This window comes from Panicum virgatum, chromosome 9N, assembly GCF_016808335.1.
Source record: "Panicum virgatum strain AP13 chromosome 9N, P.virgatum_v5, whole genome shotgun sequence".
Lineage (NCBI taxonomy): Eukaryota > Viridiplantae > Streptophyta > Magnoliopsida > Poales > Poaceae > Panicum > Panicum virgatum.
In genome coordinates this window covers 66,663,636-66,719,483 of record NC_053153.1, presented here as the reverse complement: position 1 = coordinate 66,719,483, position 55,848 = coordinate 66,663,636, and the positions used below count along the sequence as shown (strand labels likewise).

The 55,848-nt window shown below is 49.8% G+C and overlaps 5 protein-coding genes across 5 annotated transcripts; 4 read left to right on the top strand and 1 right to left on the bottom strand.

The window, feature by feature from the left end:
* Nucleotides 1-13,231: 13,231 nt before the first annotated feature.
* LOC120691370 (foot protein 1 variant 1) lies at nucleotides 13,232-14,395 on the top strand (the record flags this gene model as incomplete). The annotated part of the gene is made up of 1 exon (XM_039974418.1): nucleotides 13,232-14,395. A coding segment is annotated over one exon (981 nt), but the record flags the coding sequence as incomplete, so codon positions are not given.
* Nucleotides 14,396-35,372: 20,977 nt separating this feature from the next.
* Nucleotides 35,373-37,510, top strand: LOC120692387 (GDSL esterase/lipase At4g16230-like). Its single transcript, XM_039975658.1, has 5 exons — nucleotides 35,373-35,851; nucleotides 35,968-36,098; nucleotides 36,506-36,751; nucleotides 36,827-37,082; nucleotides 37,153-37,510. Exons 1-5 carry the CDS (start codon nucleotides 35,590-35,592, stop codon nucleotides 37,374-37,376), a joined length of 1,119 nt encoding a protein of 372 aa, XP_039831592.1. The 5' UTR covers nucleotides 35,373-35,589; the 3' UTR covers nucleotides 37,377-37,510.
* Nucleotides 37,511-39,111: 1,601 nt separating this feature from the next.
* LOC120687554 (probable enoyl-CoA hydratase 1, peroxisomal) lies at nucleotides 39,112-41,161 on the top strand. Its single transcript, XM_039969569.1, has 3 exons — nucleotides 39,112-39,596; nucleotides 40,066-40,348; nucleotides 40,675-41,161. The coding sequence occupies exons 1-3, from the start codon at nucleotides 39,175-39,177 to the stop codon at nucleotides 40,774-40,776; spliced, it is 807 nt and encodes a 268-aa protein (XP_039825503.1). The 5' UTR covers nucleotides 39,112-39,174; the 3' UTR covers nucleotides 40,777-41,161.
* A 472-nt stretch (nucleotides 41,162-41,633) lies between these two features.
* On the top strand, nucleotides 41,634-52,952 carry LOC120687552. The gene is made up of 16 exons (XM_039969567.1): nucleotides 41,634-41,995; nucleotides 42,542-42,736; nucleotides 42,849-42,923; nucleotides 43,016-43,180; nucleotides 43,787-43,950; nucleotides 44,867-45,085; nucleotides 45,672-45,798; nucleotides 49,639-49,827; nucleotides 50,403-50,489; nucleotides 50,627-50,781; nucleotides 50,931-51,050; nucleotides 51,150-51,375; nucleotides 51,764-51,823; nucleotides 51,910-52,083; nucleotides 52,181-52,290; nucleotides 52,408-52,952. The coding sequence occupies exons 1-16, from the start codon at nucleotides 41,807-41,809 to the stop codon at nucleotides 52,568-52,570; spliced, it is 2,418 nt and encodes an 805-aa protein (XP_039825501.1). The 5' UTR covers nucleotides 41,634-41,806; the 3' UTR covers nucleotides 52,571-52,952.
* Nucleotides 52,953-53,413: 461 nt separating this feature from the next.
* LOC120687553 (UPF0481 protein At3g47200-like) lies at nucleotides 53,414-54,997 on the bottom strand. The gene has a single exon (XM_039969568.1). The coding sequence runs from the start codon at nucleotides 54,902-54,904 to the stop codon at nucleotides 53,609-53,611; it is 1,296 nt and encodes a 431-aa protein (XP_039825502.1). The 5' UTR covers nucleotides 54,905-54,997; the 3' UTR covers nucleotides 53,414-53,608.
* Nucleotides 54,998-55,848: the final 851 nt, after the last annotated feature.

Below are 55,848 nucleotides of genomic sequence, written 5' to 3'. Positions count from 1 at the left end.
TGCACGACCGGAGTCGTCGGGGCAGCAGAAGTAGCCGGAGTAGAGGTAGCAGCTGGCTCGGAGAGGACGATTGTGGAGTTCGTCGGAGGAGCAGACGTGACGGGAGTCGTGTCTGATTGAGTGGGGCGAACAGCAGACAGACGGAGCACCTCAGGCTGTGAGGGTGACTCGGAGGTGAGTGACTGAGCTGAGGGATGCTGTAGCTGGTACAGAACCTGCTGCTGCCGGAGAAACTCTGCTCGCTGGTCGGCTGTCATGGCACTTGGCTGAGGAGCAAGAGCAGGAGAAGGAGCTGGGCTGGCAAACACCCCGGCCTGAAGGAGTGGAGACATCAGGAATGATGCAAGGGGTGTCTGCACGAACCCGCCAGCAGGTGGAGCAGGAGTAGTAGGGTCGAACTGGAGCTGCTAAGGAGTGGGAAGCTGAGGCTCAGGCAGACCAGTGTGACGATATAGCTGACCGAAGCATCCCGAGAAAAAAGTGAACATTTGCTGCTGAATCTGGGACTGCTGCTGTAGCTATAGCCTCATGGCCTCCTACTGCTATCGGATCCCGTCAAGTACAAGTGTGTGCTCCTCCTTCTGACGAGCCTGCTCGGCTGCCATAGATTGCTGAGCTGCAGCAAACCTCTCCTGCTGGTCAGTGAGCCTCGAGAGTATAGCAGCAAGAGCATCTGGCTGCGTGACCTGAGTAGTAGTGACAGGAGGAGCAAGAGCTCTAGCTACACCGGAAGATCCTGTCTCATCATCGTGAGCACCTCGGGGGACAGTAACAGTGGGAATATAATCCTCGTCATCCTCTGAGTCCTCTGAGTCTTTGGCCAGGTAGTGCGGGAGCTGGGCCTCTGCTGCTGCGAGTGAAGTGTCCTCAGCTGCCGTGGGATCATTTGCAACTCTGTCCTCAGCCAAGGCACGCTCATCTAGAATCTGCTGTGCTCTGCGTTGGCCTCTCGGGCCGCGACGTCCGTCTCGAGGAGTAGTAGGTGAGTAAAAACTGAAGTGCGTCCTCGACTGCGCCAGCTCATCCATATGTGCATTCTGACTGAGCTGAGCGAGTATCCAGCAGATCCAATGATTAAAAGGATGGCGACGGTAAATTATCACCCCATCCATGATCACGTACTCTAGCTCGCAGATGAAGAAGTCGACAAGGTCAAAGTCTCGACCTGTCATTATATGCAGTAATAGCCACTGCTGCAGAGCTGTGATCCCTTCATTGTACCCGATTCTGAACAACAGACTCTTCCTCAAAGCGAGATGTATGGTGTGAGCCACTGGAGTCAGGTTATCCGGGATCCTCGGAGTGCCTGGCAAAAATGGCTGCTGGAAAAGCACACTGACCTCCTCGTCAGACGGGAAGTGGGTCTCGTGAGGGCGACGAGGGGGCATGGTGTTCCCATAGGCCATGTAGTGGAGATAGTGAGGCTCCTTAGCAATCTGAACTCCCAGCAGGATAGTCAATCTGGCGCGAGTCAATCTATAGTGCATCTCCTGGAACATGAAGTCAATGAACGGTCGGCCCTCCTCAACAAATAGGGTAGCGTAGAAGACGCGGACCCACTCTTGGATATATCTGGACCTCTCACTAAGTAGTACTGGCAGCCCATCGTAGTGCTCAAAGAATAGGAGTACTGGAACTCCACCGGCTGCCACATGCAAAGCGACCCAGTGAAGCATCTTGTGCTCACTGATCTTGATGTCCATCTGGCAGTAAGCGTGGTAAAAAGACTCCTGGAGCAGAGTGTGGAAACGACGGTCAACTCCAACATCCCTCTGCTCAGGAAACCACTGCTCCGGGGTGACATATCTCAATCTCTTCACTCGGGGCCCCAGTATCCCCTTGAGATCCAACAACTCAACCTCGGGAAGCTCCTCTCCACAGTCCTGACCGCCTGCCTCGGTGCCACTGTCGGTGTGCTACCGCTGGGCACGGCCTGCTCCCCTTTGAGTACCACCACCTCGAGTCCGTGGTTCAGAGAGGGACTGAAGTGAGGTCTGAGCTGTCTCTGGCTGACGCGTACGCCCTGAGCGACGTAACCGCTGCTGTGGCTCCCCCTGATCCTGAGGATCCCTGATCCGAAGCAAACCCTGTCTGTCCGCTGCATCTGCAACTGCCTGAGCTCGCCCTCTCTCACGATCCTCACGAGTGCGCTTCTTCCTCTGCTGTACCAACTGTTTGCCCTTACTCTTCTTATCTCCAACCATCTGTCATAGAGAAACGATGGAAGATCATAGAGTTAAGACAGAGAATTATGGATATACGAGATCATACACTAGAGATAAGAGTGTCCTTAAACAAAGCATAGAACGATCTGAGCCTAAGATGTGAACTCTAGTAGATGAAGCTCGAGAAACACACTAAAAAGATTTGACATATCTAGATCAAGTGTGTGTGTGTGTGTGAGGCAAGAGTCATATGAGCGCATGTGTGTAAAGCATATGAAATTTAAGATACAACACATGTGGAAGAAGATGAGATCGTACCCTAACTATACAGCGAAGGCGCCGAGAAAAAATCGACAAAATTTCCCAAGGGACAATTTATTGAACACCTGTTGTGCAGGCAAGCCTAAGGGTGGAAGAGTGAAGGCAGGGCACAGCGCGGTGTAGGCATGGAGAAAAACTCGCGCGGAGTGTAACAGGGGTGCGTGGAGAAGGCTCGGCGGTAGTGGCGAGCGGCGGCAGCGGCAGCAAGCTGCGGCAATGGTCTGCGGCGCGGCGCAGTGTGTGGGCAGGGGCGCGCGGGTACGAGAGAGCGCGCGGGTGTGCGCAACCAGTGGGTGCGGCGGTGGCGGAGCAGAGCACTTAACAACGGCGGCGCAGGCCTAGAGCAGGGCGGCGTACAGCGGCAGCGCGGCATGATGGGTGCGGCGGCATAGCGGCGTTTTCGATTTGGAGAGGACGAAGGGGTGCGTATGGCTGATGAGTGGGGCCCACGAGGAGTATAAGAGAAACTGAATCTACGGGCCCGCAAAACCTAAGGCACCGGAAGAACCGATTGTGCAGAGAGTTGAGCATCGGTGTAACCACCGGAGGGATTTAGACATAGATCTGTGAGAGTTTGAACAACGGTCAAGTCAGAGGCATCGGAAGGACCGCTAGGCAGGCACCAAAGTATCTGATGGGCGTCAGTGCAATGGCCGGAGTATGTTCTAGAGACGCTGCGAGGCCAAAGTTCCAGGCAGAAGCACTGGAAGAACTGCTGCAGCAGCATCGGTTCATCCGTCAACCATCGGATACACAGGTGGCCGTCGGTGTAAGGATCGGGGTTTGTTCCAGAGACGATGCAGAACCTATGGCACAAGAAGTTAAGCACCGGTTGAACTGATGCAGGGAAAACAGGGCGTCGGTTTAACCGGTGGTTAAGAAAATTTTCTGCTAAACTACACTCTACTTCTGATCCAAATATCTAAAACCAAAGCCATAAACACTCAATTTGGACCATTTTCGAGAGACAACCTCACCCCTCAAACACTCATACTTATAGTGCTCGCAAGTTTTTACATAAACATAGGCAAATTATGATCCAAGCGAGGTTTAAACACAAAAACCAAATGTATGAACCACTTTGCCTATGAACTTAGAGATTGAAACTTTAAGTTCAATAGGACGTGGCTCAATAGGCATGAAAGCGCAACATTGATCTTATCACCCTTGTAGAGTTGATATATCATATTTAGCATGAATATCTTTCTCGAAGTGTGATTTGCTCCCTTGTGATGCTACTAATGTGATGCAATGCCAATGCAAAGCGAGATATTAAACATGGATGCATCCTATATGACAAGCACAATGCATTGCAAGAATTTAAATCTATCTTGTCAAGTTTGAACCCTTGGTAAACTTTTTCATGATGAATCATTCTTCATTCCATGAGCGAAACCAAAGACCACCGACTCATGCAAGACCCATGTTCATCACTATCTTGACAAGGTTAGACAAGCCCCTAGCATTTGTACATATGAAATGCATCTATATGACAAGGTAAATTACATGATGTTAGAAGCATCTAGAACGTTAAGCTCACTTCACAACCTACAAAAGGTGCTCTCATCTAGAGGTTTGGTGAAAATATCTGCCAATTGATCTTCGGAACGAACACCAAAAAGTAGTATGTCATTCCTTGCCGCATGATCTCTTAGAAAGTGATGGTGAATATCTATGTGCTTGGTGTGAGAGTGTTGAACCGGGTTATTAGCAATTTTAACAGCACTCTCGTTATCACAAAGGAGCGGGATCCTATCTAATACTACACCATAGTCTAAGAGGCTTTGCTTCATGTAGAGGATTTGAGCACAACAAGCCCCGGCGGCAATGTATTCCGTCTCCGCGGTTGACAAGGCCACGAAATTTTGTTTCTTTGACGACAAAGAGACTAAGGAACACCCTAGCAAGTGGCACCCACCCGATGTACTCTTGCGATCCACACGACATCCGGCAAAGTCCAAATCCGAGTATCCCAAAAGTGTAAAACTAGCGCCTTTGGGGTACCACAAGCCTATGCTAGGCGTATGCTTGAGATATCTAAGGATCCGCTTAACGGCACTAAGGTGTGATTCCTTAGGATTAGCTTGAAAGCGAGCGCACATGCATACGCTAAACATGATATCGGGCCTAGATGCGGTTAGGTAAAGAAGTGACCCAATCATAGAACGATAAAGAGTTTGATCGACCGATTTACCTCCCTCATCCAAGTCAAGATGTTCATTAGTTGGCATTGGAGTCTTGATCGGCTTGCAATCATCCATCTTGAATTTCTTGAGAATATCCTTTGTATACTTTTCTTGATGGATGAAAGTCCCTTCCTTCAATTGCTTGATTTGAATCCCAAAGAAGAAATTGAGCTCGCCGATCATGGACATCTCGAATTCCCTAGCCATCATTTCTCCAAATTCTTTGCAAAGAGTGGGGTTAGTTGAACCAAAAATGATATCATCAATATAGATTTGACATACGAATAGCTCTTCATTGATGATTCTTGTGAATAGAGTTGTATCCACCCTCCCGATCTTGAAGCCCTTGTTGAGAAAGAAGTCACGAAGGCGTTCATACCAAGCCCTTGGCGCTTGTTTGAGCCCGTAGAGCGCCTTGTGCAACCTATAAACATGATTAGGAGATCTAGGGTCCTCAAACCCAGGAGGTTGTTCAACAAACACCAACTCATTAATAAAGCCATTTAAGAACGCACTCATCACATCCATTTGAAAGAGTTTCATGTTGTGATGTGAAGCGTACGCTAAAAGGATACGGATGGCTTCAAGTCTTGCAATGGGGGCAGATATTTCACCAAAATCCAACCCTTCAACTTGTGCAAAGCCCTTTGCCACAAGTCTTGCCTTGTTGCGAACCACCACACCATGCTCATCTTGTTTGTTGCAGAAAGACCCACTTAGTGCCAATGACATTCTTGTCTTGAGGACGTTCTTCAAGATCCCAAACTTCATTGTGGGTGAAGTTGTTGAGCTCTTCTTGCATGGCCATCACCCAATCCGGGTCCTCAAGAGCCTCATCTACATTTGTGGGTTCCAAGCAAGAAATAAATGAGTAATGTTCACAAAAAGAGGCATATTGATGTCTACGAGTTCTTACTCCACTGGAGGGATCACCCATGACCAAGTCAATGGGTTGATTCCTTGAAGTTCTTGTGAGCCTCTCTTGTGATTGAGATGATGAATCTTCTAGTGGTTCGACATCTTGAGCTTGAGCTTGTGCTTGTTCACTTGTGATGTGTGTGTCATCAAATGGAAGTTGTTCTTCAACCACTTGTTCATCTTGGGTGTCATGAGGAGGATGTGAGGCACTATCTTCTTCATCGGATGACTCATAATGGTGATGTGATGGTGTACTTTTCTCTTCAACCTTGGAGTCATCCTTGGAAGTGGCTTCAACTTGAGTAGATGAACTTGGTAGCTCCTCAACTTCCTCTTTTGGCTTGACTTGCCCAATGACTATGTTCTTCATGACTTCTCTTAGGAGCCATTAGTCTCATCAAACTCCACATCATAATTTTCTTCAATCATGCATGTGGCATTATTGAATACTCGATATGCTTTGGAGTTTGATGAATAACCAACAAGAAAACCAACATCACATCTACTTTCAAACTTGCCTAGGTGCTTCCTTTTCTTGTAGATATAGCACTTGCAACCGAAGACCCGGAAATATGAGATGTTGGGCTTCCTCCCAATGAGAAGTTCATAGGGCGTCTTCTTCCAGAAGCGGTGAAGATAGACCCGGTTGGATACATGACATGCGGTGTTGATGGCTTCCGCCCAAAATCTTTGTGAGATGCCATAATCATCCAACATTGCTCTTGCAAGAGTGATCAAGGTCCTATTTTTTCTCTCCACCACTCCATTTTGTTGAGGTGTGTAAGATGATGAGAATTCATGCTTGATGCCAATGTCATTACAAAACTCTTCAACTTGAGTATTCCTAAACTCCGTGCCATTGTCACTCCAGACCTTCACAACACTTGACTCAAATTCATTTTGAGCTTGCTTGACAAAAGTCTTGAAGATCCCCATAGTCTTGCTCTTGTCCTCTAAAAAGAAAGTTCAAGTATATCTAGAGAAATCATAAATAATTACAAGACAATAGAGATTACCGCCAAGACTTTTGTAGGTGGTTGGCCCAAAGAGATCCATGTGTAGCAGCTCCAAGCTTTTTGATGTTGACAAATAAGCCTTCATGAGATGTGATGATGCAAATTGCTTCCCGGCTTGACAAGCTCTACACAATTTATTTTTATCAAATGTAACATCTTTGACACCAACCACCATACCTCATTTGAAGGCCTTCTTGAGTTGGCTCATGCCAATATGAGTAATGCTGCGATGCCAAAGCCAACCCATAGAGTTCTTGGAGAAGAGACAAGTCGCAAACTTGCATCATTAGATGAGAAATCAACAAGGTAAATGTTACCATGTCGAAATCCTTTGAATATTAAGCTCTTGTCCTTCTTGCTTGTCACTACAACATCACTATCACTAAAGGTGCATATTAGTCCTAAATCACAAAGTTGAGCAATAGATAACAAACTGAAACTAACCGACTCAACAAGCAACACATTAGAGATAGAAAGATCCTTGGTAATGGCTACCTTACCCAAACCTACCACTTTTCCTTTTGAGTTATCACCAAAGGTGACATGTTCATGATCGCCCACATCTTCATCTAGTGAGGTGAACATCTTTACATAGTCGGTCATGTGTTGTGTACATCCGCTATCAAGCACCAATGCTTTCCACCGGCTTTGTAGTTCACCTTAGAGTTACCTCTTGCCATGAGACACATGGGTGGTGGAGGTAAAGGTGGCTCATCATCACCATCATCATGCATGGCAATCCCCACTATCTTCTTCTTGGATTCATCTTCAATTGAATCATCACTTGAGGATTCCCCATCGGTGATCCACTCTCCAAGAAAAGTCTTGATATCTTCTTTTCTCTTGAAGGACCTTTTCTTATTGAAGTCCTTCTTCTCATGACTTTTCTTTGAGTGTTTGTTTTGATTGTCATCATCATCTTGCTTCTTATTGAGCTTTGAGGGTTCAGGACAATCACAGAAGAGATGCCCATATTTGCCACAATTGTAGCACATCTTCTTGGCATTATCATTGCTTCTTCGGGTACGTAATTTGTTCTTCTTTGGATCATAGTTGTACCCTTTCTTGTTTAGCTTTGACATCATTTTGGAAGTCTTCCTCATGAGAAGTGCAAGCTCAACATCACTATCCTCATCACTTGAGTCTTCACTGGCTTCATCATCACTTGAGGTTAGTGAGGGAGCCTTGCACTTGTTTTTCTTTTTGGACTTGTGATCCTTCTTAGCATTTGTGGGATCAACTTCACCCATGAGAAATATCTCATGAGACCAAAATTTTCCAATGACCTCACCAACTTCAAGTGTTGCAAGATCCTTCTCATAAAGCAATGCGGTGACAATGTTGTACTTAGGCTTGTGTAGAGAATGTAGGACCTTTCGGATGATGTCACTAGTAGTCAAAGGAGAAATTTCAAGAGCATTAATGTCCTCAACAAGTACATTCAATCTAGCATACATTTGTTCAACTAACTCATTGGGGAACATTTTGAAATCATTGAGTTTTTCCTTAAGCACTTGGTACTTCTCCTCACGAAGCTTTGTAGACCCAACATGAATGGTCTCAAGCTCTTTCCAAACTTCGTGAGCCATTTTCTTGCTATGGACACGCGCAAAGATGTCCTCACTAAGAGCATCAAATAAAGCATTCTTCGCTCTAGCATAGTACTTAACTTGGTCTTCACTCCAATCACCAACAATAGATTTTTCGGTGACCTCCCAACATATGACATGGAGAGCCTCAAGGTAACCCGTCATGCGGGCTTTCCAATAGTTATAGTTTCTCCTATCAAGTTTGGGCGGTCCACTACTCCCCGAGGCCATCTCTAGGATTTTAAGCCTATGAAAAGAGAGCCTAGGCTCTGATACCAATTGAAAGGATCGAGGCCCAAGAAGGGGGGTTGAATTGAGACTTTTTCAAATTTCTAAAAGGTCCTTAACCTAGACTAGTATTGCTCAATCTATAAATTTGAAACCTAATGACTAGAGCACACTAGCAAAGGATCCTTATGTAGGAAAACACACTAACATGCTCATTTTGCCTAGGGAAGACCACACTAGCAACAACAAGTCCTAAACAAAGATTCACACTACCATGCAAATTGTTCTAGTCAAACTACAAGCAAACAAGAGCAAGAGCAAGAACACAAGAATTTAATTGTTTGAAGTAAATGCAAAGGACACGAGACAACTAGATTTTTTTTCGTGGTATCGAGGCGTTGACGCCCCCCTAATCCACGTTGGAGTACCCACACAAGGATATCGCTCCCTTGCTTCACCAAGGAGCAAGTAATCACTAAGAATGCTCCTTCTCCATCTCCGGAACAGCGAGCTTCACACCGTGTACAAACTTCTCTTCTTGAGGCTCCCACAAACTCCAAGAGCTCACCAAGAACCTTCCGATCACCAAGACCGTCTAGGTGCCGTCAAACACCAAGAGTAACAAGCTCCTAAGCCTTCACTTGACCTACACTTAGTTGGCCCTAACTCAAGCACACTTGCCACACTTGCAAAGGTTGAATTCTTCAAGTGTTGAACACTATCAGGCTCTAGATCATCACTCTTTTAGTCAATGCACTCTCTCTTCTTCTCAAGGGTGGCCTCAAGTATTCAATGCATCAAAGGTAGCTCAAATGAGTCAGGGGGTGCCCTTATATAGAGAGGAGATGGTCACATAACCGTTGGAAGTCCACTGCAGAAAAATCGTGATCATCGAAAGAACCGACGGGTTAGAAGTCGAGGGTGTCGGTTCAACCGGTCTCTCTGTGTCCAAATAGTAGCCGTTGGGGGTTTTGACACAGTATCCAGACTTGCGTCATTGCACCGGTGCATGCTCCGAAGGGGCTTCGGTTCAACCGGTGCTGAAGAGGTTCACTGATCAACTCAAACAAGCTTTCTGGAACATAGTACGTCCAATGCACTGATGGTTGATTCTGAAGCGTCGGTTCAACCGGTGCTGAATCAAGTGTCCTTCATCTTCTTGTGACAATTGAGACTAGAAAGGTTCTTAATCTTTGAAATTGAGTCCTTGGCACGCATGATTGTTTCGAATTTAGGGGTCTCTTTTCACATTTCATATGAAACTAAACCAATCATTTACTTTTCCTTCAAAACATACGTTAGTCGCATATGGTTGTCATTAATCACTGAAATTTACCATTAGCATCTATCGGCCTAGATGCGCTTCAGAAGGCCCACTCAAGGTGCTAAAATATTGTGGCACAGAAGAGGTCTTAGGAGGCCCCCGCGTCGTCTCCCCTCGGAGGCGACTCGGGCGGCGTCCACCCCCGCCGCCGCGCACCCCCCTCCCGACCTCCCCCCACCTCGTCGCCGCAGGAGCAGGGCACCGAAAGCCCGTGTACCTGCGGGGAAGGCGGCGGCGGGGCCTTTCCTGTGCTGCGCGTAGGCATGGCCGCGCACGACGAGCAGCGCCGGGTGCCGCGCAAGGTGGCGGCGGTGGCGGCCAGGAGCTGTGGATCCGGCATCCTCGGGACTGGATACGGTGCCCCCGGGGGCTGATCTGCGCGATGCGCCCTTCCCCACCCCCCCACGGCGGGCTTCTGGCGGCGCCGGGTGCCGGGCTCGTGGCGGCGGCGGCCCGGGGCAGCGCGAACCCCTGGCCGGATCTATGCGGTGCGGCGGCGGCTTCCACCACGCGGGAGCGTCCGTCGCGGCGTGTGGTCGCCGACGGCCGGATCCGATGCCCCCGGGCCCGGAGGTTCGTTATAACCCTCCCCCCCCGACGCCCCTGGGCGGCGGCGGCGGCATCACCCACGCGGGGGTGTCCGCCGTGGGAGTGCGGGCGGGCGCCTTGGTGGCCGGTGGCCACCTCTGCTGCGGTTGCGGCCACAGCTCGTGGCACATGGAGCTGGCGGCAGCGGAGACGGCGGCAGAGGGTGCATGGTGCTGTGGCGACTCTGGGATGAGGGATTCGCCAGACGAAAGTCTTGCTCGTTCTCTGGCTGGGCCGGTAGCGACGACGTTCAGTGGACGCCATGTTCTCCCTTGGGGGCGTTGTCGAGGTGCCCTCCTCTCCCTGACAGGTCTCTCTCGGTGTAAACCTTGCCTGAGTTTGCTCAGGCGGGCGGCGGCGCCGCCCTCAGGATCATTCCTTCCTTGGAAGCGTCGTGTTTGGAGAACCTATTCCGTTGCAGCCCTGGAGGTCGGTTCCGGTGTCCCCGGGGCCGGTCTTCGCGGTGCTGCGGCAGTGGCTCCCCCCCCCCACGCAGGATCGTTCACCTCTGCTGCGGCCGTGGCTCGTGGCGATCGGCGGCGGCGGCCCCCTCCTTGGAGGTGTCGCTGCTTGAGAACCATCTCAGCATATGACATTGATGGTTGATTGGCGGCTAGGGGTTGTCTCGTCGTTGTCGGCTAGCTGCTTGCAGCGAACCACGACCGCAACTAAGTGCGGCATGAGGCAGCGTCAATGGACGGCGCTTGCAGCTACGACTTCATGAGACGACTTGGCTTGCAGCGGGCCGTGGGAGCGGTTCATCGTCGGAAGACGGCGCAAGCGACTACCCTAGCTTTCTAAGGCCGGCAATGGCTTTGTTGCTATCCGTGGTTGTGCCACATTTCCACCTTATGCTAGGGTGTGCGTGTATTCGTGGTTATGCCACAATTTTGCCCATGTACTTGGAATAATCTGGAGTTGGTTTAGACCTAGTTTAGCTAGGTAGTTGTTGAGGTTTTAGCCCGGTTTTCCCAAATTAACCGAGCAATGTGGGTTTTTTCTCATTTTCCCTAAAAATGAGGCCTTTAATCTGTGGTCTGCCACACCTTTTGAATACAATTCAGGTGGGGATACTCCCCCCCCTCCCCCGTTGACCATTAAAAAAAAAGATTGTGGCACAATGCTGAACCAAACATGTAAATTTTGTTCAAAAATATGACCATGATGGAGGCATGGAGCCAATTACTAACCTCATTATACATCATTGAAGAACACAAATGTTTTTGTAAGAAAACCGGCCGACAGCTAAGCTGTCAGGCATTTGTTAGACGGACATTTATGTGAAAAGATATGGCAAGCATGAATGATCCGGACATCAAGTTTCTAAGTAGGCAAAGATGTGATGGATTGGTGTTGTGTGAAGACATTGGAAAAGCGGGAACGAAGAAAAAGATTGAAACTTAACCTTCTAGCATTCTTTCTTTGGTCTTTAATCTCTTGTTTTTTAAAAATTCCTCATTTGAGGTTAAGAGTCTAAGAATTCTGGTAATGCAAGGGCCGAGAGCCGAATCCCTCACCTGACTGACTGCAGATATTCTTTTGAGAGTGTTAAGAACGGGACATTCCTTTATTGTCCGGCTTCAGACTTTCCTTTGAGGTACCTCGGCTTGCTACACCACACAAACGCAACTAATAAAAATGTAAACCTCTAGCTGCTATATCTCTTGCACCTTTAGAGTGGTGAAATATTTAAGATCAAATGGTGGAAGCTTTTAAATATTGGCTACGATTCTAAAAAGACAAGTAAGATGGTTGTGGTACAGAATATTATGCTAGCAATGTCATGATCACAAAGAAAAGTGTCGCTTCTACCAAGAATTTTATGAATTGCAAACAGATATATATATATATATATATATATATATATATATATATATATATATATAGATATATATATATATATAGACTTATTCCTTTTATGCGACATTTCCAGATAAGCCTACTGATTCATTACTGATAGTGGCGTATGAGATACGAGTATTAAATGAATATCATGGAAAAGCAAAATGTTAATCTCCACCCTTTGTTTTAAGTACATGGCGATGTTGATCACCAGCGATTCAGCAAATATTTCACAGAGATTGTGTACATGAATTAGCACCGAGGCCACATGAAATTCCAGAGAAAATTTCAGTGATCCATTTCCACACGACCACGATAACATGCTAATGACAATAGTAAACTAGTACATTACATGCATGCGTGTACTGATCGTTTGTGCTCCGTTCGAAACTTCTTTCAAGACCATCTCCTCACGTACGTACGCGTAGGGTGAACATTTTAACCTGCCGTGCGAAACTTTTCACCTCACCTCCGATCACTTTGACATGGATTCCGGACAGGCGATATTTTCCCCGTGGAACTTGGCACGTCCCTCGCCACTCGCCTGTTCACAGCACACCGGTCATGCATCCCTGCCCCCCCCATCCCTGCGGCAGCCGAGGTCGATCGCTCCGGCATGTGCGCGGGTGGTTGCGCCGTCGTCCCTCACAGCGCGTGCACATAAATGCAGCTCGATTTATCCTCATCACCTCCCCGTCGACGTGCAGGGGACGGGCGCACGTCGCTGCGTCGACCAGCGCCGGTGCCGCGCCGCGCGGCGCTCGCCACACCCGTCACGATCGGTGCGGCGGGCGCGAAGACTTCGGCGCCCCGCGCGCCCGCGGTGAACTGGGCCCGCCGCTCCACGCTACCGCTAGTGCCTGCCCGCTCACCACCTGGCTGTCCTGAAAGCTGAGACGCGAGGCCGCGCGCGCGCGCAACTACCTGCATTTACTTGGGTAGGCGACTAAGCGCCACTCTGCCCCGCTATATAAGCGCACCGATCGAGCTCGGTCCTCTTCGTCCAGCTCCAAAGCAGCAGCAGCATCACCACTACTTGACTATAGTTAGGTGAGCTCTCTGCTTGGCCCGACATGGGGAGGGCGCCGAGGGGTGTGTGGAACATGGCGCTTCTGGGGCTGGCCGTCGCGGTGGTTCTCGCGGTGGCCGCCGAGGCACGGTCCTTGGAGAAGCAAAGCTTGTGCGGTGGCGGGTGTGGGCTTGGTGGCGGAGGAGGGTACGGCGGCGGCGGCGGTGTTGGGCTTGGTGGTGGCCTTGGGCACGGTGGAGGGCTTGGAGTTGGGTTCGGAGGAGGGAAAGGTGGTGGGTTCGGCGGGGGTGCAGGCGGTGGAAGCGGCCTCGGGGGTGGGGGTGGTTTAGGTGGTGGCTCCGGTGGAGGCGGAGGGCTTGGTGGTGGTTATGGTGGCGGTGCCGGTGGAGGAGCTGGTGGCGGCTCCGGAGGAGGCGGAGGGCTTGGTGGCGGTTCCGGGGGAGGTGGTGGACTTGGTGGAGGAGGAGGAGCTGGGGCTGGTGGTGGATACGGCGGAGGAGCCGGTGGAGGCACTGGCGGCGGGTACGGTGGAGGCGCCGGTTCTGGAGGTGGTGCCGGAGGCGGCTATGGCGGAGGTGCCGGTGCAGGAGGCGGCTATGGCGGCGGTTCCGGAGCAGGAGGCGGCTATGGCGGAGGAGCTGGTGGAGGCAGTGGCGGTGGATATGGCGGAGGTGCAGGCTCAGGAGGCGGCGCGGGTGCAGGAGGCGGCTACGGTGGAGGAGCTGGCGGTGGCTACGGCGGCGGTGCAGGCGGTGGCGAAGGTGGAGGCTACGGTGGCGGTGCTGGCACTGGTGGCGGCTTTGGCTCTGGCGGCGGTGGAGGCTATGGCGGTGGTGCCGGGGGTGGCATCGGCGGCCGTGTCTGATTCAGCCTCTGACATGCATGGCGAGCGCATGCACCAGTGTTGTACGCGGTCAGGTGTGGAGTCAAGCATGTCGTCGCTGCTATACGTTAGTCTATACTCTATACCGATCACACTCTCTGCGAGATGACGGTAATAAATAGAAAAATAACGTTGCAACTTGTTTAGTCGACCGTAATTGTACAACGGTTTATACGGTATACACACACACACACACACTGTTAGCGGCAAGGTGAACGGATCGCATCGCATTTGTACTGTCCTCTTTGTATTGTATTTCGTCGGAATAAACAAATTACCATGAGCTAGTACATGGATTTCTTGCTTGCTTGCTGTGTGTTGGTGCTGCAAAGTGACAAGGCCGTTGCAAATGATACGACCGCCAAATAAATTGTGCGATCACTATACCACAGCCCCAATGATGATGCGCTGGACGCCACAGAAATTAAATGTCCTTCCACTTTGTTAAGCAGTAACGTGAACAGATGTTCGAGGCCTGAATCGTTAGTTAAGATCTGTCACGGTCCTGTCACAAGTAATCGATCATTTCAGTCTCAGTCAGAATGATCAGCATTACGGATCCACTCGACAGCAGCATACCGAAAAAAGGTTCCACTACTTTCTTCCCGACACACGGCAAAACCTGTGTGTATATTTGTCCATCAATCCACCGGTACTACGGTAGCGGCGACTACTTGCCGTTGGCGAAGTCGACGGCGAGGTACTTGGACGCCTCTCTTCCGGCTGAGAGGCTGATCGTGTTCTTCCGGTGACGGTCATGATCGGCCGTTAACCATCGGGACGCACCAAACGGTTCCGTGATAACGATACACGGCATGTAGTGCTTTGCGATGGCATGCGATTGAGAAATAATCAAACCAATTTCCCAAACAGCACAAAGCATACAACGTATAACACAACAATTGAAGAGTGGTGGTGCGCCAGGTGCGGCACTTTGGCACAGCAGCCTAAGCAGGAACGACGACAGGCAGCAGGTCTTTCTCATGTACACTGCTTGGAATCTTTGGAAGGAGTGGAACACAAGAATTTTTGCGATGGAGATCCGGTGCAGTACTGCACGTGCAGTTACTGCCGCTGACGTGTGGGCCCATGCGCCGTGGGGCCCACGTGTCAGCGGCAGTAATTGCACGTGCAGTTACTGCACCGGATCCTCGTCCGAATTTTTGAGGAGCTAGACAGCTGTGGAGCCAAGCTACATCCTACAGCTTATCAAGGAAGAATGCAGTTGCTGTTCAGGGCCTGTGGTACCCTTGTGGTATCTTAAGGGTGTGTTTAGTTAGTGAAAAAGTTTGGGTTTTGGTACTATAGCACATTTCGTTGTTACTTGACAAATAATATCAAATTATAGACTAATTAGGTTTAAAAGATTCAACTCGTGCTAATCAGTTAGACTGTGTAATTAGTTATTTTTTCAACTGCATTTAATGCTCTATGCATGTGTCCGAAGGTTCGATGTGATGTGTACTGTACAAAATTTTTTGAGAACTAAACATGGCCAGTTTCCTATGTTACTTTCTTTCCGAGTTTCGAGTGCAGCTTTCCTCTATATATTCAAAACCTTGTAAAACATCTGTATTGTCTCCTTACTTAAATGACATGTCAGTGCTCCTGCTCTAGTTTTTTTAAAAAATAACATAGAACAAATACTACTATATGCATAAGGGGAAAAAACAAAAAATCGTTGTTTGTTTCCCTAGCTTTTTTTAGCCCCTGTCACATCAAAAGAAATCTTATCATTTATGAGTATCAAATAAAATTTGTTTATAAAACTTTTTTGACAGATGAGTGCAAATTTGCGAGACGAATCTAATGAGCCTAATTAATCCAAAATTTGCTACAGTAACCATTCGCTAATTATGGATTAGTATACCTCATTAGATTCGTCTCGCAGTTTAGCCCCAGGATTCTGCAGTTAGTTTTGTAATTAGACATTATTTAATACTTTTAAATACTAAAATTCTTTTAGATATAATATAGTATAAAGTTTAGCCCCTGAAACTGTATCAGTTTGGGTTGTCTAGTACTTACTGCTACTCCTGCTGCTGTTCAGATAGACTAGAACATTTAGCGCACTTTGCGCGCCCTATAATTAACTCAATAGTATACGGCTAAACAGCAAGACAAAACTATACATCTTATATTAAAAAAATCACAAACACCAAATATATTAAATCTCATATTTTTCTCAACAAATCAAATTAAAACTACAATTATCTTATCTAACCACATCTCATCGCAGGGTATTAGAATCTGATTTACATATTAAAATCTAAATCTAGTACAACTCAAGATCTGTTCTAAACTGCATAAGGTCTTATCCACCTTATGCTTGCGCACTTGTGGACTGAACAGACTTTGTATCAGTTAGGGAGGAATATATAACGTAAGTGCAGATCTCTCTCTAAAATTAAAAGGCATGCAGGCTGTAGCTATGGTTTATAGGGGTGCCAATTGGTAACCATTAGATGCCCCTCCAACCCTCTCTAGTTCAAAATTTTGTACTAATTCTCCAAAACCATATCTCAATTTAGAAAACTAGTACAAAATTTTGAGCTGAAGAGGGTTGGAAGTGCACCTAAGGGTTACCCATTTGCACCCCTAATGGTTTATATCTTTCAAATACATTATATGATGATATGTAAGTTATAGACACAATGTTAACTGGTGGAGCAGGCAACCAAACCAAAACTCTCAAGATAATATCTAATGGGCCGGGGAAGAAAACGGGAAGGGAACTGGGGTAAATAAACAAGTGCTATATATGGACGCATCAAGGCACAAAGACTGGAAGTAAGATGGCATAACGGAATATGTGGATTATGGCGGCATTATTGCTGTTGTGTATGCTTTGAAGGAAGTGTTGCACCTTCAAATCTTGACAGGCAACCAGGAGCACAAACGAGCCCAAAAATATTCCGATCATATATATCATTTGCATGGCAGGTTTGAGAATAGCAACCCAGCACAACTGCAAGTGGAGGACAGGTAAACATATGAACCTCAAAGATTTTCACATATCAAATTATGAATAGCAAAAAAAAATCTTGAGTAATGCTTCAAGATATAAATTTCCAGAAAGACGTGAAAGGTAGAAATGCATTTACTCTTGATTGTCAGTGAGTGATCTGCATGTAGCTTCCTTAGCAAGCTCAGAAATTATCATCCATTGGCGATGTGGTACCTGTACGAATCTACAAAGGAAGAAGGATGGTTTAAGTAGGACACTCCAAGCGAACCATACAAGTTTTTTTTTGAAGAACCTTTGAAGAGGACAGGGAGATCCTGCATTTCACCTAAGAACAATAGAATTGATCCGGTTTATAAGGAAAGCTGGGCCTGAAAACCGTATGGTTAACTGAAGGGAAACCGGCGAAAAACCTGAACGATACAAGCTGATTCATATTTACATGAACAATTATCAAATTTGCTCATTGGACTACAAGATCCCATCTGATCTACAGAAAGAATGCTGATCGGCCACGTAGATCATAATTGTGCTGATTGAACCTGACTTTCGCAGTAGAATTCATGTGGTAGCTTAGTTAGACATGAATGCGGCCCATGCTCTATTCTTCAGACTGAAGACACATATCTGCAACAATTGATCAAGTTGTAGAATATCTATTTGAACTGATGTACAAATAGTAGAAGCTAATCTTGGTGGTTTGACGCAGGAACTGAGAAAAATAGAAAACATACATAGGTACATCGAATCAATTACTTCCTGCGCAAATTTGGAGCAACCATTTTCATTATTGTTCAGCATCAACTAATGCTGTTTTTTGTCAGACCAAACAATGGCTCATGAAGCTAAGGGCCTGGTACTGCTAGATTGATGTTTCCACTTTAGGATTGATTTCGCCTCAAAAACTTTAGGATTGATTATTGTTTCTTTAAAATAAAGAAATGTTCCTTAAGTTACAACAGTTTGACAAATAATACTTCTGAATCTAAAAATACTAACTACTTAGTGAGGATCCTACCTTGGAGGCATCTCCTCGAATGGGTGCTGGGCTTCATTCATATTGTCGGTACCCTGTAGCAGGGATACCCACTCCTATTGCAGCAAGCCAGGACTCGCGTAGTCATCCATAACTACGCCCTAAGGGGCGGAGCAGCCGGGCCCCAGGGGTCTGGCTCTTACCTCACAAGGCCAACGGCCCCGGACCCGTTCCCCGCTCTGGGAACGGGTCCGGTGACGCCACGTGTCCCTGAGGAGGGGAAGCTCCGCGCCAACAGCCGAGGGCTCGGACCCCCCATAGGGGTCCGGGACCTCCCTGCGTCCGTCCGGACCTCCCACGCGCGTAGAACCAATATACCAACGGGCGGGGTCCGGGGGCGCCACGTGTCCCGCAGGCGCAGGTGCGGGCGCGAGTCTTCCGCTGGAAGACTCGCCCACCCACCGCATTCAATGCGGGTGGTTGAGGCGTGCTCTGCCGCGGCGGCACGCGGGGCAGCTTTTGTCAGGCCTCACTGTAGACCGCATATTACCGAGGTACACAGTGCAGCCGCATGCGCCGCATCCGCGCAGAGCCCGTCTGTCGCATTAAATGGATACGACGGCATGGCACCCTTTCATCATACCGCCTACGTCGCAAGCTACATGGCCCGTTCAGCTACGCGGCAGGCTACGGTAAGCTACGCCGCAAGCTACGTCCTGGCGATGTTTCGACAAGACAGGGCATGGCTATGCCGGACGGAAGATCCCCACGGACAGCGCCATAATGTCTGTACAGTATGTTATTTTATACTACATCGATGGGCCCATCTGTCGGGGACCCAATGGCTATGTACACTCCTCCCTTGAGATATAAAAGGGAGGAGTACATAAAGCCAAGCCAAGCCAGGCCAAGCGAAGGCAGACACAACACAAGCTCGGATTTACTCCGAACAATCTCGTTCTCAACCTCTTGAGAGCACAAGAAATACAACACACAGTGGACGTAGGGTATTACGCTCCGGCGGCCCGAACCACTCTAAATCTTCGGTGCTCATCGTGTTCTTGCATCTAGATCGGACTAATCCTAGCTACCCCCCCGAGTTCATTCTCCCTCAGGGCTTAGGCGGGTGCATTCTGCCACCCGGCTGGGTTTACCACCCGACATTTGGCGCGCCGGGTAGGGGAAGCTTTAACTAGTTTTAGTTCATCTCTTGCTCATCTCCATGGTTCGGGTGGTTGAGCACTCCCACCACGACGACGACGTGGAGTTGACAGAGGGTGTGGCGTCATCCGCGCCACGCGCCTCTCGCCTTCCTGCGCCAGGGGCAACCGTGCCCGTGGAGTAGCCACCGTCGGCAGCGGCGCGCGCTGCACGTCGGCGAGAGTCAGGGCGCCCGTCAAGGGCCCCCTCACAAGCTGCGAGCGGCGGAGCGCTGGCGGCAGCTAGGGAGTTGCTTCGCAACCCTCCAGCTGCTGCAGCCTCGCCAGACGCCCTGAGGCAGTGGCGGGACGACGTTGACCGTCTCCTCCATCTGGCTCAGGCCTCCTCTAGTTCTGCAAGGATTGGGCAACGACCTCCGCCTTGCAATGCAGTGGTACCCTACCACCGGCGCCAGGGCGGTGCGTCGGCTTTCATGCGCTCCCCCACGGTGAGGGGTGCGCGAACAGAAGACCTGCGGGCGGAGCTCAACCGCAGGCGCGCGGGTGAGGACGCCCGCATCTCCGTGGAAAGGGCGCGAGAACGCCGCCTAAACATCGAGGGCCACAACCTCAACGCCAACTTTGATGCAGCGGCACCCAAGCCTCCGTAAAATGCCCGGATACAGGCGGGCACCCCGGTGGCTGGGGTGGATTGCGCTGCGCTGGCGGATCATCTCCGCGCGGTGGCATGGCCGTCCAAGTTCCGCCCGCACCTGCCGGAGAAGTACGACGGTACCACTAATCCGTCGGAATTCCTGCAGGTGTACGTTACCGCCATCACAGCAGCTGGTGGCAACGATGCTGTCATGGCGAGCTACTTTCTTGTAGCCTTGACTGGGCCAGCCCGGACTTGGCTCATGAATCTCACTCCTGGGACGATTTAGTCCTGGGAGGAGCTCTGTGTGAGGTTCACTATGAACTTCGCCAGTGCGTACCAGCAGCATGGTGTGGAGGCTCACCTCTACGCCGTGAGGTAGAAACCCGGAGAGACGCTCCGGGCATTCATCTCGCGCTTCACCAAGGTACGGGGTACAATTCCTCGTATCTCTGATGCATCTATCATTACTGCTTTCCGTCAGGGGGTACGTGATGAGAAGATGCTCGAGAAACTGGCGACACACGAGGTGGAAAGCGTTACCACACTTTTTCCCTGGCTGACAAGTGTGCAAGGGCCGCTGAGGGCCGCGCATGGCACTCAGCCCCCCAAGACGGAGACGCCAAGGCTGGTGGCTCTAGAGCTACCATCCAGGGCGGTGGCAAAAAAAAGAAAGAACAAGAACCGGGGTCGTGGGGAGCCACAAGTCGGCGGTCCGGTCGCTGCAGCAGCGGCACCAGCTGCTGCGGCAGTGGCTGGGGGCCAGAATGCACATGGCAAGGGTCCGCGCCCGCAAGGTGGCAACGGAGGTTCATGCCCAGTTCATCCCACCGCTCGCCACAGCGCCGCTAACTGTCGCGAGATCCAGAAACTCGTGAAGCGGGTCAGTGGGCGGCGTGAGCAGGCCTCCAAGGACGGCTCACCCCCTCCTCACCAGCGGTCTGGCAAGGAGAAAACCTCCGACAGTGAGGCCGCTGCCGGGGAGAAGGAGCTGGGGTACCAATCCCCCGCTCGGGAGCTGAAGGGCGTTTACAGCCACGACAACTCCGACTCTGACAACGAGGAGCGCCGCAAGAAGCTGTACGTAATATACGGCGGAAGCTGGGAGCTTGTCTCCCGGCAGGACGTGAAGACCCTTCGCCGAGAGGTCCTTTCGGCGAAGGCGGCGTCGCACCACAGGTGGAGGAACACCACCATCTCCTTCGAGCCATCTGACTACCCGGAGAACATGGCCGGGGCTGGTGTACTACCTCTAGTCACCGCCCCTGTCATAGCCAACATCAGGCTCTATCACGTGCTGATTGATAGTGGGGCTGGCCTCAACGTCATCAGCTATGCAGCGTTCAAGCAGCTATAGATCCCGGAGTCCAAGCTGACTCCATCTCGCCCATTCTCCGGAGTGGGCCCACATCCGGTGTTCCCTCTAGGGAGCATCACTCTGCCGGTCACTTTCGGGGCCGAGAAGAACTTCCGCACAGAGAGCGTCCAGTTCGATCCAAGCATAAGGTTGAGAAACTGCATGCTCTTGCGGCAGAGGCTGCACGTTCCGAGGAGGACCCATCCACCTCGTGAGCCAAGGTGCCTGCCAGGGCACATAAGGTTCAACCGTCCGACCCGGACAATGTTCCCGTGAAGACCGTGCAGGTCGGAGCGGATTCCTCCCGGACCACCCGCATCGCGGGGAACCTGGAGGAGAAATAGGAAGACGCGCTCATCACTTTCCTTTGGGCAAATGTGGACGTGTTCGCCTGGGAACTGCCACAGATGCTCAGGATCCCCAGGGAAGTTATCGAGCACCATCTGAGGATCTACCCTGACGCCACGCCGGTACGCCAGAAACCTCGGAAGTAGTCCGTGGAGTGGCAGAACTTCGTTCGTGAAGAAGTCCGCAAGCTGCTACACACTGGCTTCATCGAGGAGGTCCACCACCCCGAGTGGTTGGCCAACCCGGTCGTCGTCCCAAAGGCCAACGGGAAGCTTCGGATGTGCATCGACTACACCAGCCTCAACAAGGCATGTTCTAGAGACCCCTATCCTCTTCCACGTATCGATCAGATTGCGGACTCCACCTCCGGGTGTGACCTTTTGTCTTTCCTAGATGCTTACTCTGGTTTCCACCAGATACAGATGTCTAGAGAGGATAGGAAACATACTTCTTTTATAATAGTGGATGAACTTTATTGCTATATTGTCATGCCATATGGTCTGCGGAATGCCTTACCCACGTTTGTGCGAGCTATAAACAAAACTTTCTGCAATTTAATTAGAGATATAGTTGAGGTGTATGTCGATGACATCGTAGTCAAGACTAAGGTAGGGTCAACACTAGTTGAGGACCTATCCCTCGTCTTCGACCAACTGCGCGCCACGCGCTCGAAGCTGAATCCCGAGAAGTGCATTTTCGGCATCTCGGCAGGGAAGCTGCTGGGTTTCCTGGTCTCACATCGAGGCATCGAGGCAAACCCAGCCAAGATCAAGGCGATCGATGTGATGATGCCTCCTGGCCGCATCAAGGACGTCCAGAATCTTACTGGATCTCTGGCCGCTCTTAGCCGCTTCATTTCGAGGCTGGCTGAGAGGGCCCTCCCCTTCTTCAAGCTATTGAGGTGGTCCGGCCCATTCTCTTGGACTGAAGAGGCTGAACAAGCCTTTCAGGAACTGAAGCAGCACCTCACATCACTGCCAGTATTGGTGGCTCCAGAGCCAGGTGAGACGCTGTTTTTGTATCTTGCTGCGTCTGCAGAGGCGGTCAGCATGGTGTTGGTGGCCGAGAGGACGGAGTAAGCTCGCCAGGGGGACACCAGGGTCCCCCCGGCCAAGAATGGTGAGCCGGACCACGGACATGGGGGTCCGGCAGCCACTCCTCTGTCTGAAGGTCCGGAACCTGGACAAGGGGGTCCGGAGGAGCCTCGACCCAGTGGGAACCCAGAACCGCTGGGGGCCCAAGGACCTGACGTGGTGGACAAGGGCGAGCCGAACCCGGTGGCCAGGGTCCGGACCATCCAGAAGCCAGTCTACTATGTCAGCGAAGTCCTCCACGAGGCAAAGGCCAGGTATCTTGAGATGCATAAGCTTATCTATGACATACTTATTGCGTCCAGGAAACTGCGCCACTATTTTCAGGCACACAGAGTTGTCGTAGTGACCTCTTATCCGCTGAGAGCGATCCTGCACAACTCCAACGCCACGGGCAACATCGCTAAGTGGGCATCAGAGTTGGCTGAGTTCCAGCTGGACTTCCAGTCCCGCCATGCAGTCAAAAGCCAAATCCTGGTTGATTTCACAGCAGAATGGACTCCTTCCCCAAGCAATCCTAGGGGTCCGGACCTCAAAGCCGGACCCCCGGAGCCGGAAGTCAGGACACCAGTCTTCACCGAGCCCCAATGGAGACTCTTCTTCGACGGGTCCATCCGCAAGCAGTGGGCTGGAGCTGGTGTGGTCCTCATCGACCCAAACGGAGATCAGCTGATGTACATGGCGCACCTTGAGTTCAAGGCCACCAACAACATGGCCGAGTACGAAGCTTTGATCGTTGGTCTGACAGAAGCCCTATCTCTGGGGGTCCGGCAGCTCCTGGTGAAGGGAGATTCTCAGCTGATCATCAAGCAGGTCTAGGGGGATTGCAGCTGCAACAATCCCCAGCTCGCGGCATACCTCATTCACGTGAGGAAGCTCGAGAAGGACTTCGACACCTTGGAACTGCAACATGTTCCCCGCGAATTCAACTCAGCAGCAGATGATCTCTCCGCGAGAGCATCTACCTGGGTACCCATGCCCAAGGGCGTCTTCGAAAGACGGTTGCTGAGACCTACTGCCCAGCCTGCCGAACTGGGTGAAGGGGATCAAGCTAGCACCTCGAAGCTAGCGGTCCCGGCGGCATTCCATCCGTGGTGCCCGCCCAGGGTTGTGTGCGTTGTTGAGGACCCTGGAGACATCATAGAGCCACTCCCACCTGCTTAGGGAGGTCCCGATGCATGGATCTCCGAGATCCGGGACTACCTAAAAGACAATATCCTTCCTGATGACGATGTGTCTGCTGAGTGCATAGTACGATTGGATAAACGCTACGCGGTGGTAGAAGGGGATCTCTACCACCGTGGCGCCAATGGTATCCTCATGCAGTGCATTTCTCAGGAAGAGGGCCGCGAGTTGCTCGCGGAGATCCATGGAGGCGAGTGTGGAAGTCATTCCTCATCTCGCACGCTTGTTGGTAAGGCCTTTCGGCATGGCTTCTACTGGCCGACAGCACTCTAGGATGCAGCTGAGCTGGTAAGGTCCTGCAAAGCATGCCAGTTCCATGCAAAGCGAATACACACACCGGCTCTAGCTCTGCAAATGATCCCGCCCTTATGGCCATTTGCCGTATGGGGCGTGGATATCCAGGGGCCGTTCCCCCGGGCCGTCGGTGGGTACCGGTTCCTCTACGTCACCATTGAGAAATTCACAAAATGGCCGGAGGTTACCTCTGTGGTGAACATCACCAAAAAATCAGCAGTCGCATTCCTCAAGTCCATTGTGTGCAGATTTGGCATCCCAAGCCGCATCATCGCAGACAACGGGACCCAATTCAAAAGCAGACTCTTCCAAGAGTACTGCGAGAACATCGGCATCCAGCTAGGCTTTGCGTCCGTGGCACATCCCCGCAGTAATGGACAGGTCGAGAGAGCGAATGCAGAGTTCCTTAGGGGACTCAAGACCCACACCTATAACTGCTTGAACAAGCATGGTGCAAAATGGGTTGATGAGCTTCCGTGCGTGCAATGGGGCAACCAGACCACACCCAGCCGATCCACCGGGGAGACCCCATTCTTCCTGGTCTACGGGGCTGAAGCATGCCTTCCCCCGGAAATTCACCTGGGCTCACCACGGGTCCAGGCTTTTGACGAATCCATGCAGGAACAACTGTGGCGTGACAATGTGGACTTCGTTGACGAACGAAGGTGGCGAGCAGCAATCCGAAATGCATGCTACAACCAGGCGCTCAGGTGTTATCATCAACGGTTCGTGCACAGTAGAGAGCTCCGGGCAGGGGACCTCGTCCTAAGGCTGATCCTGAACCGAGCAGGGCTCCATAAACTCTCCCCCAGTTGGGAGGGTCTCTTCAAGGTTACAGAAGTATGCCGGCCCGGATGCGTTCGCCTTGCCATAGAAGAAGGGGTGTCGCTACCCAACCCATGGAACATAGAGCATCTGCGGAAGTTTTACGCTTAGACAGAGCAGGAAATGATTTTTTCCTTTGTAATAAGATATGATCAGTGTGCGGTCTAGAGCGGTGGGGGTCCATCCTCGTAAACCTAGCCTCTGGCATCGATCACACCATCGGCTAGCATTAACGCACGGCCCAGAGTGGTAGAGGTCCGCCCTCATAAACCCGGCCTCTGGCATCCATCGCGCAAGCCATGTATATCAAGTTGCAAAATAAAGATTTGCTCCCAGTTCTGTCTTTGTGACAAAATTTTATTTCGCATTTCGATTCTCGAGCTTTTCCCTTTCTAACCCCCGCGCGGACTTCCACTCTTGATGCTACAGCTAAGATCTGTATTGAGTTGTCGGACTGCCGTACAGGTCCGGACCCCCTTGCTGCTGGGAGAGGGGTCCGGACCCCTAGGGATCTGCTCTGGAGATGGGGTGCTTGTTTCTTGGGGTGGTCCGGAGTCCTGTGTAGCCGCTTAGCCGGTTCCGTACCCAAAGCCTACACGCTCCACCACCCTGTAACGAGTGCTCTATTACCCGGAGCTGGGTAATTAGGGGCCCAGACCTCGTTCTAGCTCAAGGGTTGGCTTCCTAAGTCCTACACGGCAGGTCCAGCTCCATATCTCAAAGGATCGAGTACGACGGAATGGCCTCACCCACTGCTAGGGAGGGGTCTGGAACGTCGGAGCCTGGTCCGGTAAAGTCGTGCTTGTTTAATGGAGTGGTCCGGAGCCCTGTGTAGCGGCTTAGCCTGGTTCTGTACCCTAAGCCTACACACTCCACCACTCTGTAACAAGCATCGTGCTGCCTGGACCTGCGTATCTGGAGCTCCGGACCTCATACTAGCTTGGGGGCCGGTTCAGAATATGTCCCGCGGGCCTGCTACTAAGCTTTGACTTTGAGTAGTATGCAGTTTAAGCCTTGACTGGTTGTAGCTGGCCTCAAACCATTGAGCCTACCTACCAGGGGGCCCCGGCATCCGCTTTAAGGCTTTATGCAGATCGAGGTCTAGTCTCGGTGGTAGACAGACTCAAACAACTGAGCCTGTCTCCCAGGGGGGCCCGGAGCGTTTGCTTTGAGCCAGATACCAAGGATCGATTCTGCATGCGTCAAACAGCTAAGTTGCAGTATCATTACTACCATCCCAGCGAGTTTGATTTTCCTCTCTGTAGTTTTTTCTGCTATTCAGGGAATAAGTCGCTTGTTTGACTTACAATCTGTGCTACAACTATGCCCAAGAACACTTGTTCAACCTCATAGGGGGGTCCGGAGCGTCTTCTCGGCTCGGATGGCAGATAGGTTCTAACAACTGAACCTATCTACCAGGGGGGCAGGGCGCCGGGGTGCTGCATACCTTAAACCAGAGCAACTGACAAATAGCTAAGTTGAAATTGTTTCTATTAAAATTTCAACAAGTACAATGTTTTTACATAACACAAAAAACAAAAGTTCGACTGTTGTGATGGTCCAGCTCAGGAATCTGCAGGCTCCTGCTTGAAATAAGCAGCTACAAAGTCGACGACCTCCCGCACGCTTTCCCGAGCGGAGGCTTCCATCTCTGCCACTGGACCATCGACGACGGGGCTAGCGAGATGGCAGGGTCGTGGCTCTGGAGGTAGGTCAAAATGTACTCCGCCACCATCCGGCACAGCTCACGGCCCTCGGCTTCAAGGTGGCCAATGAGGATCTGCTCCAGGCGCCGGAGTCTCTCTGAAGCAGAGTCCAGCACCGGGAGGGCGTCAGCAATTGAAGCTGGCGGCTCCGCCACTTGGATTGGACTCATTCCAAGTGGCACCAGAGCTGAGTTTGCTTCGCCCGCCCAGTCGATGATTCGCTGGGCCCCCATGTGCTAGTCCTCCTGCAGCTTCCGGGCTGCCTCCTAGACCGCCTCCTGCACCTGGGCATCCTGTGCCGCCTGAGACACCTCCAGCTGGCGGGTCTTCTCCTGGAGCGAGGCCTCCTTCTGCGCCGCTGACTCCTTCAGGGTCTTAAGAGACTCGCGTTGGCGCGCAAGGGCCTGCTCCATGCTGGTGGTGAGAGATTCCCGCCGTGCAAGGGACCTTCTCTCCTCCTCGAGGTCCATCTCGGCAACAGCCTGCTGGCTGGTGGTCTCCTGCAGCTCCTGGCGCCATCGATGCAGGGACTCGGAGAGTTTGGCGAGCTCCTGCTTGCGGACCTCGAGTCCCTGGCTACGAGACTCGAGCTCGGATCGCTGGGCCACAAGGCTAGCCTCCTCCTTGGCAATAGTCTCCTCCCGCAACTCTAGGGCTTTCTCCCGTCCCGCCGCCGCGAGCTCCCGGTCGAACACCTTCCGGAGCCCTTTCCTGTAGGACTCAAGGTCGGCCTCAAGCTCGGACCGGGCGGCGACAGCACGGGACGCTTCGGCCTTCGTGCGCTCCTCCAGGCGGATGTGCCAGTCGCCGAGACGCTGACGCTCGCTCTCTAGAGCTGCCCACTCCCGCCGGAATGCTGCCTCGGCGGTAGAAGTCGCCTCTTCTATCGTCCGCCGGACCCGGACCAGCACCCGGGGGAGGGGAACCGCATCCTCCTCTGGGGGACCCTACAAGAGCCGCCTACCAGAGACCACCTCCAGCCCTTCCTCTGCTGCAGGTTGGGAGCTGGGGGTGGGGACATCTGGCACAGACGTCGGGCCCTAGGGTTCCGAGGTGCTCATTGTTGCTGCGTCCGCTGCCGCTATGCTCGCCGTCGCCAAGGCCGGTGTCAATGCGTCTGCCGCCGTAGTCGGGGCCTCAGGGGCCACCGTGTCAGGCGTTGATGCGCCTGGCACTGGCGCATCCACCGCCGCTGCGTTGGGCACCATCGGTTTAGCGGAGGTCACCACACCCGAGCTCCCCACATCCGTCGTCGCTTCTGCCGTTGCCGCTGAGGCACCGGTCGCCTGGACCCCCGCTGACGAGCCAGCGGCGGCGGAAGAGCTGCTTGGGCGAAAGGCCCCGGCGAACGAAGAGAAGAAGCTCTTCAGCAAAAAGCGAAGCACCGGAAATAAAAGGAGTGAACGGAAGAACACTTACCCCGAACAATCGGGCTTCCAGCGTCCACGGAGGTTGGGCGACCGTTGCTGCCCTGGCGGTGGCGGTGGTGGTAGAGGTTGTTGCTGTTGCTGCTGCTGCAGCTGCCGCCGCCGAGGAGAGGCACGATCCGTCGGCGGTGGTGGCGACGCAGCTACTCCAGGGGTCCCGCGTGAGCCGGGGGCCTGGGAGCTACCCTGGCCCGCGTCCTTAGCGGCCCTCTGATGCTTTGCGGCGGGCTCCTCGGTGCAACCTGCGCCGGCTCGCCTCCTCCGGCGATGCGCCGGAGCTGCTTCGGGCCTGGCTGGGACCGCTCGCAGTGGAGCTACCAGCCACGGCCTGCTTGCCCTTGGCAGAAGGGCCAGACACCGCGGTGCTCGGCACGGCCTGTTCCTCGGACGCACCGAGGATCCGGATCCCACGGTCCAGGTCGCCCCCAGTTTGGCACGGTGCTAGCCCACTGTCGTCGAGGGTCGGCAGAGTGGCCAGCACCGTTGTCCTCAGGCTTGAGTCCTCGCAGAGAGGAACGACACCCTGAGGAAGGATCAGGTGCTTCGGGATGAAGATCTCCCCCGTCACCGCCCGCACCACGACCTCCAGGCCTTCCTGGGTCAGATCGCTGTCCTCCCCGCGGTGGGTCCTGCTGCAGTCTTGTGGCCCGGTGAAGCTCCAGACAGGACACGGCCGCCATTTCAGAGGGGCGATCCGGCGCTTCAGGTAGTCCCCGAGCACGTGCAGCGAGGTGAGGCCGCCCTCTGCCAGCGTCTTGATCTCGTTTAGCATGGGGTCAAACGCCGGCGGCAGGGATGGCTTGGCCCTCCAGGACTGGCGGTCGGAGGCGGGTCCCTCGGTCGGCATGGCGAGGCGCTCGTTGGCTTCGGTGGTGGCGATCACCCATTCCTTGCGCCAATCCTCCCACTTTCCGCCAGTAAGCCTGGGGATGTAGGGCGTCTGCAGATCGCTCCTTGTCTGGAAGTAGTACGCCCCCACCTCATCCTTACTCTTCCCGGACTTCACCAGGACGAAGAAGTGGCGGAAGAGAATGACGCAGGGCCGCTCCCCCACGAACATCTCGCATAGGTGGATGAAGATCTACGTCAGGAGGATGGAGTGGGGCATGAGATACTGGAGCTGGAGGCCGAAATCCTCCAGCAGCAGCAGGAAGAACGAAGAAATCGGCAGCCCCACGCCGGTGGAAATGTGCGAAATAAACAGCACAAATTCCCCGGCGCGCAGATCGCCGAGAAGAACCGAGCCTGCTCGAATTTCCCAGGCGGTCTCATGTGGACTCCACCCAAGCAGGCGGCGCACCACGTTCAGTTCCGCCTCGGTTTGGAAACGACGGGGACGAACGAGGGACGCCATCTTGCTGTGGAGGCGAGAAACAATCTGCGCAAAAGAGCAAGGGGCGAGCAGGCTCGAAGGCAAAGGGGCGCAAAGATTTGGAAGGAAGAAGACGAATGCGGAAAAGTAACCGCGGCATGCGGTTCGGCCTCTTATGAAGCCTGATCCATCCGGCGCGCCCCGAAATCGTCGCTGGAAGACAAGCGACGCTCACGCCTGGTGTTAGCCGCCCAGTCCATGACAAGGGGACCCAGGCCCGCCTGTCAGGAGAGGCGGGTAACAAACGAAGGTGTGAAAAGGCGGGATTCGAACCGTCGCACGCGCGCGGAGCGAGGCGGAAGCCGAACCGACGTGCCTGTACGAGCGCTGACAGGGTCAGACCTTTCGGGAACCGCGCTGGCGGAAAAGAATTCCTTTTACACCGGCGGCAGTAGTACCGAGCAACGTACGCATGACTAGGTGCACCACTGTGCGTGGGGGCCTTGAGTCAGTGAGCCGTTGCGACGTGATGGGCCAGTAGGGAACCCAGTGGATGGACAAAGTCGAACAAGACTCCTGCAGCGCGCTCAGTCTAACGCTGGAGGCTTCAAGTTATGCAGAGCTAGATCACAGTAGTGGCCCCACCTGCGGGTTCATAGCCTTTCCCGAGGTGGGCCCGGGGGCCACTGTCGGTACCCTGTAGCAGGGATACCCACTCCTACTGCAGCAAGGCAGGACTCGCATAGTCGTCCATAACTACGCCCTAAGGGGCGGAGCAGCCGGGCCCCAGGGGTCCGGCTCTTACCTCACCAGGCCAACGGCCCCGGACCCGTTCCCCGCTCTGGGAACAGGTCCAGTGACGCCACATGTCCCTGAGGAGGGGAAGCTCCGCGCCAACAGCCGAGGGCGCGGACCCCCCATAATGGTCCGGGACCTCCCCGCGTCCGTCCGGACCTCCCACGCGTGTAGAACCAATATACCGCCGGGGCGGGGTCCGGGGGCGCCACGTGTCCAGAAGGCGCAGGCGTGGGCGCTAGTCTTCGGCTGTAGACTCGCCCACCCACCGCATTCAATACGGGTGGTTGAGGCGTGCTCTGCCGCGGCGGCACGCGGGACAGCTTTTGTCAGGCCTCACTGTAGACCGCATATTACCGAGGTACACAGTACAGCCGCATGCGCCGCATCCGCGCAGAGCCCGTCTGCCGCATTAAATGGATACGATGGCACGTCACCCTTTCATCATACCACCTACACCGCAAGCTACACGGCCCGTTTAGCTACGCGGCAGGCTACGGCAAGCTACGCCGCAAGCTACGTCATGGTGCCGTTTCGACAAGACAGGGCATGGCTATACCAGACGGAAGATCCCCACGGACAGCGCCATAATGTCTGTACAGTATGTTATTTTATACTACATCACTGTGCTCATCTGTCGGGGACCCAACGGCTATGTACACTCCTCCCTTGAGATATAAAAGGGAGGAGTACGTAAAGCCAAGCCAAGCCAGGCCAAGCAAAGGTAGACACAACACAAGCTTGGATTCACTCCGAACAATCCCGTTCTCAACCTCTTGAGAGCACAAGCAATACAACACACAGTGGACGTAGGGTTTTACGCTCCGGCGGCCCGAACCACTCTAAATCTTCGGTGCTCATCGTATTCTTGCATCTAGATCGGACTAATCCTAGCTACCCCGAGTTCATTCTTCCTCAGGGCTTAGGCGGGTGCATTCTGCCACTTGACAGCTAGTCCAGCTGGTTGGGCTTTGGCCGGTGCTCTTTAAGACGTGGCAGATCACATAGAGGATCCCAAAGCCGCTTTGCTCGGCTTGGACCTGAGAGCAGCGATAGAAAGAGGAGAGAGGGGCTGAGATGAGACTGGATGAAAACAAGATAGAGAGAGGAAGGAGAGAGTAGCTCTGAGGGGGCGTCGCTGCCGTGCGTTTGTCACATCGCCGGTAATCCCGTGCTGCCGCCGCAGCGCCGCCTTGCTTTGCCACTTGCCAGGCCGCGCTGTCTGGATGACAGAGCGGTAGGATATAGGAGAGCAAGCCTTGATTGGATGAGAGTGGGCGCGTAGTAGTATTTGCATTGCTTGGGAATCAAATCGCCTGGCGAGCACCGGAGAAAGCAACAAGCTCTGACGCTTTGCAGCGCAACCAGCCATGGGCGACGAGACCTGCAGAGTGCAGATTGTAGCGATGGCGCATCACAGCGCGGCCGGCGTAGAAGAAGGCATCAGCGGCGTCACGTACAGGTAGCAGGCAGGCGGGACCTGCACTGCACAGCGAGGACGCCGGCCGGCCACTGAGCAAATCAGCACGGTTGATGGATGGCCGCCAGGCGGCCACATGAGCACGCACCGGCTGGCGCTGCCGGGCGCCGTGGCGGTGTGCGGCGAGCAGACTCGTGAGAATGGGAAAAACGAAGGGGATTGGGCTTAGTGTGGGATCCACATGGGATGAGGCGGTTGATTGCTTGGCCCTCAGCCCGCAAACAGGGCTTGGAGGCTCCTCTGGGCTGTGGCATGTGTCAATAAAGGGAACATGGTGAGGCCGGCAAATGTGGAGAGGCCGCGAGGAGGCAGCAGGTTTTGAAACCCGATATAATTGAAGCGGTTGTTTTTTTTCTCGTGCATCGTGCCTCCTGAAGTTCTAAACAAAGATGGACCCTGGCCGTCTTCAGTCCAAGTTCTAGAAGCTCACGGTCGCTCCTAGAAGCCGAATTCTGCCACCGTTCCGGAGGCAAGAGCTCACGGGCACCTGATGAAGGCCTGAGAGATCAGCACCGCATGACACGTTCATGTGAAAACAACTAGCAACGTGGCCGCGCAAATAGCGCGGGTACCTAGTTCTTGCTTTTAATATTTAGGATTTTTTTATTTCAAAGTAATAGTTGCAAATAATTTATTTAGACATATAATTATAAGTCTTTTGTACTAAAATTACAGACACAGGTGTGGTGTTTTTACATGACTTAAGAGAGAAATGAACCTTATATACAGAAATATGTCTTTTGGGTATTTACTGAAAGTAAGGCTAAATATTTACTTTTTCTAGATTACATAATACGACTCAGACACTCACAAATGCATGCACACTCACCCTTATGTACGCACGAACGCAAACCCTACCCCTATGAGCATCTTTAAAGACCAAACTGGCAAACACTTTTGACATGAGTAAAATGTTTTAGTTACTGTGCATGATAAATTATCTCTAGATTTTTATAAACAGATTTAGGTATTTTGTGCTAAAAATAAAAATATACTTTATTTTCTTTGTCCTTCAATCACCCATTAATATAGCCCCATATATGCATACTCCCATATTATCTTAGGTATAGCTATACAATGGTCATGAAAGATGCACCATTATGGTGCAGCACATCGTTTCCTTTAGTTGAACCCTACCTGTGGCTTGCTACAGACTGCATGCATGTTAAACATCAATTTCCTTACATATTTTGTTCTAGATCGCGTTGGCCCTCTACCACGATTGCATCAATTTTTTTCTCTCCTAATTTTTTTAATCTCAGCTATCAACTAATCACAATGCTTCTCATTGTCGCTAGTGGTGATACCATACTTTAATAATAGCAACAGTGTAGTTTGCGCAAGGTAATGCTCAACCTAGTGAATGGGTTGAGATCATATTGTGGGTCACCATCATGCTATCATTGCCATGCTCTAATTTCATACTCTTATTACTATTGTGCTTTTCAAGTCTAGACACTCTTATCAGTTCATTACTTTCCAGATTGAAATCGATTCTTAACTGTGTGCTTCTTTTTTCTATCTTCTGATTGTACAGTTGATTCTCTATATGTTGCTATCTGCGTAAACTTACTTTTGCTAACAAAATACTATTTTTCTCCATGATAGTAATCACCCGGCCATCTTGTAATTGGACTGTGCTGGGTTTTTTTTCTCTATTTTATTTTTATCATAGTTCCGTATAAACTGTTGCTACTAAGTTGTGCTTCTATGTAGCATCCTTTCTAATATAGCCATACCCCAAATTTTATTTCACAATGCACATTGTCCAACTTGGCAATTATTTTCCACCATTACACATCCATAACGTAGTGAGCATGGTAATGTGCAAGGCAACCAACCTAAATAGACTCTAGTGTTTAAAAATAATTCAAAAATTTTAATTTGAAGGTAAGACAGTCAACAAATTTTAACCATATTTAAATTTTGATTCCAAAAATTATATATCCTTGGGGTGTTCCTCTAGGACAACGAAGGCTATAACTATAAATCTTTTTATCGTAGGAAGCACATACATGTGCTATAAGCATCATCTAAGATCACAGCTCGAGTATATGAACCATCATTGCATCATGTGATCTGCACTGCAGCTACCCATATAATCAGCAATTACATTTTTAAGTTACACACCGGTACGTACAAAATGATGTGTTGCCTTTCCATCAGCGCTGGTAGCGTTTGATTAGTCTCGTATGCTATGGCAAAAATTGCTAGACGTAGTCTAGGTTTCTCTTAGGAATAATGGTGCTGATTCAATCCATCTAGTATAAAAGTCTGGTTTTTTCTCGGTTAGTTGCATCCCTGGTTGAGAGCAGATTTACGGGTGACTGTTTGCTAGTCAAATCCCGCAATTGCTTTCTGGCACCATGGTAATGCTATGTCTAATCGAACATGGATCACTTGTTACACCATAACCATAAATTAACATCAAAGCATCATTCGGCAAATTATAATGTCAAACCGTTAGTTGTAATTCAGGTTTGCTGAATTATGTCAAATGTATAAATATGAGGTTATCGTGTGGTAACTTTTTGCTCAAGGCTGATCCATCGAAGCGACAGTTTAGCTCGGGTGCTTGGTCTTTTGTGCAAGTCGGCTGCAAAATTTGAGTTCAATTATTTGGCGTGGTTTGCTTTTGCAATCAAATGCATTTGCTTTTTCTCTGGCCTGACTCTCCTCTTTCCTTGCAACTTTCAATCCATATAGTGGATGCTTATAATGCATGTACTTTATTTTTTGTTGTTTTGGTGCAACATCAAGATGAGGTAGCCGAATTAAACTATATAATACATCTGCTTGAATCTTGATCACTCGGTGAACGTAGTGGCTTCTTAATCTTTTAATTTCAAATGTGTTAAGTTCTAATTTTTTATTTAATTTAGTTATCTACTAATCGTATTTGACATGGATTCTTTGATCCTGTCTTATGTTTTTCTAATTTTTTAATTCTTAAATTAGCTATTTACTAATAATTGGATTAAATCCTAATTTTCTTATTTTCTAGTTCCAAGTTTATCTATCTAAAGGTTTGGCGGTGGAAGCATGTGACGTTTTCTTATTTTTTTAAAAAAATTCTGGACACAAAGGGTGCTCAAACTTTGTTGTATCCATAAACGGGCATGCATGTATCTATGATGTGATGCTTTCTTAATGGAGTCCGAGTCTAATTGATGTGCTGACTCTCTAATTGGAGTCCCAGTCTAATTGACGTGCTGAGTCAAATAGGAAATACAAACTTTTTATCCAATATTTATGTGATATAGATTCTTTAGAGTAATATAGACCGTTAGATCTTTATAAAATCTAACGGTATATATCTTTCTCTTTTTTGGATTAACGTGAGAATTTCTAGATTCTCTCGGCGAACGTGGTGATTTATTTTAACACTATTGTATTAAGATAATAAATGTCATGTGAGTTTTATGTATGTTGCTTGCAACCGCCTTCGCAGGTCACGCAATCTTTCCTCCCCGTCAGTATTGGTTTCTTGGCCGCTTTGTTTGCCTTCACCTGTTCTATCTTTGAACCTCGCTCTGTCTCTGCCATCTACTCATCATCATCTGCGGTATTAGTACTACTTGCAAGTTTCAAGCATCAATCAAGTCTATTATTTCTGTCTGTTTAGTTTGGTCTATTATTTTATTTTCTCCAGTCCCTTAGATTCTGTTTCTCGTGCTATATAAGTAGGCAACCTCTTTAGTCTATCTCTTGCCTCTTCCCTCGCCATCAAACTTCTCCACTACCGCAACCAACTCGCACACTTTCAACGATACCCAGTAGGACCAAGTGAGCTAGCAACTTCCAAGGCTTCTACTCCTAGCTAGGTCATAGCATTTCATCCACCACTCCGAACACTCAAGAGTAGCCGTTCGACTAGGCAAAACGTTGCTTGTCTCCCGGTCTCCCCTCACCTGAGATCTCCACTGAACGTTCTTGCCTCGTCAATGCGTCCTCCGCACGAGCTGCGGCCCAGAGTGGCAGCCCGTTTCATCGTACTGGCTTACCTCGCCGTGCTTGCACCTACTCACGTTGCCGGCGGTGGCATGCCGGCGACCTTCATCTTCGGCGACTCCCTCGTCGACGCCGGCAACAACAACTACATCGCCTCCCTTTCCAAGGCGAATTACCCCCCGAACGGCATCGACTTCCTCGGCCACCAGCCCACCGGCCGGTACACCAACGGCCGGACCATCGTCGACATTCTAGGTGTGGCAGGCGCACTCAGTCTCTTTGCCTGAGCTTTACTGTTACATGCATTGCGTTGCGTACTTGCGTTGCATCGCCCCCTGATTTTTTTTTTCCTTTTTTATGTGTGTTTTCAGCGCAGGAGATGGGGCTGGGAGGGTTCACCCCGCCGTACATGGCCCCGGAGACCACGGGCGACGCCGTGATGAGGGGCGTCAACTACGCGTCCGGCGGCGGAGGCATCCTGAACCAAACCGGCAGCATCTTCGTCAGTACACGGCCTCCACCATTTCTGTTGTGCGAAGTCGTTGTGCTGCAATACTGTGCAATTTTTACATTTGCATATGTTTTTGTTTTCATTTTGAGAGCGAGGTGCGGAGGTGGTCAATGGCCATCGCCTCTGCATGAGTCCCTCCTCCAGCTGCTTCTCTTTTGCGTGAACACACAACTAACAAATCGCTAGCTGCATGCGTTGCAGCACACTATCCTCTAAATTAAACTACCATTCCCAACCGTTTTAACTGTGCCTTGAGATAACTTGTCTTGGATGATAGGCTGATTTTGCAAAGTTCTAGTTTTTGCAGGGACGTTCTCAATGGATGATAATGTAGTTTGCTTCGATGTTGTTTCTGATATCTGATCTGTTTAATCAGATTTGTCTGCTGTCTCTGACAGGGCGGTCGCCTGAACTTGGACGCCCAGATCGACAACTACGCCAACAGCCGGCACGACCTGATCGCCCGGCACGGGGAGGTGGCGGCGGTGAGCCTCTTGCGGGGCGCGCTCTTCACCGTCACCATGGGCTCCAACGACTTCATCAACAACTACCTCACTCCCATCTTCTCCGTGCCGGAGCGCGCCACGACGCCGCCGGCCGCCTTCATCGGCGCCATGATCGCCAAGTACCGCCAGCAGCTCACGGTAAGCGCCAGATAGCTCGAAAGCTGCCGTTGCGGTGCCTAACGCGCGGTGGCGTGTCCTCGCCTGCGTCGGCAGAGGCTGTACCTCCTGGACGCCCGCACGGTGGTGGTGGCGAACGTGGGGCCGATCGGCTGCATCCCGTACCAGAGGGAGACGAACCCGTCGGCCGGCACGGCCTGCGCTGAGTTCCCGAACCAGCTGGCGCGGGCCTTCAACCGGCGGCTCCGGGCGCTGGTGGACGAGCTGGGCGCCGCCCTCCCCGGCTCCCGCTTCGTCTACGCCGACGTCTACCACATCGTCTCCGACATCATCGCCAACTACAGATCTCACGGTAACCGTGCCTCGCCGTGCCGTGAGAGCATTCACCCTCGATTCACTACCTCGCCGTGCTCGTGCCGCAGGGTTCGAGGTGGCGGACTCGGCGTGCTGCTACGCGGGCGGGCGGTTCGGCGGGCTGGTGCCGTGCGGGCCGACGTCGCGGTACTGCGCCGACAGGTCCAAGTACGTGTTCTGGGACCCCTACCACCCCAGCGACGCCGCCAACGCGCTCATCGCCCGCCGGATCCTCGACGGCGGCCCCGCGGACGTCTCGCCGGTCAACGTGCGCCAGCTGATCACGGGCTGAACAAAATTGCGATTGATCGCCGCCGGTCAGGATCGGAGATTAGTTTGGGTGGGTTAATTTGGCCTTGTTCGGTGCAACTCGCTCGTACATCGTTCTTCGTTGTTTATTTCTTCGACCGCTTCAATCTTCGCCCCATTCGACTTCTTTTCGCAATGTGAGCGCGCTTGACGTGTTTGGCGATTACAACAAATTAAAGTTTGTGCATTATTGACGGTATGGGACGCATCGGATGAGATCGTGTACGACAAAAAAGCAGTTGCGATCCATTCCGCATTTTCGTCGAAGGCAAAAAAAAAACACACAGAGAGATATGCCGGCAAGCACGAATGCACACGGTGCCTGTCTCCGCTGTGGTTTCTCAGTTCTACCGGCAGCTTACCACAGCTGCTCGGCTGTGGTATTCCACAGTATAGTGCCGGTGCCCAAAATGAAAAAAAGTTTTACTGTGCGAAATAGGCATCGCCTTTGTTCAGCTGCAGTGGCAAGCATCACTACAGGCATCATTTGTTGGTCCCACGGTACAAGTAGAAGCAAATAAACAATGCAACAATGTGACACTGGCAGATAGTGAAGGATGAGGAATCTTCATTTTTCTCATTTGTTTAACTACCAGGCATCGATGCTTATACGTGCATGCTTCCATTTTTCTTAGCTGTGGCATCGCTCTAGCATCAGCAGTTGCAATGTGTAAAGTGAAACTCAGATACTCTCTTTCTATTTGGAGCTTCGCTTAGGCCCTCCAGAGTGTGGAGTGGCGCCTCAAAAAATTTGGATCCCACAAAGAAGAACCGAGCATCTCAAAAAAATTTGGATCCCACAAAGAAGAACTGAGCATCGCACTTGAAATCCCAGTGTCCAGGCATTGCTTGCTAGCCCACATGTTGACAACATACTACATATTCTCTCTCCGCACAGTCTAAGAAATAAATGGGCATTGGTGCAAGAATGTTCATTGACAGCATACTACATATTGGCTATGTTCATTTTTCCTCAAACTTTCCATCGCATCGAAATCACATCGAAACATTAAATATAATAAATGACTCATGCATGGAGTACTAAATGTAGGTAAATAAAAAACTAATTGCATAGTTTTGATGTACGTTGCGAGACGAATCTTTTGAACCTAGTTAGCATATGGTAGGATAATATTTACCACAAATAAACAAAAAATACTATAGTATAATACAGTATCCGATGTGACTTTTTTTACCAGCTTTTCACGGATCTAATCACACCCATTCTCTCTCTGCAAAGTCTAAGAAATAAATGGACATCGGTGCAAGAACGTGATGAGTGGTACCTATACTCTCTTTTTTTAGCTTCACTCTAGAACGACACTGTGGAGCTCGGGCTGGGCTCCACATGCTAGTGACCCAGTGCCACGTCACCAACGTTATCAGCAATTCAGCATTCGCAAGTCGTACGCAAGCCGACTCCCGTAGCTCTCCTGTGTGATACCAAACTCCAGCAGTCAATTAGGGTTATTAAATAAAGTCAATTTACAAAACTAACTTTACAATCCTTTGCTACTTCGCGAGACGAACGAGGTCTTTGATCGCACGATTAGACGATGATACTGTAACATCACTATAGCTAATCATCGATTAACTACTGTTATTAGATTTGTCGTGAAAAATTGTACCCATCCGTGAAAATTTTTTGTAAATAACTTCGTTTAGTATTCTATACATATGAGATTTTTTTCTCGGGAATCGTGTGCGCCGCTCACGGAAACAAACAGGGCCCGGTACACCAACCCGAGACGCTAACCCAAAACCCGATCAAATCAGACCCGATGGGCGCCACATCGCCGGACTCCGGCGACCTCATCCTGGTGGAGCCGGCGCGGCCGGGGTCCCCGGTCGCCGTGGTGACCATCAACCGGCCTTCGGCGCTGAACGCGCTGACGAAGCCCATGATGGGCTCCCTGGCGGCCGCGTTCCGGCGGCTGGGCGCCGACGACGCCGTGGCGGCGGTCGTGCTCGCGGGCCGCGGCCGCGCCTTCTGCTCCGGGGTGGACCTGACGGCGGCGGAGGAGGTGTTCAAGGGCGACGTCAAGGACGTCGCCACCGACCCCGTCGCGCAGATGGAGCTCTGCCGCAAGCCCATCGTCGGCGCCGTCGCCGGGTTCGCCGTCACCGCCGGGTTCGAGATCGCCCTCGCCTGCGACATCCTCGTGGCCGGGCGCTCCGCCAAGTTCCTCGACACCCACGCCAAGTGCGTCTCTCATCCCCTGCTTCATTCAGATCACGATACGCTAGGAATTAGCAAACTGGTACTACTTTGCTGCTCTTGCGACTAGGATCACAATTAGAAGCACTCTTGTTAGTTTGCTCGATTATATTTCAATTGGGCGGTAATAAAAAAATCGGTGTTTGGAAAATGGAGATAACACGGAATTGGTTGGAAAATTAAAAGTTCCAGTGTTCTCCTTTGGTAATGATGGAGTTTAGAACACATGGTTGCTTGGGCATAGTTCCATACAAAAGGCGTAATACAGCACTTTTCAGAAAGTGAGACTTGATTGGAGTTTTTCCTTTCCTTGGCCAGAGTATGCACTGAAACACTGCTCGTGTTCTCCACTATCATCAATCAATACCTTCTCACGCTCCAGTTCATGTCATTGCAATCTAACTTGTTCACTTCACCTGTTGTGCTCTAACCAATATCTGGTCTTGTGATGTAGATTTGGTATATTTCCTTCCTGGGGTCTTTCGCAGAAGCTTTCTCGCGTCATTGGGCCGAACAGAGCACGGGAAGTGTCACTAACCTGCATGCCTGTTACTGCTGAAATGGCGGAGAGATGGGGGCTTGTCAACCACGTTGTGGATGACACTGAGGTGCTGAATAAGGCAATACAGGTTGCCGAGGCTATTGCAAGGAACAACCAAAACTTAGTCGTGTTATACAAATCGGTTATAAATGATGGGTTTCAGCTGGACTTGAAGCATGCTCAAGCACTTGAGAAGGTTCGAACTTGTACATTGTGTGCTACATTTTACTTACATGGTGCATAATGTTTTTATGATAAAACAAATATATGTCAGTGCATAAGCGGAAATATGAGGATGCTCCATATCAAATGTTTGTCTAATATCCTCAAGGATCTTAACAATGGACTGCTTAGTTATCTTTTGGTGATAAATGAGCAAATGCTTTAGCTGAAATATTTGTATTCAGTATCAGTGTTCAATATATAGAAATTAATGGAGATTCCTATGTTGTCTATTCTATCAGTGTGAGCTATATTCAGAAAATGCATGTTTCTCATATCTTTTACAATTCCAATTTTCAGGAAAGAGGTCACAAGTATTACAGTGGCATGACGAAGGAGCAATTCGCTAATATGCAGAAATTCATTCAGGGCCGGAGTTCTAAACCATCATCGAAGCTGTAGCTTGCAGATATCTGTATATCAGTAAACTGTCTGTGTGTATGGTATTCGGCTGCTAAAAGCGTGTTCAGTAGTACTGAAAATAAACGATGCCAGGTGCGACATCATATAGAGACTGTCTTATGGAAAGACAAAGACTGCCTTCTTGCATTCAAAGCTGCGGAGCAGTGATCCCCACCCTGCAAACATGTGTTGCAATTTACCTGAAAACCTCTGGTGCCTTCTCTTCCCATCTGTGATACTAAAACAGGTCAGTTCCTGTTGCCGGGATATGTTGCATCTTCCTTTGCTCCATGTTTAATGTTTTACATGTGGTTTGATGGAGAATGTTGTAGCAAGTTGGCAGATATTAATAAATTGTAGAGTGATCGTTTTGCAAGTTTTGAAATCTTTGTAATAACGGTGTGGAGATCTTGGCAAGACATGGGACAACGTGTTGGGCGCTACGAAAGAGCAACAGACTAATAGAGAACAAGTATGGTTGCTAACATAGATTTCTTGGAAAAGTTTTAACAAAGCAGACAACCCGCAACTGAGATGTTTGGAGTTGGCTTGACACCCGTATTAGAGCGGTTTTACAGCACAAAAGTTCTTCATGAAACGAACCAGAGAAACAGCTCAGCTGGCATCCTATTACGTTACGAACTTACGATACGACGCGCTCGGGCGCAGCTTCCTTCTACGGACATCAACTTCCCAGTTCCTGCCATCATGGCATCATCGGGTCCGGCTCCTGAATAGTAATCGACGGCATCGGAAAGAAGAAAAAAAAAATGTAATCACTGGCGCTTGGCCTTGGTAGATCCACAGTCCACGCAAGTCAAAACATCACTAATCTCAAAGCAACGACCACGCCGAGGAACGGCGAGAACGCGCTCGCCCTGACGCCGTGGACTGTGGTGGTGCCGCCGCGTCCCCGCCGCGCTTCCCGTCTGTCTCTCCCCCTCCGCCTTCCCCGCCCCCGGTCTCCAGTAGACTGCGACGGCGAAGCTTCCAGAAACCCTGCCCTAGGGTTTCTCCGGACCCGCCATCCATGATGGGCCCTCCTATCTTCCTCCGGCTCCTCCTCCTCCTCGCCGCCGCCGCGGCCGTGTCGTCGGCGCCGCGTCGGGAGGCGTTCCGCCGGGACCCTGGGCACCCGCACTGGCACCACGGAGCCTTCCACGACGTCGAGGACAGCGTCCGCGCCGACGTCCGCCGGATGCTCCACACCCGTGCAGAGGTACTCTCGATCTCTCGCCACAACTAAGCCTCTCTGCCGGCACACGCGTAGTGCGCGTAAACCAGTCCGATCCGCCATAGCTACTCAGTTCGACTAGAATCGAGCTGGATCGGAGCACGTTCTTCCGCTTTTATACTCCCTGCGTTTGGGATCTGCTTTTGGATTTCGTTTCTCTTCCTCTTCGAGATCGGCAGCTATCTGATGAAGCTTGCAGTGCCAGTTCTTTCGTTTTTTTCCTTTTACACGCATACAAATATAGTTACACCCACGAGCATGATATGACTGTACAACTAGCCTCACCTTATGAACCGTAGCTGGAATGGGAGATGTCAAATTAAATTGCCTTCACCCTAAGCCTTATGGTGTAATCGAGTGGTTGGTACAGTTATACTAGCGCTTTACAATCACAGATAACATCAAATGTAGTGTAATTTAAACCACAATTGTTCAGTGCTGCTGTTCTCCCTTTTTGGTCTGAAACATGTATGTGCTTGCTTTTTGTTTAGGTTTCAAATGTTTATTTGACTCATTGTGAATGCTGTTCAGGTTCCATTTCAAGTGCCTCTCGAGGTTAATGTTGTTCTTATTGGTTTCAATGGCGATGGAGGGTATAGATACTATTTGGATGGCCACAAACTCGAAGAATTCCTAAAAATGGGTTTCCCACTTCACAGGCCCTCTTGTTTGGAGACAGGGGAGCCAATTGATATCGAGCATCATATTATGTACAATGTTATAGCGGTAATGCTTCATTTCATATAATAATGTTTCTTTATTTCACAATAATGTTATCCTATTGTTATCCGGCTGCAAAACCAGAGCTGATTTCTTATGCTATTCTTCACTTCCCTAGGCTGGACAACCAGAGCTTATTTCTCTTGAGAAGTCACTGAAGGAGGCAATGCAACCTGCAGGAACTGCAAGAGATGTAAGCAGGAGTATATCATTTTCTATACAGCGAGCGTTAACTGTTCAGATCATAATCAGCAGAACATACTGTCTAACTATTTTGTACCTCAGAGTGAATATGGCAGAGAATTACCTCTGTTTGAGGTAGAAGCAACTACGGTGGAGCCTATATTTCAGAGGCTATACTCGTTCATTTTTGACATGGAGCCTGGTTATCCTGCAAATGAGATGGATAGGCCTGTGCCTGTTGCAATATTTGTTGTTAATTTTGATAAGGTAAAAGGTCTTGCATCTAACCCTGATCCTTGCCCTCTTAATTTTATTGGCTGCTTCCTGTTCTTTGTACTCTGATGCCTGCATGTAAATTTTAGATTATAGAAATCATGGTCCATGGCAATATAGGGGTCAAGATGTAATACCTGGTTCACCTTCCTGTACTTTTTTAGGGAACACTACATGAGAAGTTGGGAACTTTGTTCGAATATACTAAATAACAGCTGTACTTGGGTATTTATAAGAAAAAAACAGTGGGAAAATTTATCCTTAACAAGAGATGAAACTCTCACCTTTTACAGATTCAAGTCTATGGTATTCCTCCACGGAAACCAATTTGTTCTCGACAGACATTTAGATAGTCCTTGCAGATTCCTTGCCTTCTGTGACGTTTGGGAGGTATCCGGAGATTCAAGGAGGGTTGGAGGAGCACCTAAGGGTCACTAATTAACATCTCTAGTCTTAACCCCAGGTGGAGCCCACCATAAGGTCGAGCCGCCCCTATACACTCGTGATGCCCTAAGGAGAAAACTAGTGCTCGCAATCTTCATATTGCTGTCTTATACTTTTGAAAATCGTAGCTAATATGGTAATTTTTTTCCTTGGCAGGTTAGAATGGATCCTCGAAACAAAGAAGTTGATCTTGATAGTTTAATGTATGGTACAATTAGTGGGCTAACTGAACAAGAGCTAAAAAAACAAGAAGCAGAATACATCTACCGCTACCGTTACAATGGTGGTGGAGCAACTCAAGTTTGGCTGAGTTCTGGAAGGTGATAATTATTCTAATATGCTGCTGTTTTGTGCAACTTACAAGTTACAAGGAAGCTCCTCCACTTCTTTATCAAGAAGTCATATTTTCATTCACCACTGGAACTTAAGTAAATTGACCTTGTTGACTTGTTGTGGGCACATGGTCAGTACAGTAATGATTCAAGTAGTAATCTTGGGAAAAGCATAACCCAGTATTGGCTGCCTCACTTTATAACAATGATACAGTTCGTGCCAATTCATTTGTTTGTTCGTCATTTGTACCTTTTCTGATTGATGATGTGTAGATGTAAACCACCACGCACTCACACATCCACATGCCAAAGTCGTAGATCTTTACATTTTAAAATATATGGTTGTCTTCAAACCTCTAATTTGCACTCTAGCGGCTTCAAGGATAATGCACAAGACGATCATATGCCCCAATGAGTGTACCCAACAATGTAGAGATACTATTTAGACCACTGTTTTTCTTGATTAATTTATGTGATTACGTATTTTGCATATTTAACTGCCTGTTTTTAGAGATCCTCATGAGGCCTGATATTTGTAAAATTAGCTGAAATTCAGATTTTATTTTATGTTATTTGGTCATTAACGTGTGCTTAACTGATTATGTAAACCCAGAAACTTAGAAATATGCAGGGAGGGAAATAGGATGCAATACTGCATTAGGTCGAGATTTGAATGAAAAAAAAAGTGACACTGGTTTTATGACTCGTCGAATTGCATGCTATAGATAACTTCCTATGTGTAATCTTACCCAGAAGAAGTGCTTTTTATATAGTTTAATGCTGCCGTACTGTACCATTAATCATTTCACTTCAGAGTTGTTTTCTTTTATCATGTGCTACAATTGCTCAAGCAGCTGGAATTAAGCTATATGTGCACTAACCCCCAATGCTCTGGCCTGTGCAGATTTGTTGTGATAGATCTTTCAGCAGGCCCTTGTACGTATGGGAAAATAGAAACTGAAGAAGGCAGTATCAGTTATAGATCAATGCCACGGTTATCACAAATAATCTTCCCAAGAGGACTTGCTGCCCCAAGTGCTAGTTCAACACAAGATATATTCATTGGGCAGCTCGGAGGTTTAATTTCAACTACCATTGAGCATGTGATGGCACCTGATATAAGGTACTTTCAAAAGTAGAAATATTATGCTTCATCCAAAGTTCTTTCGTTATTTGATATATGAGTAAAACAATCAAAATATATTATCTTGATATGACGAAGTGATTGCAAATTTGCAACAAGCAACTGGTTATCTGTAGTGTTCACTTTTCAGTGTTCTTATTGAAAACAGGTGATGCTCCCAACTCGCAAGTACCTAGGAATCTGCATATTATATTACCTTGGTACCTAGGTGTGGCTAGTTGTCTTCAGTTCCTCATGCATACTTTTGTCTGTTAATGAGCAGGCTAACTAGGTCACTCATTTCTTTTGACTTATGATTGTACTATATGTCAACAGCTTTATCGCTTATCCTATTGAAGTTAAGATTGACATCTTATCTTTATTTTATGTAGTCCAGGCTAAATTTTCAAATAAGGACAACAAATGAATATGTTATAGATGAATCACAACTTGTGTCAACTTAAGGCATTTCAGAATTTGGTTGGCCATGCGATGCATGGTGTCTAGCTTGGTCTATGTTTGAGAGTTTACGCACTGTACTATTTTTTAGTTATTCTAATGGTACTTCTTTTTTCTTGAAATCCAGGTTCGAAACTGTTGACATGGCAGTGAGGTTGCTTATACCTATTATTGTGCTACAGAACCACAATAGGTATAACATTCTTCACAAAGGTCATAACTACAGTATAGATGTTCAAGCTATAGAGAGGGAGGTTAGTTGACTTCTCTTGCACGAGTTTTTATGTTTCTGAAGCTACCAAGTTTGTAGTGCCCTTGCAGTTTGTATGTTCATTCATTTACTAATGAAGACTTCAGAATGTTTGTTCTAAACATGATACATCCATTTTAAAATGAAATTGTCGCGGGGTTTTTAGGGTACCCACAGCCGGGTGGCGGAACGCACCCGCCTAATCCCAGAGGGGGAGTACTCGGGGAAGTGCTAAGCTATTAGGCTGATCTAGCTTCGGGGCAAGAACGCAAGAACACACGGATTTGGAGTGGTTCGGGCCGCCGGAGCGTAATACCCTACGTCCACTGTGTGGTGTATTGCACTAGGAATGAATGAGTCTATCCTCCGCTACCCAGTCCTGTTTTGGACCTGACCTTTCTCTAACGGGCGTCTCCCTTTTATAGAGCAAGGAGAACGCGTACACAGCGTAGAACCCCGACAGGTGGGCCCAACAAGGATGTATATTTTACTAGACAGTAGTGGTGCTACAGTGATGGAGAATCTCTTGCCGGATACACTTCATCGTCCTGTAGACTCTCTGACCGAGGGGGGTCTTCTCCTGGCTCATCGGCGAGGCGCCCGTTGAGGCAACGTAGGTTGCGGCGTAGACTGTTGGGTCTACCGTGTAGGTGTTATGATACTCCGTCGCCGAGTTGTCGTGTCTAACTGGTGTAGCAGTCTGACGTGCCTGGCGTGAGTGGCGCCAGCGGCTGTACAGTGTACCTTGGAAACTCGCGGTCAACAGTGCAGCCTGGCGAAAGTCTCCTCGGGCTCTGCTATGGCAGAGCGCTCTTAACGCCTCCCGCATTGAATGCGGTAGGTGGCCAAGTCTTCGCGAGGAAGCTTGGCACCCGTGCGCGTATCTGCGTCTGCGGACACGTGGCGGCTCCGGACCCCCCAGGCGGGGTGTCTGTTCCCTCCCTGCCGAGGGGTCCGGATAGTATATGGGAGTCCGGGACCCCGTGGGTGGTCCGGGGGCCCCGGCTGTTTTGTCTGAGTGCTTCTTTCTCCGGGACACGTGGTGACACCGGACCCGACCCCGAGCGGGATGCGGGTGCGAGACCGTTGGTCCGGTGAGATGGAGTCGGACCCCAGGGGTCCGGTTGCTCAGCTCCTTTGGGCGTAGTTACGGATAACTACGAGTCTTGACACAGCAAGAGGGGGTACCCTAGTCCAGAGGTACCGACAGAAATTGTGCAAAAAATTCATTCCCTGTTAGAGGTAATTTAGAAGATTATCAACGCAAAAATAAGCAACATCACCATTTGCTCATATTAGAGGGAATTGTCCACTTCTATGAAAGAGGGGCAAGGGAAAAATCCTAAGTATATAATTCGAATAACTAATCCTTAACAGTAAACACAAATGCTACAAAACTTTCCGAATCAATGTTAATTCCAGCATAGCTTACCATCAGTCACCACTACTGGTTCATAATTCATAACATCAGTGTTATGGTAGAACTAGGGGTAGCACGAAGAACTTGTTCGTCGCCCTCCCTCTGGAGGCTCTGACTACTTTTAGAGTTCTTCTTGCTTGCCTCTAACTGATACATGATAGTCTCTTTTATAGAGACAACTGACTTGACCCCTAAGCAATATCCTAACCGAATCGATCTAACTTATCTCTTTCCTAACAAACCCAACTAATCCTTATTCCCGGCACTGTTCACGTGTGGGCCCTGGACCGGCTCCACTTGCCATAACACTACTTCACCCTTCCAAAACAGCTCGTCCTCGAGCTGTGGTGGGTGAACATGGCTTGGAAATTGTCGACGGTGACGTTCTTGGTGATATGACGTCTGTGAGAAGGCCAGGCTCGAGCTGGAACGCCAATGCAGAGAAAGTGCTTGGTGGAGCCACCACTGAGCCAGCGGCAAGTAGACCGTTGAGTAAACCAAGCAGGTTCATGGCGGTGGATGCGGACATGGCCAGCGGCGCGCCCTGTCTCATGACCGTCTTGCTGGACCCGGAAGAACTGTTGGAGGACGAGGACGATGCAGTGAGCGCCTGTAGGAGTGGTTCCGCGGCGAAGTCCTCCGGGGGCAGAACGCCGGGGCAGGAATGGCGGTGCAAATAGAGTCGCTGGCGGCTGCAGCGTGGGCGTCGATGGCGCGAAGATCGCTGACGGTGATGGCGTCGGTGTCGATGGCGCAGGTGACGGTGGCGGCATTACCGTCAGGGCCCCCGGCGAAGGTGGGACTGGTGCCGATGGTGTGGGCGTCACCGGTACAGGAGGAGAAGGCGCAGGCGGCTGCAGTCCAGGAGAAGACGCCGGCGGTGCCACTGGTGTCGCTGGTGACTGCGGTGTAGGAGAAGGCGCCGGCGGAACCACTGGGGTCGCCTGTGGGGATGGAGTAGATGGAGCTAGTGTGGGAGGCGCCGGCGTGGGAGGTGTCGACGTCGGGGGTGATGCAGCGGCAGCCACCCCGGTCGTTGTGGCCGCGGAGGGTGCCGGTGAGGATGCGCAGATGGAGTCGAGCTTGGCGAAGATCTCGGCGATGGTGGAAGATGCAGTCGCAGGCCGCGCCGCTGTCGTTGGTTCGGCGGCCGGTGCAAACTTGCGGCTGATGGCGGCAACAAATCCTGCCCACGTAGGAACACCAATGTTCCTCTCCACCCAGCAGTACCACTGATATGCAATGCCCTTCAATTTGAAAGAAGCAATCCATACCTTCTCTTCTTCAGCCGTCTCCCATGCAGCAAAGCACAGGTTGCAACGGTGCAACCACTGCAAGGGATCTGAACTCCCATCAAAGGTAGGGATGCAGAGTTTGTGGTCAATCGTGGACGCTGCCATGGACGAAGAACTGCTGTGGATTGGGTTAGGGGTGGGAGTTTGTTAGGATTTATGGTGGTGGTGGCTGAAACGGATGGTGTCGCAAGATCGAAGGCTCTGAATACCAAATGTTATGGTAGAACTAGGGGTAGCACGAAGAACCTGTTCGTCGCCCTCCCTCTGGAGGCTCGGACTACTTTTAGGGTTCTTCTTGCTTGGCTCTAACTGATGCATGATAGTCTCTTTTTATAGAGACAACTGACTTGACCCCTAAGCAATATCCTAACCGAATCGATCTAACTTATCTCTTTCCTAACAAACCCAACTAATCCTTATTCCCGGCACTGTTCACGTGTGGGCCCTGGACCGGCTCCACTTGCCATAACACTACTTCACCCTTCCAAAACAGCTCGTCCTCGAGCTGTGGTGGGTGAACATGGCTTGGAAATTGTCGACGGTGACGTTCTTGGTGATATGACGTCTGTGAGAAGGCCAGGCTCGAGCTGGAACGCCAATGCGGTACTGTTCACGCGGTACTGTTCACGCGTGGCCCTGGACCGGCTCCACTTGCCATAACATCAACAGTTTTTCTTTGTCATCATCAATGCCACTTACAAGGAGTAAAATTCTGTGGCAAACACAACAAATTGCTTTCCTTCTAGTTGCCATATGCCCATGACCTTTTGGGAAAGTGTAGACTAAGAGTATCAATTTGTATTGCAGCTGCTATCTTGTTAGAAGTATCAATTTGTATTGCAGCTGCTATCTTGTTAGAAGTTACCAGATTATGAGCCAATCTGTCAAATTAAGGTAGCTGAGAATCATGCAGTCCATATTAGCTGAAAAAGAATATTAGTACTAATGTCTATTTGACAAATTCTGGCCAAATTATGTTTGTGTTAGTTTTGTACAGCGAAGAACCACACATGGTTTGTTGATTAGTGACAATCAAATACATATAATCTTTTTTCTCTGAACTTGTGACCTAGATTTTTACATGCCATTATAAATCCCGTGAAGTTTCTTAAAAGTCCACACTTTTCAGGTTAAAAGGATGGTCCACCCTGGGCAGGAGGTAATAATAATTTCTGGCTCGCATGCGCTGCATCAGCATGAGAAGTTAGCTGTTGCAGTTTCCAAAGCAGCACGTAGCCATTCTCTTCATGAAACAAAGAGTGATGCTAGATTTCATGTCCGTACCAAAACATACTTGGATGGAGCGGTACTTAAAGAGGTTTGTTGGATTTGTGGCTTCACCGAAATGCTCGTGTTTGAATGAATTGCAAAGCATTCGCAATAATTGGTTGCTTAACAGAACTGCAGGTTCTGTATTTTTAAACAAAATGGACACTTGAGGCAATCTTCATATATCTCCATTATTTAAACACTTTATCCAATTTTAATATTTAAAAAAATTTGATATTTAAAATTTTATTATTGTATAAATGAGAATTTTGCATGCAGAGAAGATACTTGAATTCTCGTGGCATATAGCTGTTTAATTATCCATTAAGGATAAAAATATAGCCATTTGTCATATTGCTGTTACCACTAAGGATATGCAATTGTCTGACTGATCTTCAACTGTAATGAAAAAGGATTAAATCAAGTGCATAACAGACATGTTCGTGCCAAATGTAAAAGGCTATCATCACATGAATGTGTTACTGAGCTTTCGTGAAGTAAAACATGAATTAGTTTTAAGAGGACGGTACAAAGTATGAGAATCATAAAGATGGGTTTAAATTTTCTTGTTTTGTCTTAAGTTTAAAATTCAGCATTCCAATTATGCGCTCTCAATTTGTACAGGAAATGGAGCGCTCTGCTGATGTGCTGTCTGCTGGTTTATTGGAAGTTGCAAACCCGTCTCTCTCAAGTAGATTCTTCCTGAAGCAGGTGTGTAGTATGTCCTGTGTGAAATATCCTGCAAGCTAGCATCGGTTTCATGAGTCACAATACTTTATCTTTTATCCTTCTATTAATATGGTTGGAATTATGGATTTTCAATTGTGATTTTTCGGTGTTGACTGCAGCACTGGACTGATGGAGAAGATGATGTAAAAGATTCTATTAAGCTCAAGCCCTTATGGGAATCTTACATGCCCAGAAATAAGAAAGAAAGGAGAGGAACTGGAAAGAAGAAACATGGAAATCTGTACAAAACTTATGGGACCAGAGTGATCCCAGTGTAAGCTTCACTTGCATGGGCGTGACTTCTCTCCCCCCCTCCCTCACTAGCAGTGCATGGTCATTAGTGTACAAAATCAATATATCATGCCTCACACTTGAAGTCTGAAAATTATCTAAAATTTGACCCTTTTTTTTATATACCACCAGTTTTGTATTATCCTTGGCCGATGTTGATGCTGAACTTCTCATGGAAGAGGAAAGTCTTGTTTGGACAAGTAAAGATGTTGTTATTGTGCTCGAGCATAACAACGAAAAGATCCCTCTAAGGTATGATGAGTTTCTGTGAGACCGATATTCTAAGGATTCTTGTACGTACTGCATTGTTCAAGTTGCTTCTATTTTTACATCATCCCTTTGACGTCACAGCTATGTGTCAGAAACGACTAGGCAGTTTGCTCTTCCATCTCTCGCACAGCGCCACATCTTGGCTGGTTTGGCTTCAGCAGTTGGAGGTCTGAGTGCACCATATGAAAGGGCATCGCGTATTCATGAAAGACCTATTGTGAACTGGCTGTGGGCTGCAGGCTGTCATCCTTTTGGACCGTTCTCAAACTCCTCCCAAATCAGTCAAATTCTTCAGGATGTAGCACTGGTAATGTTATTAGCAATAATTTCTTATTTTCATGAAATGTCAATGAGAGGCGTATGCCCAAATGGGGCTTCAGTACAACAGTTGTTTTTGCTTCCTATAGTTTGTACAGTCCATAGGAAAGCAAACTGACCAAAAAAAATGATGCCAAAGCCAAACTATGTCCCCATTGCTTGGATCCCAGTTTTGCCAGTTTCTAATATTTTTCCCTGGTTACTGACTAGGAGTTATAAATTGGATATGCAATGCATCCAAGAAATCTTTGTATTATGCATTTATGCTATGCATTATCATCATCACATAATTTTAATCTGTTCATATTTCACTGACACAGATTTGGCTTCTTTTGTGCTTTCATATCCATTCTGTAACCATGGTTTAATATGTGTAGAGAACTACAATTTATGCTCAAGTCGATGCTGCTCTTCACAAAATAAGAGACACATCAGAGGTGCTATATGCAATTTAGCTAAAATTTATTTGCCCATTTTCCCCCCAAATGCACGTGAAGTATAACTGCTGTGTGGTTTGGTGCAGCTAGTTCAATCTTTTGCTACAGAGCATCTTAAGACACCATTAGGAGAACCTGTAAAAGGTGATAAAAATAAGTCCACCACAGAGTTATGGGTAGAGAAATTCTATAAGAAGGTAACCACTCTTCCGGAGCCTTTCCCCCATGATCTTGTTGAACGGTTAGAAGAGTACCTGGATGTAAGTATTTGTTTAATATATTGCATTAGTCTACTTTCATGATGAAAGATGTATATGTTCTGATATTCCTCCCCCAATCTACGGAACCCCTTTGTAGAAACTTGAAGAGCAACTTGTGGACTTGTCTTCCTTACTGTATGACCACCGCATGGCGGATGCATATAAGAACAGTACTGACATCCTGCAAAGCACTATGTTCACACAACAGTATGTTTATACAGTGAAGCTAAATTTCCACCTTGCTACTCTTTTGTACTGTTTTTCAGAAACTCCACTGGTTCCTTTCTATTTAATTTGAATGTTCTTTTACCTTTTTTCTGGCAGGTACGTTGAACGTGTTCTGGCTAATGAGAGAGACAGGATGAGATGCTGTAGCATTGAATATAGTCATCCAAAGCAGTCATCCCAGGCTTTTGTCTATGGAGGGATCCTTCTTGCTGGATTTCTTGTCTATTCACTGGTTATTTTCTCCTCGCCGGTCCGTTAATTGATGCCCAGTTAAAGAAGGTTGTGGATTCTCTATGGCGACAAGAGATTCTTGATGACCATTAGCTAAACCTACGCCTGATGGTAGGCTTGATTTGTCTGAGCTTCAAGACTGTCAATCTGCACGAGGGAATAGTCTAAATTGCATTGGATTTAGAAGAGCCTCGACGCAGTTTTGTTGTGCTTTCTTTTTGATACACAAGCAGTTAGGCATCCCAATATATGTAACTGACTGACATTTGTTCGTGATAATCTATAGTGGATTTCACATAAGGACTGGTGCAGGCTATGTAAATGGTTTTATCCGTTATTTGCAACTTGTTAGTGCACATAGCTGACAGAAAACCAATTTGTTAATAAAGCCCCCAGCTTCATGAAGATGAGCTAGTCGGCATGTCGTGGCTGTGGACAAGTCAAGGGCAGTGGATGGGTTGATTTCATGGCAAAAAGTCGAAAAGGCTGATAAATACGAAGCATTTCTCACATTTCTGAAACATAATTTCTGTTCAAACATATCTGGTGTGATTTGTCTGAGACTAATTTTGTAACATTTCATCATAACTTATCTGGAAAATCATTTCAATGTAATCAAGCATTTAGAGAAAAGTTGCGTGTGAATTTTCAATTTTTAAATGTGAAAGCCTTTTAAATTTGAACTTTTGGTTTGCAAACTCGGTTTAAACATTGAAATTCGTTTGAAACACAGAAATCCACTTTGTTCTGTTTGAACGATGTACCTTTCAATAATAAACATGATTGCCTTTTCTCTCAGGTATCTCAGATCATGGGTGTGAGACTATTGGTCATTTGAATAATTGTGTAAACTAATGACAGGTACATTTGGTAAAATCAACATATAATGCCAAATAAGCAATTGCACAAATTAGGATAAAGGAATTAGCCTGTATAGAAAACCAAATGAAGCCCGGGAGCTATCCTGTGTTCCAATGGCAGTGCTTCCTGACGGTTCTAAGTTCATTCAGTGATTCAGACGATGTGGGTGCTATCAGGAACCTCCACCAGGCAGCGTCGAGAGCGATCATCTGTTCCAGTGGCAGTGCTCCCTGACGTCCCGGAACAGGCAGGCGAGCAGGTGGCGGTCGTAGTCCATTGTCGTGTACTGCACCACGTGGTTGAAGTAGGCCACGGCGTCGTCGTCGGCCAGCATGCAGTGCATGATCCCGCACCGGCGGAGCACCTCCAGGTCCCTCCGCGAGTTCACCAGCGAGCCGACCAGCGCCACGAACCCCGTCACCAGGTTGCCCCCGTCCAGCTGCCGCGCCGCGCGGCCGCCTCCCTGCTCGAACGCCACCAGGTTCGCGAGCAGCACCTTGGCGCCCTCGTCAATCACGAACGCCGGCATGTGCAGCACGCCGTACCGGAAGCTCGCGTCGAACACGTCCCGCGGGGTCGCCTTCCGCTTGAACGTCACGCTGGCCTCCTCCATCTTTGCCGCCGGCGGGATCATCGACGTCAGGCGACCTTTCCTGCCGGCACCCTCGCCGGAGCGCGGCGACGGGATCGCCGGCTGCTTCCAGATGGCCAGAGACGCGCCGTTGTTGGCGTCCCCAATCGTGTTGCGGCCCTTGTCGTTGTCTGCGGCTGGGTTGCGGACGTTGCACTCGTAGTGCAGGTGCAGCAGGTGGTGGATGGTCTTGTCGCTGGGCGGGCGGATGGTGCGGCTCGACGGCAGGTCGCCGGCGAATGCCTTGCAGAAGATGTCCAGCAGCGCGTCGCGCTCGGCGCCTTCCTCGCCGGCGAAGGCGACACCGTGCAGCTTCTCGATGACGAAGAAGGGTATCTGGTTCTCCAGCAGGAGGACGTCGTGGTACATGTGGTGCCACGCCCACTTGGCGCCCCCGGGCGCGGCGAGCTGCCCCTCGCTCTTCTTGAGGAAGAACTCTAGCAGGAAGCAGCCGTCCAGCACCAGCAGCTCCGCGAACTCGTCGGCGCCCAGGCCGAACCCCTCCGCGTAGCACCGGCGCGCGTCGGCCTCGACCTCGCGCGCGGCGCGCACGTAGGCTCCGAGGCCGCCGGCGTCCTTCTTTCCCCGCGACAGGAAGTCGCGGAGGAGGCGCCACTTGTGCTGCTGCGCGGCGCCGAGGCCGGCGCGGCCGTGGTAGTAGGGCCCCACGGACACGACCTTGGGCTCGTACAGGTCGCGGTGCCGCTCGCGCACGGCCGTCGGGAGGCGGAAGATGGTGTAGGGGTCGTCGCCCAAGGGCGGCGCCGCGTCCACGCGCTGCTGCATAGCCTCCACCTGCGCGTCGTCGTGGTAGGAGAAACCGTTCTCCTCGCTCGCAGCTGCCGCGCCGTGGTCTCTCTCGCGCTCCATGGCCAACGACGCGGGACCTGCGGGGGCGCGCTGGCGCACGGGCGGAGACGCGGATTTTGAAGGAAAGAAACCCGCGGCTAAAAATGCCGCGGCCTCGATCGATCGGTTGCTTCCGGCTCGTCGCGGAAACGCGCGCGGCGATGGTCTGGAGGGGGAGTTGACCAGACGCGGCCGGACCTCTCTGATCTGGTATGGTGTGTACGCTGATATTTCCTCTGGGGCGTGTTGCCAAGTACGTACGCAGATTGGCTGACGCTAATGTACGCGAGAAAGTTGCAGTCTGCGTCTGGTCTACGGAATGAGGTGCCGTGTTTTTTCACTGATGTGGTACAAGTAGGTTAGACTGCAAATGGTAGAAAAATCTGACTTGACCTGGTATAAACTCCTACCTGCTGCTGATGACAAAAGTTCGTGTATATGTTTCATACTCTCTCCCTTCATCCTAAATAAGATGCAACTCTCGCTTCTTAAGAAGTCAAGCAATTTCTACTTTATCCAAAATTATATAAAATAATATTTATATTCGTATTACAAAATAAGTATTATTAGATTACCATGTAATATATTTTTATACTAAATCTATAAATGAAAAATTGATCAAATTAAAAATTATTTTGACTTGTCGAAAAATGAAAATTGCGCCTTTTGCAGACGGAATGAGTAGTTTGATGTTCGGTGCACAACTGAAATGAGCCTGGAAAATAAAAGGAGGGATGACACATGTCTGGAGTGGTTTACAGCGCGGTTCTTATCAGACAACCACATGCATCCGTCCCCATCAGAAATTGTCGCACATGCAGCTGCGAGCTCAGCGAGATGTCACGGAAAATACTAGTAAAACCAGCTCGAGCTGGAAGCATGGACGCGGTCTAGGCGAGCACGGCAGATGGCAACTGCTAAGCCAAGAAAGACTGCGCTCTGGCCGCAACGCCGCCCGGCACGGC

Excerpts from the sequence above, each read along its gene's own strand:
- LOC120692387 (XM_039975658.1), top strand. The coding sequence starts at position 35,590 with ATGCGTCCTCCGCACGAGCTGCGGCCCAGAGTGGCAGCCCGTTTCATC. Across the intron at positions 36,099-36,505 it reads ACCAAACCGGCAGCATCTTC|GGCGGTCGCCTGAACTTGGA; the intron begins GTCAGTACACGG and ends TGTCTCTGACAG. Across the intron at positions 36,752-36,826 it reads AGTACCGCCAGCAGCTCACG|AGGCTGTACCTCCTGGACGC; the intron begins GTAAGCGCCAGA and ends CTGCGTCGGCAG.
- LOC120687554 (XM_039969569.1), top strand. The coding sequence starts at position 39,175 with ATGGGCGCCACATCGCCGGACTCCGGCGACCTCATCCTGGTGGAGCCG. Across the intron at positions 39,597-40,065 it reads TTCCTCGACACCCACGCCAA|ATTTGGTATATTTCCTTCCT; the intron begins GTGCGTCTCTCA and ends CTTGTGATGTAG. Across the intron at positions 40,349-40,674 it reads ATGCTCAAGCACTTGAGAAG|GAAAGAGGTCACAAGTATTA; the intron begins GTTCGAACTTGT and ends TCCAATTTTCAG.
- LOC120687553 (XM_039969568.1), bottom strand. The coding sequence starts at position 54,904 with ATGGAGCGCGAGAGAGACCACGGCGCGGCAGCTGCGAGCGAGGAGAAC.
- LOC120687552 (XM_039969567.1), top strand. The coding sequence starts at position 41,807 with ATGATGGGCCCTCCTATCTTCCTCCGGCTCCTCCTCCTCCTCGCCGCC. Across the intron at positions 41,996-42,541 it reads TGCTCCACACCCGTGCAGAG|GTTCCATTTCAAGTGCCTCT; the intron begins GTACTCTCGATC and ends AATGCTGTTCAG. Across the intron at positions 51,824-51,909 it reads AAATAAGAGACACATCAGAG|CTAGTTCAATCTTTTGCTAC; the intron begins GTGCTATATGCA and ends GGTTTGGTGCAG.